Below are 71,449 nucleotides of genomic sequence, written 5' to 3'. Positions count from 1 at the left end.
AACATTTTATTTTTATTTTCATCGCCATAATCTGACCTCTCAAACTTTTTTATAGTTATGTATACGGAGCTGTGTAAGGGCTCATTTTTGGCTGGGCAATCTGTTCTTTTCAATGATACCATTTTTGGGGTGTGTATGACTATTAGATCACATTTTCTGTAATTTTTTCTGTCGGGGGTGAAGCGGCTTTGACTTTTATATATTTTAATAGTATGGTTGTTTTTGTGCTTGGCGATGCCCATGATTTGTGAATTTTTTATTATTTACTTTATTTTTATTTTATTTTGGGGAAAGGGGTGATTAGAATTTTTATTTAAAAAAAATTTACACTTTATTTTTTATATTCCTCAGATGGCTCGTCTCAGACTCCAACGCATCAGCATTGGAGACAATGAGACATTTACTATGTTCCTATGGAGCCCCTGCCCCCACCTGTAATATGCAGCAGCCTCCTGTCACAAATACACGCTCTGGCTCTCCCCATGTCCACCGGGGGAAGCTGGAGCACACCCCAGAAGCGCATTTTACGGCAGCCAGATGCCATGGTAACATTTGACCACTGCATCTGCTGGGCATTACTGCTGCTTGCGGACATTAGTGCTGGGTGTCTGCTGTTTACAGTCGGAAAGGGGTTAACTGTTGTAATTTGTAGAAAATTGTGCTGAAATGGATGCTGAAAATTGATACTGATGTGTGAAAGTATTAATCGGGAGGCTGCAATATTTCCTGGAGAAAACGTTTTCGGAAGCCATTTTGAATTCAGCTCAGGTAGTTCCAATGGGAAGGGGTCATGTGATACATTAGTCCAGGTAGCATTTACTCTGCTTTTACATGTTCAGGACTTAAGCAAGGTCGAATTTTGCAAAAGTTTTTTACATGACGTCGTCTGTGTGTCCAACATGCTGCTAGATGCACATGGTTAAATGTTTAATGCAGTCTTCATGAACACGCTGAAGAACCACAGGTGATATGTCTTCATTGCACTGTAGGAGTCGCCATAACAGGTGAATGTGGAAAAAATACGCAATATGGCTCATCTGATAATGTATTATATATATACAGTACAGACCAAAAGTTTGGACACACCTTCTCATTCAAAGAGTTTTCTTTATTTTCATGACTATGAAGGCATCAAAACTATGGCATCCACACATGTGGAATTATATACATAACAAACAAGTGTGAAACAACTGAAAATATGTCCTATTCTAGGTTCTTCAAAGTAGCCACCTTTTGCTTTGATTACTGCTTTGCACACTCTTGGCATTCTCTTGATGAGCTTCAAGAGGTAGTCCCCTGAAATGGTTTTCACTTCACAGGTGTGCCCTGTCAGGTTTAATAAGTGGGATTTCTTGCCTTATAAATTGGGTTGGGACCATCAGTTGCGTTGAGGAGAAGTCAGGTGGATACACAGCTGATAGTCCTACTGAATAGACTGTTAGAATTTGTATTATGGCAAGAAAAAAGCAGCTAAGTAAAGAAAAACGAGTGGCCATCATTACTTTAAGAAATGAAGGTCAGTCAGTCAGCAGAAAAATTGGGAAAACTTTGAAAGTAAGGGCTATTTGACCATGAAGGAGAGTGATGGGGTGCTGTGCCAGATGACCTGGCCTCCACAGTCTCCGGACCTGAACCCAATCGAGATGGTTTGGGGTGAGCTGGACTGCAGAGTGAAGGCAAAAGTGCCAACAAGTGCTAAGTATCTCTGGGAACTCCTTTAAGACTGTTGGAAGACCATTTCAGGGGACTACCTCTTGAAGCTCATCAAGAGAATGCCAAGAGTGTGCAAAGCAGTAATCCAAGCAAAAGGTGGCTACTTTGAAGAACCTAGAATATGACATATTTTCAGTTGTTTCACACTTGTTTGTTATGTATATAATTCCACATGTGTTAATTCATAGTTTTGATGCCTTCATAGTCATGAAAATAAAGAAAACTCTTTGAATGAGAAGGTGTGTCCAAACTTTTGGTCTGTACTGTATATATATATATATATATAAATATATATATTATTATTATAAACACACTGCTGTTTAATACCGAATGTGGCCCCACATCTTACATAAGAGAACACCACTGATGTTGTTTCCAATCTGGAAGTAGATTTGTGCCACTGTTTCCCCCAAATGAAAAATTTTGTTTGTTCAGATAACAAGCAAAAAGTGTGGTAAAATAGTTCACAAATGTTGTCGCCTATCTAGAAGAATATAACTACTATAATACCACCTCCTATGTACAAGAATATAAATACTATAATACTGCTCCTATGTACAAGAATATAAATACTATAATACTACCTCCTATGTACAAGAATATAACTGCTATAATACTGCTCCTATGTACAAGAATATATCTACTATAATACTGCTCCTATGTACAAGAATATAACTACTATAATACTGTCTCCTATGTACAAAAATATAACTACTATAATACTGCTCCTATGTAGAAGAATATATCTACTATAATACCACCTCCTATGTACAAGAATATAACTACTGTAATACTGCATCCTATGTACAAGAATATAACTACTATAATACTGCTCCTATGTACAAGAATATAACAACTATCCATGGCTAAGCAACGTTACGCGGATTCATTTATCCCCGCAATTCTGGACGCAAAAGGCAATAAGCATAAATCGACCCATGACATAGCAAAAGCTTTTAGCGCATTTTATGCTGATCTTTATAACCTTCCCACCCCAGGCCGTCCTGGTTCCACTTCGGTTGAGCAGGCCACAGATGAGTTCCTATCAACTCTACAGCTCCCCTCAATTAGCCCCCTCCAAGCTGCTCAGCTAGTCGCCCCTGTGTCAAGAGAAGAGATTGACAAGGTCCTATCCTCCATACCATCAGGTAAGAGTCCAGGTCCAGATGGACTTCCCATATCATATTATAAGACCTTCAGGGACATTTTGACTTCTCATTTTCAGACACTCTGTAACTTTCTTCTGTCTGGAGGATCTCTGCCCCCCAAACATTAGAAGCTCACATAACTATAATCCACAAAGAAAACAAAGACCCCCTCCAATGTGGCGGCTACCGCCCTATCTCACTGCTAAATGCGGATGTCAAGTGGTGGGCCAAAATATTAGCGCAGCGTATTCAGCTGATCCTGCCAGATCTTATTGATAGCGAGCAAGTAGGATTTGTGCGTGGCAGACAGGGCTGTGAGAACACGATACGCCTGCTCCATCTTATGGACTGGGCTAGAAGCTCCTCCACGCCTTTGGCCTTGTTGAGCACGGACGCAGAGAAGGCCTTCGACAGGGTCGGTTGGCATTATATGTCGCGGGCCCTGTCGAGGTTTGGTTTCTCAGACTCGTTCATATCCGCAATCTTCACTTTGTACTCAGCCCCGTCTGCCAGACTCAAAATAAACGGTACGCTTTCTCCCTCCTTTTCCATCTCTAACGGGACGAGGCAGGGTTGCCCCCTCTCTCCATCTTTATTTGTCTTAGTTATGGAGACTTTGCTCTGTAGGATCCGGCAGGACCCGGCTGTTAGGAGCCTTACCATCAATTCTCAGACCCACTTGACAGCCGCATTTGCTGATGACCTATTAATAATGACGTCTAATCCCGAAACTTCTTTCCCTAGGCTCTTGTTCCTTTTTGAGGAATTTGGTTTTGTTTCAAACTTCAAAATCAACTATAGTAAGTCCATGGCCCTCAATGTCACCTGCCCTGACTCGGTGAAAGAGGCCCTTCAGAAAATTACCCCCTTTCAATGGGCTACAAAAGATATAGTATTTTTAGGAGTACATGTCCCGGCTCAAGCAAAGGATTTGTTTGCTCTTAATTATGCCCCCTTACTCTCATCGGTTAGGAAACACTTACAATCTATCAAACTCCCATTTATCTCCTGGTGTGGAAGGAGGAGCTACCTCAAGACATTTATAGCCCCTAAATTTTTGTACCTACTACAAGTTTTGCCTATTTGGCTGCCGCACTCATTTTTTGTCGACACTCGGCGAGTTTTCTCACTCTTTTTGTGGGGCAACAAACCTGCCAGAATTGCTTATTCTGTGCTGACCAGAGAGAAAAGGTTTGGCGGCTTTGGTCTGCCTGACATGCGCTCCTACTATGCGGCTTATCAACTATTCCGAGGTCTGTCTCTTCTTAATAACTCCTATGATGCGCCATATGTGCGTCTAGAGCGCTCTCTGCTTACCACTAAAATGAGACGGATACTCTGGGGTCTATCCCCTTGTTCACCTGGTAGCTCCTCCTTCTTGCCCCTATGGAAGAGCCTATTGGTAGAATGGGCCAGGCAATACAAAGCCAAAGTGCTTACATTTCCTATCCCAGGCACACCACTCTCCTCCTTACAGTTCCACGTTCACCCGGAAGCTAAGACGCCTTCAGGCATCTGGCCTCTCCTGGCTGAGACTCCCATTACTGAGATCCAGACTCCAGATGGGAACCTAGATTGGACTCCAGTCTTGAATGACCTCAAAATTAAAAATGCCCACTTTCTTCAGGTGTTCGCCCTGCAGAAAGATATTAAATTAATTAAACTTCCACCTTCAACTACCACTAGCTCCCCTTCTTGGTTAGAAAAACGGATTTCAGACACATGTAAGATTCCTAAACCGCTGTCTACCATATATAAAGAATTGCTCTCATCCTCCCCTCCTGAGCTACACTTCCTTAATTCTTGGGAAAGGGAGCTCTCTATTCGGCTCTCAGATCCGGAAAGGGCTTTTATCCTCTCACACTCCCATGGCTTTAGTCGCTGTATTAGAATACAAGAGAATTCATATAAGCTACTTACCAGATGGTACAAATCCCCGAAATTTCTACACAAGCTCAACGCAGACATCTCAAGTGAGTGTTGGAGGTGTGGGAAGGATATAGGCTCCCTATCACACATTTGGTGGTATTGTGAGAGGATCAAAGCGTTCTGGTTAAGCATAGAAGCATTGATCAATGAGGTTTGTGCTACGCAGGTCAAACTAGATCCCAAACTGATCTTACTTTGGTGCCCCAATGACTCGCTGTCCCCCTGTAGATCTGATCTTCCCACTATGCTCATCACGGCGGCGAGATTGCTGATACCGCTGCTTTGGAAGAATTCTGAACCTCCTACTGTAATGATGTGGAGAGACAAGGTGGATCAGATTTATAGATTTGAAGAGCTGGCCCATTGGGAATCCTTCACCCGCCTTTGATTTCTTAAAATCCGGTCACCATGGAAAAACTTTAGAAAGTTTACTTGACGGAGTTAGATATCTCTTGATTCCCCCCCAACCCCCCCCCCCCCCCCCCCTCCTTACCATTCCTTTCCTTTCCCGTTGTCCCCTACTGTTATTATTTTGCCATTAATGGTTTTATTTTAGACACCATGTACAGCTTTGATTTGCTTTATTTGTCACTTCACTTCCATGAAATGCTTGTCATTCTGTCTTTCATCAAAGTATGATGGTATGTGATTGTATGGTGTACTTTATTCTATTAATAAAAAGAAATTTGGTTAAGAATATAACTACTATAATACTGCCTCCTATGTACAAGAATATAACTGCTATAATACTGCCTCCTATGTACAAGAATATAACTACTATAATACTGCTCCTATGTACAAGAATATAACTACTATAATACTGCTCCTATGTACAAGAATATAACTACTATAATACTGCCTCCTATGTACAAGAATATAACTACTATAATACTGCTCCTATGTACAAGAATATAACTACTATAATACTACCTCCTATGTACAAGAATATAACTACTATAATACTGCCTTCTATGTACAAGAATATAACAACTATAATACTGCCTCCTATGTATAAGAATATAACTACTATAATACTGCTCCTATGTACAAGAATATAACTACTATAATACTACCTCCTATGTACAAGAATATAACTACTATAATACTGCCTCCTATGTACAAGAATATAACTACTATAATACTGCTCCTATGTACAAGAATATAACTACTATAATACTGCTCCTATGTACAAGAATATAACAACTATAATACTGCTCCTATGTACAAGAATATAACTACTATAATACTGCTCCTATGTACAAGAATATAACTACTATAATACTGCTCCTATGTACAAGAATATAACAACTATAATACTGCCTCCTAACTGAGAGGTTGTGCCTCTGTAGCTCTCGTCATGTCTGGAGCAAGCCTAGGGAGGGGCGACCTTGGGCAGGGATGCTCCCTAGGCAAAGCCCAGGCTCCAAAGCCTATTCTGGGAAACAATTCTCAGTCCTCTCAATCTGTGGATGAAAATCCCAAAGTTGTATTGAAGAATATGAATAAGCAGTCTCAGCGGTCATGCTGTCAGTAGTCCCAGTGCAGCAAGAAGCCAGGATGAGAGGAAAGTAACAGCAGAAAAGAAAGAAGCAGTAAGTAAGAGTGTGATGAATCCACCTACTAATGTGTTTTAATTTTATTTTGTAAAATTAGGGTACACTCCAAAAGAGTGTGAAATATCCAAAATACAAACATGCCGGTATACATGTCTATTCTGCACAAGGTACGGACAAGTCTTGTGGGATCCAAGCCTGGTTCATTTTAATGAACGTGAGCTTGTCCACATTGGCTGTGGACAGGCGGCTGCGCTTGTCTGTGGTGACGCCCCCTGCTGTGCTAAACACACGTTCAGATAATACACTGGCTGCAGGGCAGGCCAGCACCTCCAAGGCGTAAAGGGCAAGCTCAGGCCATGTGCCCAATATGGAGACCCAGAAGTTGAAGGGGGCAGACCCGTCATTCAGTACGTTTAGGCGTGTGCACACATACTGCTCCATCATGTTGGTGAAATGCTGCCTCCTGCTAAGACGTTCCATATCAGCTGGTGGTGCTGGTTGTTGTGGTGTTTTGACAAAGCTTTTCCACATTTCGGCCATGCTAACCCTGCCTTCTCAGGTGCTGGCGGTGCCCCAGCTGCGTTGGCGACCTCTTCCTCGTCCTCTGCCTTCGCCTTGTGCTTCCACTGTGCGCCCGCTGTCAGGTGGGAATGCCACCAGCAGCGCGTCTACCAGAATGCGCTTGTACTCGCGCATCTTACGATCACGCTCCAGTGACGGAGTTAAGGACTGTACGTTGTCCTTGTAACGGGGATCCAGCAGCGTGGCCACCCAGTAATCAGCACAAGTTAAAATGTGGGCAACTCGGCAGTCGTTTACGGAGACACTGCAGCATGTAATCGCTCATGTGTGCCAGGCTGCCCAGAGGCAACGAAAAGCTGTCCTCTGTGGGAGGTGTATCGTCTGGGTCCTCTGTATCCCCCCATCCACGCACCAGTGATGGCCATGAGCTGGTCTGGGTGCCACCCTGCTGTGAACATGGTTCCTCCTCCTCCATCTCCTCCTCCTCCTCCTCCAGAACTGTGCCCTGGCTGGACAATTATGTACCTTGGGTTTGTGGGTGCAGGAACCCACCCTCGGAGCCACTTGGGAATGACTGGCCAGAAACCCTACGAAATGATCCCTCTTCCACCTCCTCCTCCTGTGCCACATCCTCTTCCATCATCGCCAGCAGCGTTTTTTCAAGGAGGCATAGAAGTGGGATAGTAACGCTGAGAACGGCGTTATCGACACTGGCCATGTTGGTGCAGTACTCGAAACAGCACAACGAGGAACACGGGTCTCGCATGGAGGCCCAGTCATTGCAAGTGGAGTTCCACCTTGTGGGCACGTCGCATATGAGGCGGTGAGCAGGAAGGCCGAAGTTACGCTGCAGCGCTGACAGGCGAGCAGCAGCAGGGTGAGAACGCCGAAAGCGCGCACAGACGGCCCGCACTTTATGCAGCAGCTCTGACATGTCGGGGTAATTTTTAAGGAACCTCTACACCACCAAATTCAGCACATGCGCCAGACAAGGGATGTGCGTCAAACCGGCTAGTCCCAGAGCTGCTACGAGATTTCGCCCATTATCGCACACCACCAGGCCGGGCTTGAGGCTCACTGGCACCAACCACTCATCGGTCTGTTGTTCACGGCCCGCCCACAGCTCCTGCGCGGTGTGGGGTTTGTCCCCCAAACAGATAAGTTTTAAAACTGCCTGCTGTCGTTTAATCCTGGTTGTGCTGAAGTTGGTGGTGAAGGTGTTACGCTGACCGGATGAGGAGCTGGTAGGAGGATGAGGAAGCAGAGTAGGAGGAGGAAGCAACAGGAGGCAAACTGAAGCGCCCTGCAATCCTCGGTGGTGGAAGGACCTGTCTGGCCAAACTGCTATCCGCCTCAGGCCCAGCCGCCACTGCATTTACCCAGTGTGCTGTTATGGAGATATAACGTCCCTGACCGTGCTTACTGGTCCACGTATCCGTAGTGAGGTGCACCTTGCCACAGATGGCGTTGCGCAGTGCACACCTGATTTTGTCCCCTACTTGGTTGTGCAGGGAAGGGATGGCTCGCCTGGAACAGTAGTGGCGGCTGGGCACGACGTACTGTGGGACAGCCACCGCCATAAGGCCTTTAAAACTATCCGTCTCTGGAATGACAGCATTTCAAATGCCAGTAATTTAGAAATGCTGGCATTCAGGGCTAGTGATCGCGGGTGGGTAGGGGGGTACTTCCTCTTCCTCTCCAGCGTTTGGGATATGGAGAGCTGAACGCTTCCGTGGGACATTGTGGAGATGCTTGGTGACCCAGGTGGTGGTGTTGCTGGAAGATCCTCTGTTTGCGGGGTGGCAGGTGGCACTGTCACTCCAGAGGTGGATGAAGAGGCCGAGAATGCAGAAGAAGAGGAAGCAGGAGGAGCCAGAGACCTTTCTTGGTTTTTGAGGTGTCTACTCCACTGCAGCTCGTGCTTTGCACTTAAATGCCTGGTCATGCAGGTTGTGCTCAGGTTGAGAACGTTTATGCCTCGCCTCAGGCTCTTGATTGCACAGCGTGCAGACCACTCGTGTCTTGTCATCAGCACATTGTCTGAAGAACTGCCACGCCAGGGAACTCCTTGGAGCTGGCTTTGGTGTGCTCGGTCCCTTGCTGCGGTGGGCAGTAGGAGGCGTACTGTCTAGAGGACGGCCGCTCCGCTTTTGCACCCTGCTCCCTCTTCTGCTGTGCTGGTGGCTCTGTGTGACCACCGCCTCTTCCTCCGAACTACATAGGTCACTCGCATGACCTTGATTCCATGTGGGGTCGAGGACCTCATCGTCCTCCACATCATCTTCCACCCAGTCTGCACCCCTGCCTTCCTTGTCGGTCTGCACACTTTCGAAAGCCCCAGCAGTTGACACCTGTGTTTCGTCATCATCCGAGACGTGCTGCGATGGTCCTCCCATGTACTCATCTTGAAAGATAAGTGGTTGGGCATCGGTGCACTCAATCTCTTCCACTTCTGGGGCAGGGCTAGATGGATGGCCCGGGGAAACCCTGCTAACAGAGTCATCAAAAAGCAGAAGAGACTGCTGCATGACTTGGGGCTCAGACTGCTTGACTGATTTGCAAGGGGGTGAGGTGAAAGACTGATGGACATCGACTGCAGGTGCCAACTGTGGTCTTTCAGCATGAGACTTGGTGGGAGACAATGTGAAGGAACTGGAGCCACTGTCAGCAACCCAATCTACTATCGCCTGTACTTGTTCAGGCCTCACCATTCGTAGAGCCGCATTAGGCCCGACCAAATACCGCTGCAGGTTCTGTCGCCTACTCGCACTTGAGGAAGGGGTTTCACTTGTGCGTGTAGCTGGCACAGATCGACCACGTCCTCTCCCTGCAACAGGAGCTGTACCAGCAGCACCACGACCTGGGCCACGTCCCTTATTTGACGCTCTCCTCATATTTCTCGAATATTGGATCTTGCCCTAAATTGGTGTTTAATTAATAGTAGAATAGAACGATAGTATTTGCAGGGTGTATCTCACACGCCCTGAACCAGACTAGGCCTCAATTAAATTTGTTTGCCCAAAATGGCTGTATTTCAAATACCTGAATAGAACCACTGTATTTAAAGGGTGTATCTCACAATGACATATGCAGCAAAGGCTGCCAAATAAACTTTTTTTGCCCAAACGGGTGTTTAATAACTGAATATGACAGCAGTATATAACCCTTGAATTTCACACGTGGAGATGCTGCAAGGGCTGTAAAATGGTGTATTTTGGCCAAAAAGTGTGTTTTTAAAAACCCAGAAAATTATGGCTGTATTTCTAGCTTTAATTGCACACTGACTAATCCAGATGTTGTATATTGCCAAAAAAGTAGGTTTTTTCTAACAGAATATGAAAGCTGTATATAACGTTTGAATTTCACACGTCCAGATGAAGCTAGGGATGTAAAATAGTGTATTTTGCACAAAAAAGGGGTTTTAAAAAAACCAGAAAATTATGGCCTTATTTCTAGCTAAAATTGCACACTGACTAATCATGCAAATGCACCAGATGTTGTATATTGCCAAAAAAGGGTGAGTTTTTACAACCAGATTATTAGTGCAGTTTTTCAAGCTTGGGTTAGAATGTCACAAAAGCTCAGATGCAGTGCTGGTGCACTGAGCTTGCATAAAATGACTACCGCCGCCGCCCACCTAACTAACAGATGGATAAAAGTTAGTTTTTTTTTGTCAATGGGCTCAGGGCAGGGTAAAAAGATTGTGCCCTGCACCCACACAACTATATGTATGTAGATCGCTGAGTTAGATTCTCTCCCATTCTCTCCCTGAAATCACCAGTCCAGCAGAAACCTCTCCCTACACTTGTAACAGCAGAGTGACGTGCAGCGCTATGTGACTCCAGCTTATATAGAGCCTGGGTCACATGCTGCTCTGGCCAATCACAGCCATGACAATAGTAGGCATGGCTGTGATGGCGTCTAAAGGTCAGACTGTTAAACGCTTGTTGATTGGCTGCTCTGCAGCCTTTCAAAAAGCAACGAACCCAAACTTTTACTGAAATGTTCGGGTTCGGGTTCAGGTCCGGGGTCCAAAAATCCTAAAGTTCGGGTTCGCTCAACCCTACATGTGATGGAAGGTTGCCTGTGGTTCACTGTCCATCGGGAAACTACTGGCCACCAATCAGGGTCTCCTCTCACTCTTGTGCAGGGTACTTTTCTCTTGGTTGTTACGAGTGACTATTCCTGTCAGTATGTCACCTACGAGGATGCAGATTTTTCCGTGTACCTTTGTGACTGAAGGCAGCTACATGACCTCAGTATGCTTCTACAGAAGCAGACGACGCTCTGCAGAGAGGACAACTTCACACCATTCCAAGGAAACCACGATGATCTTTTGAAGGATCATTCCACCAATTTCTGGTCTGAACCTCAAGTCAGCCATTTACTATAGAAAGGACGCTCACAATGCAGGTTCTGTGTCTATTCTTATGCAACAGATTTTTGCATATCTATGGATTTTAAAAATCTCAGCTTTTTATTGACGAGTTCTGTAGTGAGATTTAAAGGAACACTCCAGGAAAACAGATCCGATGTGTTAGGCTCCGCTCCCTCAAGCCTTTGCACTAGACAAACCACTCAGTATCAGCTTTGCCCGGAGTGTTCCTTAAAGGGAGTCTGTCACCACAATTTGCCCTTATAGACCACTTACATAGCGCTGTAGCATAACTATAGATCAGTCAAACAGTACCTTTGTCTTTTTGTTTGGATGTTCACCAGGGGCAAAAACGGAGTTTTATTCATATGTAAATGAGGGCTCGCAAGAGACCAGGGGCGGCGTTCGGGCTGTAAGTGCCCAGGGGCGGCGATCGGGCTGTAAGTGCCCAGGCCGCTCTGCCTTCTTCTCACATAACCCCTCCCCAGCCTGTTGCTTGGCCCGCCCTGTAAGCCTCTTACGTCATCCAGTGTACTGGCCGATATCCCGCCGGCGCATGCGCACTGCATGGAATGATGCTGCTGCCCAAAATGGTCATCACAGTGCGCATGCGCCGGTGGGATATCGGCTAGTACACTGGATGACGTAAGAGGCTTACAGGGCGGACCAAGCAACAGGCTGGGGAGGGGTTATGTGAGAAGAAGGAAGAGCAGCCTGGGCACTTACAGCCCGAACGCCGCCCCTGGGCACTTGTGAGCCCTCATTTACATATGAACAAAACTCTGTTTTTGCCCCTGGTGAACATCCAAACAAAAAGACAAAAAAGTACCATTTGACTAATCTATAGCTATAGTGCTATGTAAGTGGTCTATAAGGGCAAATTGTGGTGAGACTCCCTTTAAATGAAGTTGTCAGCACTGCCGCTAACTTTCAAATTCCCTTGAATGGACTCTATTTCATCAACTCCTCCCTGCTCCACATCATTGCTGGTCAGTTTACCTCACCACCTGGCAACTGTTAATATAGACTCCGGTAAGTTTCCTTCCCCCTCTAGCAGCTGTATGTATAGTCCCCAGTCAGTGTCTTTTACCCTCTAGCAGCTGTATGTATAGTCCCTAGTCAGTCTGCTTCACCCTCTAGCGGCTGTATGTATAGTCCCTAGTCAGTCTGCTTCACTCTCTAGCGGCTGTATGTATAGTCCCCAGTCAGTCTGCTTTACCCTCTAGAAGCTGTATGTATAGTCCCCAGTCAGTCTGCTTTACCCTCTAGCAGCTGTATGTATAGTCCCCAGTCAGTCTGCTTTACCCTCTAGCAGCTGTATGTATAGTCCCCAGTCAGTCTGCTTTACCCTCTAGCAGCTGTATGTATAGTCCCCAGTCAGTCTGCTTTACCCTCGAGCAGCTGTATGTATAGTCCCCGGTCAGTCTCCTTTACCCTCTAGCAGCTGTATGTATAGTCCCCAGTCAGTCTGCTTTACCCTCTAGCAGCTGTATGTATAGTCCCCAGTCAGTCTGCTTTACTCTCTAGAAGCTGTATGTATAGTCCCCAGTCAGTCTGCTTTACCCTCGAGCAGCTGTATGTATAGTCCCCAGTCAGTCTGCTTTACCCTCTAGCAGCTGTATGTATAGTCCCTAGTCAGTCTGCTTTACCCTCGAGCAGCTGTATGTATAGTCCCCAGTCAGTCTGCTTTACCCTCTAGAAGCTGTATGTATAGTCCCCGGTCAGTCTGCTTTACCCTCTAGCAGCTGTATGTATAGTCCCCAGTCAGTCTGCTTTACCCTCTAGCAGCTGTATGTATAGTCCCCAGTCAGTCTGCTTTACCCTCTAGCAGCTGTATGTATTGTCCCCAGTCAGTCTGCTTTACCCTCTAGCAGCTGTATGTATAGTCCCCAGTCAGTCTGCTTTACCCTCTAGCAGCTGTATGTATAGTCCCCAGTCAGTCTGCTTTACCCTCTAGCAGCTGTATGTATAGTCCCCAGTCAGTCTGCTTTACCCTCTAGCAGCTGTATGTATTGTCCCTAGTCAGTCTCCTTTACCCTCTAGCAGCTGTATGTATAGTCCCCAGTCAGTCTGCTTTACCCTCTAGCAGCTGTATGTATAGTCCCCAGTCAGTCTGCTTTACCCTCTAGCAGCTGTATGTATAGTCCCCGGTCAGTCTGCTTTACCCTCTAGCAGCTGTATGTATAGTCCCCAGTCAGTCTGCTTTACCCTCTAGCAGCTATATGTATAGTCCCTAGTCAGTCTGCTTTACCCTCTAGCAGCTGTATGTATAGTCCCTAGTCAGTCTGCTTTACCCTCTAGCAGCTATATGTATAGTCCCTAGTCAGTCTGCTTTACCCTCTAGCAGCTGTATGTATAGTCCCTAGTCAGTCTGCTTTACCCTCTAGCAGCTGTATGTATAGTCCCCAGTCAGTCTGCTTTACCCTCTAGCAGCTGTATGTATAGTCCCCAGTCAGTCTGCTTTACCCTCTAGCAGCTGTATGTATAGTCCCCAGTCAGTCTGCTTTACCCTCTAGCAGCTGTATGTATAGTCCCCAGTCAGTCTCCTTTACCCTCTAGAAGCTGTATGTATAGTCCCCAGTCAGTCTGCTTTACCCTCTAGCAGCTGTATGTATAGTCCCCGGTCAGTCTGCTTTACCCTCTAGCAGCTGTATGTATAGTCCCCGGTCAGTGTCTTTTACCCTCTAGCGGCTGTATGTATAGTCCCCAGTCAGTCTGCTTTACCCTCTAGCAGCTGTATGTATAGTCCCCGGTCAGTCTGCTTTACCCTCTAGCAGCTGTATGTATAGTCCCCAGTCAGTCTGCTTTACCCTCTAGCAGCTGTATGTATAGTCCCCAGTCAGTCTGCTTTACCCTCTAGCAGCTGTATGTATAGTCCCCAGTCAGTCTGCTTCACTCTCTAGCAGCTGTATGTATAGTCCCTAGTCAGTCTCCTTTACTCTCTAGCAGCTGTATGTATAGTCCCCGGTCAGTCTGCTTTACCCTCTAGCAGCTGTATGTATAGTCCCCAGTCAGTCTCCTTTACCCTCTAGCAGCTGTATGTATAGTCCCCAGTCAGTCTGCTTTACCCTCTAGCAGCTGTATGTATAGTCCCCGGTCAGTCTCCTTTACCCTCGAGCAGCTATATGTATAGTCCCTAGTCAGTCTGCTTTACCCTCTAGCAGCTGTATGTATAGTCCCTAGTCAGTCTGCTTTACCCTCTAGCAGCTGTATGTATAGTCCCTAGTCAGTCTGCTTTACCCTCTAGCAGCTATATGTATAGTCCCTAGTCAGTCTGCTTTACCCTCTAGCAGCTGTATGTATAGTCCCTAGTCAGTCTGCTTTACCCTCTAGCAGCTGTATGTATAGTCCCCAGTCAGTCTGCTTTACCCTCTAGCAGCTGTATGTATAGTCCCCAGTCAGTCTGCTTTACCCTCTAGCAGCTGTATGTATAGTCCCCAGTCAGTCTCCTTTACCCTCTAGAAGCTGTATGTATAGTCCCCAGTCAGTCTGCTTTACCCTCTAGCGGCTGTATGTATAGTCCCCAGTCAGTCTCCTTTACCCTCTAGAAGCTGTATGTATAGTCCCCAGTCAGTCTGCTTTACCCTCTAGCGGCTGTATGTATAGTCCCCGGTCAGTCTGCTTTACCCTCTAGCAGCTGTATGTATAGTCCCCGGTCAGTGTCTTTTACCCTCTAGCGGCTGTATGTATAGTCCCCAGTCAGTCTGCTTTACCCTCTAGCAGCTGTATGTATAGTCCCCGGTCAGTCTGCTTTACCCTCTAGCAGCTGTATGTATAGTCCCCGGTCAGTCTGCTTTACCCTCTAGCAGCTGTATGTATAGTCCCCGGTCAGTCTGCTTTACCCTCTAGCAGCTGTATGTATAGTCCACGGTCAGTCTCCTTTACCCTCGAGCAGCTATATGTATAGTCCCTAGTCAGTCTGCTTTACCCTCTAGCAGCTGTATGTATAGTCCCTAGTCAGTCTGCTTTACCCTCTAGCAGCTATATGTATAGTCCCTAGTCAGTCTGCTTTACCCTCTAGCAGCTGTATGTATAGTCCCTAGTCAGTCTGCTTTACCCTCTAGCAGCTGTATGTATAGTCCCCAGTCAGTCTGCTTTACCCTCTAGCAGCTGTATGTATAGTCCCCAGTCAGTCTGCTTTACCCTCTAGCAGCTGTATGTATAGTCCCCAGTCAGTCTCCTTTACCCTCTAGAAGCTGTATGTATAGTCCCCAGTCAGTCTGCTTTACCCTCTAGCGGCTGTATGTATAGTCCCCAGTCAGTCTCCTTTACCCTCTAGAAGCTGTATGTATAGTCCCCAGTCAGTCTGCTTTACCCTCTAGCGGCTGTATGTATAGTCCCCGGTCAGTCTGCTTTACCCTCTAGCAGCTGTATGTATAGTCCCCGGTCAGTGTCTTTTACCCTCTAGCGGCTGTATGTATAGTCCCCAGTCAGTCTGCTTTACCCTCTAGCAGCTGTATGTATAGTCCCCGGTCAGTCTGCTTTACCCTCTAGCAGCTGTATGTATAGTCCCCGGTCAGTCTGCTTTACCCTCTAGCAGCTGTATGTATAGTCCCCAGTCAGTCTGCTTTACCCTCTAGCAGCTGTATGTATAGTCCCCAGTCAGTCTGCTTCACTCTCTAGCAGCTGTATGTATAGTCCCCAGTCAGTCTGCTTTACCCTCTAGAAGCTGTATGTATAGTCCCTAGTCAGTCTCCTTTACTCTCTAGCAGCTGTATGTATAGTCCCCGGTCAGTCTGCTTTACCCTCTAGCAGCTGTATGTATAGTCCCCGGTCAGTCTGCTTTACCCTCTAGCAGCTGTATGTATAGTCCCCAGTCAGTCTCCTTTACCCTCTAGCAGCTGTATGTATAGTCCCCAGTCAGTCTGCTTTACCCTCTAGCAGCTGTATGTATAGTCCCCGGTCAGTCTGCTTTACCCTCTAGCAGCTGTATGTATAGTCCCCGGTCAGTCTCCTTTACCCTCGAGCAGCTATATGTATAGTCCCTAGTCAGTCTGCTTTACCCTCTAGCAGCTGTATGTATAGTCCCTAGTCAGTCTGCTTTACCCTCTAGCAGCTGTATGTATAGTCCCTAGTCAGTCTGCTTTACCCTCTAGCAGCTGTATGTATAGTCCCCAGTCAGTCTGCTTTACCCTCTAGCAGCTGTATGTATAGTCCCCGGTCAGTCTGCTTTACCCTCTAGCAGCTGTATGTATAGTCCCCGGTCAGTCTGCTTTACCCTCTAGCAGCTGTATGTATAGTCCACGGTCAGTCTCCTTTACCCTCGAGCAGCTATATGTATAGTCCCCAGTCAGTCTGCTTTACCTTCTAGCAGCTGTATTTATAGTCCCTAGTCAGTCTCCTTTACCCTCTAGCAGCTGTATGTATAGTCCCTAGTCAGTCTGCTTTACCCTCTAGCAGCTGTATGTATAGTCCCTAGTCAGTCTGCTTTACCCTCTAGCAGCTGTATGTATAGTCCCCAGTCAGTCTGCTTTACCCTCTAGCAGCTGTATGTATAGTCCCTAGTCAGTCTGCTTTACCCTCTAGCGGCTGTATGTATAGTCCCCAGTCAGTCTGCTTTACCCTCTAGCAGCTGTATGTATAGTCCCCAGTCAGTCTCCTTTACCCTCTAGAAGCTGTATGTATAGTCCCCAGTCAGTCTGCTTTACCCTCTAGCGGCTGTATGTATAGTCCCCAGTTAGTCTGCTTTACCCTCTAGCAGCTGTATGTATAGTCCCCAGTCAGTCTCCTTTACCAACTAGCGGCTGTATGTATAGTCCCCAGTCAGTCTGCTTTACCCTCTAGCAGCTGTATGTATAGTCCCCGGTCAGTCTGCTTTACCCTCTAGCAGCTGTATGTATAGTCCCCAGTCAGTCTCCTTTACCCTCGAGCAGCTGTATGTATAGTCCCCAGTCAGTCTCCTTTACCCTCGAGCAGCTGTATATATAGTCCCCAGTCAGTCTGCTTTACCCTCTAGCAGCTGTATGTATAGTCCCCGGTCAGTCTCCTTTACCCTCGAGCAGCTGTATGTATAGTCCCCGGTCACTCTGCTTTACCCTCTAGCAGCTGTATGTATTGTCCCCGGTCAGTCTGCTTTACCCTCTAGCAGCTGTATGTATAGTCCCTAGTCAGTCTCCTTTACCCTCGAGCAGCTGTATGTATAGTCCCTAGTCAGTCTCCTTTACCCTCGAGCAGCTGTATGTATAGTCCCTAGTCAGTCTGCCTTACTCTCTAGCAGCTGTATGTATAGTCCCTAGTCAGTCTGCTTTACTCTCTAGCAGCTGTATGTATAGTCCCCAGTCAGTCTGCTTTACCCTCTAGCAGCTGTATGTATAGTCCCTAGTCAGTCTGCTTTACCCTCTAGCAGCTGTATGTATAGTCCCCAGTCAGTCTGCTTTACCCTCTAGCAGCTGTATGTATAGTCCCCAGTCAGTCTGCTTTACTCTCTAGCAGCTGTATGTATAGTCCCCAGTCAGTCTGCTTTACCCTCTAGCAGCTGTATGTATAGTCCCTAGTCAGTCTGCTTTACCCTCTAGCAGCTGTATGTATAGTCCCCAGTCAGTCTGCTTTACCCTCTAGCAGCTGTATGTATAGTCCCCAGTCAGTCTGCTTTACCCTCTAGCAGCTGTATGTATAGTCCCCGGTCAGTCTCCTTTACCCTCTAGCAGCTGTATGTATAGTCCCCGGTCACTCTGCTTTACCCTCTAGCAGCTGTATGTATTGTCCCCGGTCAGTCTGCTTTACCCTCTAGCAGCTGTATGTATAGTCCCTAGTCAGTCTCCTTTACCCTCGAGCAGCTGTATGTATAATCCCTAGTCAGTCTCCTTTACCCTCGAGCAGCTGTATGTATAGTCCCCAGTCAGTCTGCTTTACCCTCTAGAAGCTGTATGTATAGTCCCTAGTCAGTCTGCTTTACCCTCTAGAAGCTGTATGTATAGTCCCTAGTCATTCTGCTTTACCCTCGAGCAGCTGTATGTATAGTCCCCAGTCAGTCTGCTTTACTCTCTAGCAGCTGTATGTATAGTCCCCAGTCAGTCTGCTTTACCCTCTAGAAGCTGTATGTATTGTCCCCGGTCAGTCTGCTTTACCCTCTAGCAGCTGTATGTATAGTCCCCAGTCAGTCTGCTTTACCCTCTAGCGGCTGTATGTATAGTCCCCAGTCAGTCTGCTTTACCCTCTAGCAGCTGTATGTATAGTCCCCAGTCAGTCTGCTTTACCCTCTAGCGGCTGTATGTATTGTCCCTAGTCAGTCTGCTTTACCCTCTAGCAGCTGTATGTATAGTCCCCAGTTAGTCTGCTTTACCCTCTAGCAGCTGTATGTATAGTCCCTAGTCAGTCTGCTTTACCCTCTAGCAGCTGTATGTATTGTCCCTAGTCAGTCTCCTTTACCCTCTAGCAGCTGTATGTATAGTCCCCAGTCAGTCTGCTTTACCCTCTAGCAGCTGTATGTATAGTCCCTAGTCAGTCTCCTTTACCCTCTAGCAGCTGTATGTATAGTCCCCAGTCAGTCTGCTTTACCCTCTAGCAGCTGTATGTATAGTCCACGGTCAGTCTGCTTTACCCTCTAGCAGCTGTATGTATAGTCCGTAGTCAGTCTCCTTTACCCTCGAGCAGCTGTATGTATAGTCCCCAGTCAGTCTGCTTTACCCTCTAGCTGCTGTATGTATAGTCCGTAGTCAGTCTCCTTTACCCTCGAGCAGCTGTATGTATAGTCCCCAGTCAGTCTCCTTTACCCTCTAGCAGCTGTATGTATAGTCCCTAGTCAGTCTGCTTTACCCTCTAGCAGCTGTATGTATAGTCCCTAGTCAGTCTCCTTTACCCTCTAGCAGCTGTATGTATAGTCCCCAGTCAGTCTGCTTTACCCTCTAGCAGCTGTATGTATAGTCCACGGTCAGTCTCCTTTACCCTCGAGCAGCTGTATGTATAGTCCCCGGTCAGTCTGCTTTACCCTCTAGCAGCTGTATGTATTGTCCCTAGTCAGTCTGCTTTACTCTCTAGCAGCTGTATGTATAGTCCCCAGTCAGTCTGCTTTACCCTCTAGAAGCTGTATGTATAGTCCCCAGTCAGTCTCCTTTACCCTCTAGCAGCTGTATGTATAGTCCCCAGTCAGTCTCCTTTACCCTCTAGCAGCTGTATGTATAGTCCCCAGTCAGTCTGCTTTACCCTCGAGCAGCTGTATGTATAGTCCACGGTCAGTCTCCTTTACCCTCGAGCAGCTGTATGTATAGTCCCCGGTCAGTCTGCTTTACCCTTTAGCAGCTGTATGTATAGTCCCTAGTCAGTCTGCTTTACCCTCTAGCAGCTGTATGTATAGTCCCTAGTCAGTCTGCTTTACCCTCTAGAAGCTGTATGTATAGTCCCTAGTCAGTCTGCTTTACCCTCTAGCAGCTGTATGTATAGTCCCCGGTCAGTCTGCTTTACCCTCTAGCAGCTGTATGTATAGTCCCCAGTCAGTCTGCTTTACCCTCTAGAAGCTGTATGTATAGTCCCTAGTCAGTCTCCTTTACTCTCTAGCAGCTGTATGTATAGTCCCCGGTCAGTCTGCTTTACCCTCTAGCAGCTGTATGTATAGTCCCCGGTCAGTCTGCTTTACCCTCTAGCAGCTGTATGTATAGTCCCCGGTCAGTCTGCTTTACCCTCTAGCGGCTGTATGTATAGTCCCTAGTCAGTCTGCTTTACCCTCTAGCAGCTGTATGTATAGTCCCTAGTCAGTCTCCTTTACCCTCTAGCAGCTGTATGTATAGTCCCCAGTCAGTCTGCTTTACCCTCGAGCAGCTGTATGTATAGTCCCCAGTCAGTCTCCTTTACCCTCTAGCAGCTGTATGTATAGTCCCTAGTCAGTCTGCTTTACCCTCTAGCGGCTGTATGTATAGTCCCCAGTCAGTCTGCTTTACTCTCTAGCAGCTGTATGTATAGTCCCTAGTCAGTCTGCTTTACCCTCTAGCAGCTGTATGTATAGTCCCCAGTCAGTCTGCTTTACTCTCTAGCAGCTGTATGTATAGTCCCCAGTCAGTCTGCTTTACCCTCTAGCGGCTGTATGTATAGTCCCCAGTCAGTCTGCTTTACCCTCTAGCAGCTGTATGTATAGTCCCTAGTCAGTCTGCTTTACCCTCTAGCAGCTGTATGTATAGTCCCCAGTCAGTCTGCTTTACTCTCTAGCAGCTGTATGTATAGTCCCCAGTCAGTCTGCTTTACCCTCTAGCGGCTGTATGTATAGTCCCCAGTCAGTCTGCTTTACCCTCTAGCAGCTGTATGTATAGTCCCTAGTCAGTCTGCTTTACCCTCTAGCAGCTGTATGTATAGTCCCCGGTCAGTCTCCTTTACCCTCGAGCAGCTGTATGTATAGTCCCCAGTCAGTCTGCTTTACTCTCTAGCAGCTGTATGTATAGTCCCCGGTCACTCTGCTTTACCCTCTAGCAGCTGTATGTATAGTCCCTAGTCAGTCTGCTTTACCCTCTAGCAGCTGTATGTATAGTCCCCAGTCAGTCTGCTTTACTCTCTAGCAGCTGTATGTATAGTCCACGGTCAGTCTGCTTTACCCTCTAGCGGCTGTATGTATAGTCCCCAGTCAGTCTCCTTTACCCTCGAGCAGCTGTATATATAGTCCCCAGTCAGTCTGCTTTACCCTCTAGCAGCTGTATGTATTGTCCCTAGTCAGTCTGCTTTACCCTCTAGCAGCTGTATGTATAGTCCCCAGTCAGTCTGCTTTACCCTCTAGCAGCTGTATGTATAGTCCCTAGTCAGTCTGCTTTACCCTCTAGCAGCTGTATGTATAGTCCCTAGTCAGTCTCCTTTACTCTCTAGCAGCTGTATGTATTGTCCCTAGTCAGTCTGCTTTACCCTCTAGCAGCTGTATGTATAGTCCCCGGTCAGTCTCCTTTACCCTCTAGCAGCTGTATGTATAGTCCCCGGTCACTCTGCTTTACCCTCTAGCAGCTGTATGTATTGTCCCCGGTCAGTCTGCTTTACCCTCTAGCAGCTGTATGTATAGTCCCTAGTCAGTCTCCTTTACCCTCGAGCAGCTGTATGTATAGTCCCTAGTCAGTCTCCTTTACCCTCGAGCAGCTGTATGTATAGTCCCCAGTCAGTCTGCTTTACCCTCTAGAAGCTGTATGTATAGTCCCTAGTCATTCTGCTTTACCCTCTAGCAGCTGTATGTATAGTCCCCAGTCAGTCTGCTTTACTCTCTAGCAGCTGTATGTATAGTCCCCAGTCAGTCTGCTTTACTCTCTAGCAGCTGTATGTATAGTCCCCAGTCAGTCTGCTTTACCCTCTAGAAGCTGTATGTATTGTCCCCGGTCAGTCTGCTTTACCCTCTAGCAGCTGTATGTATAGTCCCCAGTCAGTCTGCTTTACCCTCTAGCGGCTGTATGTATAGTCCCCAGTCAGTCTGCTTTACCCTCTAGCAGCTGTATGTATAGTCCCCAGTCAGTCTGCTTTACCCTCTAGCGGCTGTATGTATAGTCCCCGGTCAGTCTGCTTTACCCTCTAGCAGCTGTATGTATAGTCCCCGGTCAGTCTGCTTTACCCTCTAGCAGCTGTATGTATAGTCCCCGGTCAGTCTCCTTTACCCTCTAGCAGCTGTATGTATAGTCCCCGGTCAGTCTGCTTTACCCTCTAGCAGCTGTATGTATTGTCCCCGGTCAGTCTGCTTTACCCTCTAGCAGCTGTATGTATAGTCCCTAGTCAGTCTCCTTTACCCTCTAGCAGCTGTATGTATAGTCCCTAGTCAGTCTGCTTTACCCTCTAGCAGCTGTATGTATAGTCCCCAGTCAGTCTGCTTTACCCTCTAGCAGCTGTATGTATTGTCCCCGGTCAGTCTGCTTTACCCTCTAGCAGCTGTATGTATAGTCCCCAGTCAGTCTGCTTTACCCTCTAGCGGCTGTATGTATAGTCCCCAGTCAGTCTGCTTTACCCTCTAGCAGCTGTATGTATAGTCCCCAGTCAGTCTGCTTTACCCTCTAGCGGCTGTATGTATAGTCCCCAGTCAGTCTGCTTTACCCTCTAGCGCAGGGATGCTCAACCTGCGGCCCTCCAGCTGTTGTAAAACTACAACTCCCACGATGCCTTTCTGTAGGATGATAGCTGTAGGCTGTCAGGGAATGATGGGAGTTGTAGTTTGGCAACAGCTGGAGGGCCGCAGGTTGAGCATGCCTGCTCTAGCGGCTGTATGTATAGTCCCTAGTAAGTCTGCTTTACCCTCTAGCAGCTGTATGTATTGTCCCTAGTCAGTCTGCTTTACCCTCTAGCAGCTGTATGTATAGTCCCTAGTCAGTCTGCTTTACCCTCTAGCAGCTGTATGTATAGTCCCCAGTTAGTCTGCTTTACCCTCTAGCAGCTGTATGTATAGTCCACGGTCAGTCTCCTTTACTCTCTAGCAGCTGTATGTATAGTCCCCAGTCAGTCTCCTTTACCCTCTAGCAGCTGTATGTATAGTCCCCAGTCAGTCTGCTTTACCCTCTAGCAGCTGTATGTATAGTCCCCAGTCAGTCTGCTTTACCCTCTAGCAGCTGTATGTATAGTCCCCAGTCAGTCTGCTTTACCCTCTAGCAGCTGTATGTATAGTCCACGGTCAGTCTGCTTTACCCTCTAGCAGCTGTATGTATAGTCCCCAGTCAGTCTGCTTTACCCTCTAGCAGCTGTATGTATAGTCCCTAGTCAGTCTGCTTTACCCTCTAGCAGCTGTATGTATAGTCCCTAGTCAGTCTCCTTTACCCTCTAGCAGCTGTATGTATAGTCCCCAGTCAGTCTCCTTTACCCTCTAGCAGCTGTATGTATAGTCCCTAGTCAGTCTGCTTTACCCTCTAGCAGCTGTATGTATAGTCCCCAGTCAGTCTGCTTTACCCTCTAGCAGCTGTATGTATAGTCCCCTAGTCAGTCTGCTTTACCCTCTAATACCCTCTAGCAGCTGTATGTATAGTCCCAGTCAGTCTGCTTTACCCTCTAGCAGCTGTATGTATAGTCCAGTCAGTCTGCTTTACCCTCTAGCAGCTGTATGTATAGTCCCTAGTCAGTCTGCTTTACCCTCTAGCAGCTGTATGTATAGTCCCCAGTCAGTCTCTTTACCCTCTAGCAGCTGTATGTATAGTCCCCTGGTCAGTCTCCTTTACCCTCTAGCAGCTGTATGTATAGTCCCCGGTCAGTCTCCTTTACCCTCTAGAAGCTGTATGTATAGTCCCCGGTCAGTCTGCCTTACTCTCTAGCAGCTGTATGTATAGTCCCTAGTCAGTCTGCTTTACCCTCTAGCAGCTGTATGTATAGTCCCTAGTCAGTCTGCTTTACCCTCTAGCAGCTGTATGTATAGTCCCCAGTCAGTCTGCTTTACCCTCTAGCAGCTGTATGTATAGTCCCTAGTCAGTCTGCTTTACCCTCTAGCAGCTGTATGTATAGTCCCCAGTCAGTCTGCTTTACCCTCTAGCAGCTGTATGTATAGTCCCCGGTCAGTCTGCTTTACCCTCTAGCAGCTGTATGTATAGTCCCCAGTCAGTCTCCTTTACCCTCTAGCAGCTGTATGTATAGTCCCTAGTCAGTCTGCTTTACCCTCTAGCAGCTGTATGTATAGTCCCAGTCAGTCTGCTTTACCCTCTAGCAGCTGTATGTATAGTCCCCAGTCAGTCTGCTTTACCCTCTAGCAGCTGTATGTATAGTCCCCGGTCAGTCTGCTTTACCCTCTAGCAGCTGTATGTATAGTCCCCAGTCAGTCTGCTTTACCCTCTAGCAGCTGTATGTATAGTCCCCAGTCAGTCTGCTTTACCCTCTAGCAGCTGTATGTATAGTCCCCAGTCAGTCTGCTTTACCCTCTAGCGGCTGTATGTATAGTCCCTAGTCAGTCTGCTTTACCTCTAGCAGCTGTATGTATAGTCCCTAGTCAGTCTGCTTTACCCTCTAGCAGCTGTATGTATAGTCCCCAGTCAGTCTGCTTTACCCTCTAGCAGCTGTATGTATAGTCCCCGGTCAGTCTCCTTTACCCTCTAGAAGCTGTATGTATAGTCCCTAGTCAGTCTGCTTTACCCTCTAGCAGCTGTATGTATAGTCCCTAGTCAGTCTGCTTTACCCTCTAGCAGCTGTATGTATAGTCCCCAGTCAGTCTGCTTTACCCTCTAGCAGCTGTATGTATAGTCCCCAGTCAGTCTGCTTTACCCTCTAGCAGCTGTATGTATAGTCCCCAGTCAGTCTCCTTTACCCTCTAGCAGCTGTATGTATAGTCCCCAGTCAGTCTGCTTTACTCTCTAGCAGCTGTATGTATAGTCCCCGGTCAGTCTGCTTTACCCTCTAGCAGCTGTATGTATAGTCCCCGGTCAGTCTCCTTTACCCTCTAGCAGCTGTATGTATAGTCCCTAGTCAGTCTGCTTTACCCTCTAGCAGCTGTATGTATAGTCCCCAGTCAGTCTGCTTTACCCTCTAGCAGCTGTATGTATAGTCCCTAGTCAGTCTGCTTTACCCTCTAGCAGCTGTATGTATAGTCCCCAGTCAGTCTGCTTTACCCTCTAGCAGCTGTATGTATAGTCCCCAGTCAGTCTGCTTTACCCTCTAGCGGCTGTATGTATAGTCCCCAGTCAGTCTCCTTTACTCTCTAGCAGCTGTATGTATAGTCCCCAGTCAGTCTGCTTTACCCTCTAGCAGCTGTATGTATAGTCCCCAGTCAGTCTCCTTTACCCTCTAGCAGCTGTATGTATAGTCCCCAGTCAGTCTGCTTTACCCTCTAGCGGCTGTATGTATAGTCCCCGGTCAGTCTCCTTTACCCTCTAGCAGCTGTATGTATAGTCCCTAGTCAGTCTGCTTTACCCTCTAGCGGCTGTATGTATAGTCCCCAGTCAGTCTGCTTTACCCTCTAGCAGCTGTATGTATAGTCCCCAGTCAGTCTGCTTTACCCTCTAGCAGCTGTATGTATAGTCCCCAGTCAGTCTGCTTTACCCTCTAGCGGCTGTATGTATAGTCCCCAGTCAGTCTGCTTTACCCTCTAGCGGCTGTATGTATAGTCCCCAGTCAGTCTGCTTTACCCTCTAGCGGCTGTATGTATAGTCCCCAGTCAGTCTGCTTTACCCTCTAGCGGCTGTATGTATAGTCCCTAGTCAGTCTGCTTTACCCTCTAGAAGCTGTATGTATAGTCCCTAGTCAGTCTGCTTTACCCTCTAGCAGCTGTATGTATAGTCCCTAGTCAGTCTGCTTTACCCTCTAGCAGCTGTATGTATAGTCCCCAGTCAGTCTCCTTTACCCTCTAGCAGCTGTATGTATAGTCCCTGGTCAGTCTCCTTTACCCTCTAGCAGCTGTATGTATAGTCCCCGGTCAGTCTCCTTTACCCTCTAGAAGCTGTATGTATAGTCCCTAGTCAGTCTGCCTTACTCTCTAGCAGCTGTATGTATAGTCCCCAGTCAGTCTGCTTTACCCTCTAGCAGCTGTATGTATAGTCCCCGGTCAGTCTCCTTTACCCTCTAGAAGCTGTATGTATAGTCCCTAGTCAGTCTGCTTTACCCTCTAGCAGCTGTATGTATAGTCCCCAGTCAGGGTCCTTTACCCTCTAGCAGCTGTATGTATAGTCCCCGGTCAGTCTGCTTTACCCTCTAGCAGCTGTATGTATAGTCCACGGTCAGTCTCCTTTACCCTCTAGCAGCTGTATGTATAGTCCCCAGTCAGTCTCCTTTACCCTCTAGCAGCTGTATGTATAGTCCCCGGTCAGTCTGCTTTACTCTCTAGCAGCTGTATGTATAGTCCCCGGTCAGTCTGCTTTACCCTCTAGAAGCTGTATGTATAGTCCCCAGTCAGTCTCCTTTACCCTCTAGCGGCTGTATGTATAGTCCCCGGTCAGTCTGCTTTACCCTCTAGCAGCTGTATGTATAGTCCACGGTCAGTCTGCTTTACCCTCTAGCAGCTGTATGTATAGTCCCCAGTCAGTCTGCTTTACCCTCTAGCAGCTGTATGTATAGTCCCTAGTCAGTCTCCTTTACCCTCTAGCAGCTGTATGTATAGTCCCCAGTCAGTCTGCTTTACCCTCTAGCAGCTGTATGTATAGTCCCCAGTCAGTCTGCTTTACCCTCTAGCAGCTGTATGTATAGTCCCCAGTCAGTCTGCTTTACCCTCTAGCAGCTGTATGTATAGTCCCTAGTCAGTCTGCTTTACCCTCTAGCAGCTGTATGTATAGTCCCCAGTCAGTCTGCTTTACCCTCTAGCAGCTGTATGTATAGTCCCCGGTCAGTCTGCTTTACCCTCTAGCAGCTGTATGTATAGTCCCCAGTCAGTGTCCTTTACCCTCTAGCAGCTGTATGTATAGTCCCCAGTCAGTCTGCTTTACCCTCTAGCAGCTGTATGTATAGTCCCTAGTCAGTCTGCTTTACCCTCTAGCAGCTGTATGTATAGTCCCCGGTCAGTCTGCTTTACCCTCTAGCGGCTGTATGTATAGTCCCTAGTCAGTCTGCTTTACCCTCTAGCAGCTGTATGTATAGTCCCCAGTCAGTCTGCTTTACCCTCTAGCAGCTGTATGTATAGTCCCCGGTCAGTCTGCTTTACCCTCTAGCAGCTGTATGTATAGTCCCCGGTCAGTCTCCTTTACTCTCTAGCAGCTGTATGTATAGTCCCCGGTCAGTCTCCTTTACTCTCTAGCAGCTGTATGTATAGTCCCCAGTCAGTCTCCTTTACCCTCTAGCAGCTGTATGTATAGTCCCCAGTCAGTCTGCTTTACCCTCTAGCGGCTGTATGTATAGTCCCCGGTCAGTCTCCTTTACCCTCTAGCAGCTGTATGTATAGTCCCCAGTCAGTCTGCTTTACCTTCTAGCAGCTGTATGTATAGTCCCTAGTCAGTCTGCTTTACCCTCTAGCAGCTGTATGTATAGTCCCCGGTCAGTCTGCTTTACTCTCTAGCAGCTGTATGTATAGTCCCCAGTCAGTCTGCTTTACCCTCTAGCAGCTGTATGTATAGTCCCTAGTCAGTCTGCTTTACCCTCTAGCAGCTGTATGTATAGTCCCCAGTCAGTCTCCTTTACCCTCTAGCAGCTGTATGTATAGTCCCTAGTCAGTCTCCTTTACCCTCTAGCAGCTGTATGTATAGTCCCTAGTCAGTCTGCTTTACCCTCTAGAAGCTGTATGTATAGTCCCCAGTCAGTCTGCTTTACCCTCTAGCAGCTGTATGTATAGTCCCTAGTCAGTCTGCTTTACCCTCTAGCAGCTGTATGTATAGTCCCTAGTCAGTCTGCTTTACTCTCTAGCAGCTGTATGTATAGTCCCTAGTCAGTCTGCTTTACCCTCTAGCAGCTGTATGTATAGTCCACGGTCAGTCTCCTTTACCCTCTAGCAGCTGTATGTATAGTCCCCAGTCAGTCTCTTTTACCCTCTAGCGGCTGTATGTATAGTCCCTAGTCAGTCTCCTTTACCCTCTAGCAGCTGTATGTATAGTCCCTAGTCAGTCTGCTTTACCCTCTAGCAGCTGTATGTATAGTCCCTAGTCAGTCTGCTTTACCCTCTAGCAGCTGTATGTATAGTCCCCAGTCAGTCTGCTATACCCTCTAGCGGCTGTATGTATAGTCCCTAGTCAGTCTGCTTTACCCTCTAGCGGCTGTATGTATAGTCCCCAGTCAGTCTGCTTTACTCTCTAGCAGCTGTATGTATAGTCCCCGGTCAGTCTCCTTTACCCTCTAGAAGCTGTATGTATAGTCCCCAGTCAGTGTCCTTTACCCTCTAGAAGCTGTATGTATAGTCCCTAGTCAGTCTGCTTTACCCTCTAGCAGCTGTATGTATAGTCCCCAGTCAGTCTGCTTTACCCTCTAGCAGCTGTATGTATAGTCCCCAGTTAGTCTGCTTTACCCTCTAGCGGCTGTATGTATAGTCCCTAGTCAGTCTGCTTTACCCTCTAGCGGCTGTATGTATAGTCCCTAGTCAGTCTCCTTTACCCTCTAGCAGCTGTATGTATAGTCCCCAGTCAGTGTCCTTTACCCTCTAGAAGCTGTATGTATAGTCCCTAGTCAGTCTGCTTTACCCTCTAGCAGCTGTATGTATAGTCCCCAGTCAGTCTGCTTTACCCTCTAGCAGCTGTATGTATAGTCCCTAGTCAGTCTGCTTTACCCTCTAGCAGCTGTATGTATAGTCCCTAGTCAGTCTGCTTTACCCTCTAGCAGCTGTATGTATAGTCCCCAGTCAGTCTGCTTTACCCTCTAGCAGCTGTATGTATAGTCCCCAGTCAGTCTGCTTTACTCTCTAGCAGCTGTATGTATAGTCCCTAGTCAGTCTCCTTTACCCTCTAGCAGCTGTATGTATAGTCCCCAGTCAGTGTCTTTTACCCTCTAGCAGCTGTATGTATAGTCCCCAGTCAGTCTGCTTTACTCTCTAGCAGCTGTATGTATAGTCCCCAGTCAGTCTCCTTTACCCTCTAGCAGCTGTATGTATAGTCCCTAGTCAGTCTGCTTTACCCTCTAGCGGCTGTATGTATAGTCCCCAGTCAGTCTCCTTTACCCTCTAGCGGCTGTATGTATAGTCCCTAGTCAGTCTGCTTTACCCTCTAGCAGCTGTATGTATAGTCCCTAGTCAGTCTGCTTTACCCTCTAGCAGCTGTATGTATAGTCCCCGGTCAGTCTCCTTACCGTCTAGCAGCTGTATGTATAGTCCACGGTCAGTCTGCTTTACCCTCTAGAAGCTGTATGTATAGTCCCCAGTCAGTCTGCCTTTACCCTCTAGCAGCTGTATGTATAGTCCCCAGTCAGTCTGCTTTACCCTCTAGCGGCTGTATGTATAGTCCCTAGTCAGTCTGCTTTACCCTCTAGCAGCTGTATGTATAGTCCCCGGTCAGTCTGCTTTACCCTCTAGCAGCTGTATGTATAGTCCCCAGTCAGTCTGCTTTACTCTCTAGCAGCTGTATGTATAGTCCCTAGTCAGTCTGCTTTACCCTCTAGCAGCTGTATGTATAGTCCCCGGTCAGTCTGCTTTACCCTCTAGAAGCTGTATGTATAGTCCCCAGTCAGTCTGCTTTACCCTCTAGCAGCTGTATGTATAGTCCCTAGTCAGTCTGCTTTACCCTCTAGCGGCTGTATGTATAGTCCCCAGTCAGTGTCTTTTACCGTCTAGCAGCTGTATGTATAGTCCCTAGTCAGTCTGCTTTACCTTCTAGCGGCTGTATGTATAGTCCCTAGTCAGTGTCCTTTACCCTCTAGCAGCTGTATGTATAGTCCCTAGTCAGTCTGCTTTACCCTCTAGCGGCTGTATGTATAGTCCCCAGTCAGTGTCTTTTACCGTCTAGCAGCTGTATGTATAGTCCCTAGTCAGTCTGCTTTACCCTCTAGCAGCTGTATGTATAGTCCCTAGTCAGTCTGCTTTACCCTCTAGCAGCTGTATGTATAGTCCCTAGTCAGTCTGCTTTACCCTCTAGCAGCTGTATGTATAGTCCCCGGTCAGTCTCCTTTACCCTCTAGCAGCTGTATGTATAGTCCCCAGTCAGTCTGCTTTACCCTCTAGCAGCTGTATGTATAGTCCCCGGTCAGTCTGCTTTACCCTCTAGCAGCTGTATGTATTGTCCCCAGTCAGTGTCCTTTACCCTCTAGCAGCTGTATGTATAGTCCTCAGTCAGTCTGCTTTACCCTCTAGCAGCTGTATGTATAGTCCCCAGTCAGTCTGCTTTACCCTCTAGCGGCTGTATGTATAGTCCCCAGTCAGTCTGCTTTACCCTCTAGCGGCTGTATGTATAGTCCCCAGTCAGTCTCCTTTACTCTCTAGAAGCTGTATGTATAGTCCCTAGTCAGTCTGCTTTACCCTCTAGCAGCTGTATGTATAGTCCCCAGTCAGTCTGCTTTACCCTCTAGAAGCTGTATGTATAGTCCCTAGTCAGTCTGCTTTACCCTCTAGCAGCTGTATGTATAGTCCCCAGTCAGTCTGCTTTACCCTCTAGCAGCTGTATGTATAGTCCCCAGTCAGTCTGCTTTACCCTCTAGAAGCTGTATGTATAGTCCCCAGTCAGTCTGCTTTACCCTCTAGAAGCTGTATGTATAGTCCCTAGTCAGTCTGCTTTACCCTCTAGCAGCTGTATGTATAGTCCCCAGTCAGTCTGCTTTACCCTCTAGCAGCTGTATGTATTGTCCCTAGTCAGTCTCCTTTACCCTCGAGCAGCTGTATGTATAGTCCCTAGTCAGTCTGCTTTACCCTCTAGAAGCTGTATGTATAGTCCCTAGTCAGTCTGCTTTACCCTCTAGCAGCTGTATGTATAGTCCCTAGTCAGTCTGCTTTACCCTCTAGCAGCTGTATGTATTGTCCCTAGTCAGTCTGCTTTACCCTCTAGCAGCTGTATGTATTGTCCCCGGTCAGTCTGCTTTACCCTCTAGCAGCTGTATGTATAGTCCTAAGTCAGTCTCCTTTACCCTCGAGCAGCTGTATGTATAGTCCCTAGTCAGTCTGCTTTACCCTCTAGCGGCTGTATGTATAGTCCCCGGTCAGTGTCTTTTACCGTCTAGCAGCTGTATGTATAGTCCACGGTCAGTCTGCTTTACCCTCTAGAAGCTGTATGTATAGTCCCCAGTCAGTGTCCTTTACCCTCTAGCAGCTGTATGTATAGTCCCCAGTCAGTCTGCTTTACCCTCTAGCGGCTGTATGTATAGTCCCTAGTCAGTCTGCTTTACCCTCTAGCAGCTGTATGTATAGTCCCCGGTCAGTCTGCTTTACCCTCTAGCAGCTGTATGTATAGTCCCCAGTCAGTCTGCTTTACTCTCTAGCAGCTGTATGTATAGTCCCTAGTCAGTCTGCTTTACCCTCTAGCAGCTGTATGTATAGTCCCCGGTCAGTCTGCTTTACCCTCTAGAAGCTGTATGTATAGTCCCCAGTCAGTCTGCTTTACCCTCTAGCAGCTGTATGTATAGTCCCTAGTCAGTCTGCTTTACCCTCTAGCGGCTGTATGTATAGTCCCCAGTCAGTGTCTTTTACCGTCTAGCAGCTGTATGTATAGTCCCTAGTCAGTCTGCTTTACCTTCTAGCGGCTGTATGTATAGTCCCTAGTCAGTGTCCTTTACCCTCTAGCAGCTGTATGTATAGTCCCTAGTCAGTCTGCTTTACCCTCTAGCGGCTGTATGTATAGTCCCCAGTCAGTGTCTTTTACCGTCTAGCAGCTGTATGTATAGTCCCTAGTCAGTCTGCTTTACCTTCTAGCAGCTGTATGTATAGTCCCTAGTCAGTCTGCTTTACCCTCTAGCAGCTGTATGTATAGTCCCTAGTCAGTCTGCTTTACCCTCTAGCAGCTGTATGTATAGTCCCCGGTCAGTCTCCTTTACCCTCTAGCAGCTGTATGTATAGTCCCCAGTCAGTCTGCTTTACCCTCTAGCAGCTGTATGTATAGTCCCCGGTCAGTCTGCTTTACCCTCTAGCAGCTGTATGTATAGTCCCCAGTCAGTGTCCTTTACCCTCTAGCAGCTGTATGTATAGTCCCTAGTCAGTCTGCTTTACCTTCTAGCAGCTGTATGTATAGTCCCTAGTCAGTCTGCTTTACCCTCTAGCAGCTGTATGTATAGTCCCTAGTCAGTCTGCTTTACCCTCTAGCAGCTGTATGTATAGTCCCCGGTCAGTCTCCTTTACCCTCTAGCAGCTGTATGTATAGTCCCCAGTCAGTCTGCTTTACCCTCTAGCAGCTGTATGTATAGTCCCCAGTCAGTCTGCTTTACCCTCTAGCGGCTGTATGTATAGTCCCCAGTCAGTCTGCTTTACCCTCTAGCGGCTGTATGTATAGTCCCCAGTCAGTCTCCTTTACTCTCTAGAAGCTGTATGTATAGTCCCTAGTCAGTCTGCTTTACCCTCTAGCAGCTGTATGTATAGTCCCCAGTCAGTCTGCTTTACCCTCTAGAAGCTGTATGTATAGTCCCCAGTCAGTCTGCTTTACCCTCTAGCAGCTGTATGTATAGTCCCCAGTCAGTCTGCTTTACCCTCTAGCAGCTGTATGTATAGTCCCCAGTCAGTCTGCTTTACCCTCTAGAAGCTGTATGTATAGTCCCCAGTCAGTCTGCTTTACCCTCTAGAAGCTGTATGTATAGTCCCTAGTCAGTCTGCTTTACCCTCTAGCAGCTGTATGTATAGTCCCCAGTCAGTCTGCTTTACCCTCTAGCAGCTGTATGTATTGTCCCTAGTCAGTCTCCTTTACCCTCGAGCAGCTGTATGTATAGTCCCTAGTCAGTCTGCTTTACCCTCTAGAAGCTGTATGTATAGTCCCTAGTCAGTCTGCTTTACCCTCTAGCAGCTGTATGTATAGTCCCTAGTCAGTCTGCTTTACCCTCTAGCAGCTGTATGTATAGTCCCTAGTCAGTCTGCTTTACCCTCTAGCAGCTGTATGTATTGTCCCCGGTCAGTCTGCTTTACCCTCTAGCAGCTGTATGTATAGTCCTAAGTCAGTCTCCTTTACCCTCGAGCAGCTGTATGCATAGTCCCTAGTCAGTCTGCTTTACTCTCTAGCAGCTGTATGTATAGTCCCTAGTCAGTCTCCTTTACCCTCGAGCAGCTGTATGTATAGGCACCAGTCAGTTTCCTTCCCCCTCTGGCAGCTGTATGTATAGTCCCCAGTCAGTCTCCTTTACCCTCGAGCAGCTGTATGTATAGTCCCTAGTCAGTCTGCTTTACTCTCTAGCAGCTGTATGTATTGTCCCTAGTCAGTCTGCTTTACCCTCTAGAAGCTGTATGTATAGTCCCTAGTCAGTGTCTTTTACCCTCTAGCAGCTGTATGTATAGTCCCCAGTCAGTCTCCTTTACCCTCGAGCAGCTGTATGTATAGTCCCCGGTCAGTCTCCTTTACCCTCTAGCAGCTGTATGTATTGTCCCTAGTCATTCTGCTTTACCCTCTAGCAGCTGTATGTATAGTCCCCAGTCAGTCTCCTTTACTCTCTAGCAGCTGTATGTATAGTCCCCAGTCAGTCTGCTTTACCCTCGAGCAGCTGTATGTATAGTCCCCGGTCAGTCTGCTTTACCCTCTAGCAGCTGTATGTATTGTCCCTAGTCAGTCTGCTTTACCCTCTAGAAGCTGTATGTATAGTCCCTAGTCAGTCTGCTTTACCCTCTAGCAGCTGTATGTATTGTCCCTAGTCAGTCTGCTTTACCCTCTAGCAGCTGTATGTATAGTCCCCAGTCAGTCTCCTTTACCCTCGAGCAGCTGTATGTATAGTCCCCAGTCAGTTTCCTTCCCCCTCTGGCAGCCATAACTATAGTTTCAGTTAGTTCCTCTGCAGATATAGGCAAGATCAGAGGCAGTAAATAATACTTGCTAGTCCCTCGTCCCCCAACACATATAACAGTGGACTAAAATTTCATGACCTACTGTCAATGGGTTCCTATGGAGTAGATCATCACCTATAACATCTTCTGAAGTACCCTTCAAGGAAAACTGTGAATTGTCCACAGTGATCAACCACATCATGGTCTAGATTTTCTGACCTGTAGAGAATTTGACTGGTTGCCATGGGAAAAGCTTCTGCCAATCAAGAGCAGGGCAATGTGATTCACCAACGGTTATAATGAGAAACAGGGCACACCCATTGTCTAGAACTTGAGATCCTTAACCTTTAGCCCTGCCTCATATCTAAGGAGGTGTATAGAGTGACTTCCTACTCAGGATCAATGATTCTGAGATCTACTGTTTACAACCACCACAGCCACCACCTAATGCAGGAAAAAGTTTCTGTAGATGTCTCAAGGCATCTTCCCAATTACACCGATGAGCTTTGCCAGCAGTAGCACCTAACTGACCAGATCCCGCAACAGAACTATTCTTTATGAAGGGCACTACTAATGTTAACACCACAGACAATAGTGCCAAACTGATGAGATCCACCAACAGCATTCTTCTCGATGACAGACACCACTGAAGTGCAAACTAGGGCTGAAACGATTAATCGATTGAATCGAGTAATTCGACACAAAGAAATTCTTGATGCAATCTCGAGGATTCGTTTGTGTCATGTGACCACGGAGCGGGAGTGAAGCACTTGCTATTACTCACCGCTCCGTGGTCACTCACCGGCCCGTACCACGCTGCACCCACCGTCTGTCGGACAGCAGCTTCAACCTCCCCAATGGCTACATGACCGACCTGCAGCGCCCCAAGACCCCCCCCCCAGACAGGAGGAGGCAGAGTAGGGCTTCTTCTCTTCCATCACCAACGTGGCCGGCGGGTCTTAGGGAGCAGAGTGCAGGGGGCTCAGGAGGAAGTCCCGTACCCCCACACCGACTGGTGAGTCCTTGGCCGTTATATGTTCGCACTGGATCATGGGGGTCCTCACCTGCAGGGGCCCCGATGTAGACAAGGTGTCGTCTGAGACAGTGCATTAGGTTCTGCATAGCCTGGGGGGAGCCCCTGATCGTGTCAGCTGTGGGGTCCCCAGCTTCCCCCAATGTACTGGTGTGCAAACAGGGACTGGGGGGGGGGGGGGGACTCCCTGTTTAATGTTAGGGGTTCTCAAATAAATGTATGCAAATGATTTCTTTATATTCCACATCCTTCATTCTAGGGGCCCCTGTTTTAGACTGCCATAGGACCCCCAGCAAAATATATGGAAATTATATTATTGCTTTATATGTCATGTAGACAGAGGGCCCTGTATATGATCGCCATAGGGTCTCCAGCCAGCTCCCCAATAATATATATGGAAATGATTGCTCTATATGTCATGTAGACGGGGGCACCGCCGGTTTACAGGATCCCCCATACTGACTGGAGAGTTCCCCTGCAATGAGACCTCCTACAATGTCTCCCAGTCACTGCTGGTACGGTATGTACTGTAACATATGTGACGGGGATCCACGTGTGTATGTTTATGTTGTATACATGCACACAGATATAATATACATAATGCTGCGCTGCGTCTCTTCAGGAATGTGACCTCTCGGAGAGAACTGTTGCGTTATGGAAAGTACTGACAGTATAATGTGTCGTATGTGATACGCTGACAGATGTAACAGGTATATAGAGATGGTATTTATTTTTATTTTTTTACCGATATATAATGTTGGTGACTAGGAATCAGTGGGCAAGCTGGTGGCACTGGGAGGGGGGGGGGGGCTGATGAGTTTTTATAAAGAAAAGCATTCTTTTAATTCGTTTTTTGATATTAGAGAACTCGATTATTTTTTACGATTAATCAATAGAATACTCTATTTCTAAAATAATCGTTTACTGTAGCCCTAGTGCAAACCATAGCCAAAGATGCCAAACCTATTGAATCCTTCGATAGAACTCCTCTTGATGACTAGCACTGCTAATGTTACCACCAGGAGCAATGGTGTCAAAAAGATCAGATCTGATCAAATCCATCCGCAGAACTCCTCTTGATGACAAGCTTTGCTAATGCTAACACCACGAGCAATGGTGTCAAACCAAAAGGATCCAGCAACTGAATTCCTCTGGATGAAAGACGCTGCTAATGCCAACGCCACCAGCAAAGGTTCCAAACTAATAGGAACTAAGACTGGATCCATCAACAGAACTGGTCTCTGCTAACGTTACCACCACCTACAATGGTGCCAAACTCACCAAATCCATCAACATAACTCCTCTTGGTGACAATCTTTGCTAATGCTACCACGACCGGCAATGGTGCCCAACCAATAGGATCCGTCAACGGGACTCTTCTTGACTCGAGAAGTACTAAAACCAATGCCACTGTTAATAATGCCAAATCGATCGGGTCCATCAACAGGACTCTTGATTCAAGCACTACTAAGGCCAACGCCACTGTTAGTGGTGCCAAACCGATGGAATTCATCAACAGAACTGCTCTTGATGACTAGCAAGTGTCAAACAGTTTAGATCCGTCAACAGAACTGCTCTTGAAGATGAGCAATGCTAACGTGAATAACTCCGGCAATGGTGCCGAACCGATCAGATCCATCTAAAGAATACTTCTTCATGACCAAGCGCTGCTTAGGCTAATACCACAGAATGGATCCATCAATAGGCACCACTAAGGGCAACACCACCGGCTAAAGCGCCAAACTAGATCAGAACTCCTTTTGATGACGAGCAATGGTGTCAAACCGATTGGATCCGTCAACAGAACTGCTCTTAATGATGAGCCCCGATAACGTTAACACCACCTGCAATGGTGCCAATCCGGTCAGATCCATCTAAAGAATACTTCTTCATGACCAAGCGCTGCTTAGGCTAATACCACAGATTGGATCCATCAACAGAAGTCGTCTTGAACTGTTTATTTAAGTAGGCCGTTCCCGCGGTTCTCCATCGATAATCAGATAGAAGACAGTGCGCTCACTCTCAGCAAACAATCAAACGTCTTTAATTTTGCATTTTACGAAATTACAGGTAGTGGATCATGTGTTAACACTAGTGCAAATATGATGGTAACGTAGTCACAGCAGTCAATACAGATTGAGAGAACGGTTAAGTGAAAACAGAGGTTCCCAACTGGAAACCATCAACAAGCAGTTACTGACGGATCGAATATTTTTACTGCGTCTCTCCATTCAGCCTACGGAACGAGACATTCTGTATTTTTGCAACATATCATCGCAGCTCAAAGTTGGTGAAGTTCTAAAAAAATAAAATATAAATTTCTAACTGGAAACCATCAACAAGTTGCTGTTCACAGATCTGCTATTCCCTCTCGGTCACAGATTTACCAAAAAAGTGTCGCAAACTTTTTTTCGGATTTTAATTGGGTGGGAAAATATGAATGGGGATTTACACTGTGGACCCTTTGTGGGTGTCAGAGTTACTTTTTAGGCTACTCAAGACACAGCTTGCTGACAGTTTCCAGATTTTTGACATTTTTTCTTTTTTAATCTGCTAAAATGTAGTGAATATCTGTGTTACCGAAACATATTCACCCCCTAAATATCTTCGCAAATGCCCCCAACCAGTTTTAATACCCAGAAAACCTGTACAAGTCTCGATGTACTAATAGAAACTGGAGCGGAGGTAAGTTAGCAGCACTCATGTTTTATTCCGGAAGTTCGTGCGGTTGTGGTGGTGGGAAGGAAAAGGGGTGTTGAGTCCTTGTAATGGATGCTGAGGGGGGGGGGGGGGGGGGAGTGATTCACGGTGGTCGAGACTATCCTCCTACCGTCCAGACTTAGAGAAGTCAGCGAGTGAGAGATTCAAAGCAGAAACAGCCCATCACCGAAAGTGTGCAAAAAAAATCTAAATAAAAAAAAAAACAGTACGGTGTGCCGCGACTGACCGTGTACAAAAAAGATAAATTATTAGTCTCTACGCGTTTCAAAGGGCGGGTGAGGGGCTGATTGAGAAAGTGCGATTGGTCCCTTTTTCGTCTTCACCTGGAAACTGTAGAAAGAAGACACGAGCAGCGACGCACATACAGACACATGGCTACGGCGGTGTGCGCGGGCGTGCTGGAGACGAGGGAGGTCTTGCAGTGATTGTATAAGAGGAAGGCGGAATGGTGGGGTGTATCGGGGAATGTAAAAAGGGGGTTGGTCAAAAAAACGGGAAGGAGTCCTCTGAGTATCAAGCCAGTCCCATCTCTTCTAGAACGCTGCGCGGCGACTCATCCTCCTGCAGAGAAATAGAACATGGCGGTCACAACGAGGAAGAAGACAACGCGGCTCTGCTGCCCACCCACAACTACACTGCTATCTGTGTGTAATGTATGTACACAGTGACTGCACCAGCAGAACAGTGAGTGCAGCTCTGGAGTATAATACAGGATGTAACTCAGGATCAGTACAGGATAAGTAATGTATGTACACAGTGACTGCACCAGCAGAATAGTGAGTGCAGCTCTGGAGTATAATATGCTATAATATTATAATGTTTTCCAGCAGCTGAGGTTCGTATTATGAGGTTCTGCAGCAGCTGAGGTGTATATTACGAGGTTGTGCAGCAGCTGAGGTGTGTATTACGAGGTTGTGCAGCAGCTGAGGTGTGTATTACGAGGTTGTGCAGCAGCTGAGGTTCGTATTATGTTCTGCAGCAGCTGAGGTTCGTATTATGATGTTCTGCAGCAGCTGAGGTTCGTATTATGATGTTCTGCAGCAGCGGAGGTTCGTATTATGATGTTCTGCAGCAGCTGAGGTTCGTATTATGATGTTCTGCAGCAGCTGAGGTTCGTATTATGATGTTCTGCAGCAGCTGAGGTTCGTATTATGATGTTCTGCAGCAGCTGAGGTTTGTATTATGATGTTCTGCAGCAGCTGAGGTGCGTATTACGATGTTTTGCAGAAGCTGAGGTGTGCATTAGGAGGTTCTGCAGCAGCTGAAGTGTGTATTATCAGGTTCTGCAGCAGCTGAGGTTCGTATTATGTTCTGCAGCAGCTGAGGTTCGTATTATGATGTTCTGCAGCAGCTGAGGTTCGTATTATGATGTTCTGCAGCAGCTGAGGTTCGTATTATGATGTTCTGCAGCAGCTGAGGTTCGTATTAGGATGTTCTGCAGCAGCTGAGGTGCGTATTACGAGGTTTTGCAGAAGCTGAGGTGTGTATTATGATGTTCTGCAGCAGCTGAGGTTCGTATTATGATGTTCTGCAGCAGCTGAGGTTCGTATTATGATGTTCTGCAGCAGCTGAGGTTCGTATTAGGATGTTCTGCAGCAGCTGAGGTGCGTATTACGAGGTTTTGCAGAAGCTGAGGTGTGTATTAGGAGGTTCTGCAGCAGCTGAGGTTTGTATTATGTTCTGCAGCAGCTGAGGTTCGTATTATGTTTTGCAGCAGCTGAGGTTCGTATTATGATGTTCTGCAGCAGCTGAGGTTCGTATTAGGATGTTCTGCAGCAGCTGAGGTGCGTATTACGAGGTTTTGCAGAAGCTGAGGTGTGTATTAGGAGGTTCTGCAGCAGCTGAGGTTTGTATTATGTTCTGCAGCAGCTGAGGTTCGTATTATGTTTTGCAGCAGCCGAGGTTCGTATTATGATGTTCTGCAGCAGCTGAGGTTCGTATTATGATGTTCTGCAGCAGCTGAGGTTCGTATTAGGATGTTCTGCAGCAGCTGAGGTGCGTATTACGAGGTTTTGCAGAAGCTGAGGTGTGTATCAGGAGGTTCTGCAGCAGCTGAAGTGTGTATTATCAGGTTCTGCAGCAGCTGAGGTTCGTATTATGTTTTGCAGCAGCTGAGGTTCGTATTATGATGTTCTGCAGCAGCTGAGGTTCGTATTATGATGTTCTGCAGCAGCTGAGGTTCGTATTATGATGTTCTGCAGCAGCTGAGGTTCGTATTAGGATGTTCTGCAGCAGCTGAGGTGCGTATTACGAGGTTTTGCAGAAGCTGAGGTGTGTATCAGGAGGTTCTGCAGCAGCTGAAGTGTGTATTATCAGGTTCTGCAGCAGCTGAGGTTCGTATTATGTTTTGCAGCAGCTGAGGTTCGTATTATGATGTTCTGCAGCAGCTGAGGTTCGTATTATGATGTTCTGCAGCAGCTGAGGTTCGTATTATGATGTTCTGCAGCAGCTGAGGTTCGTATTAGGATGTTCTGCAGCAGCTGAGGTGCGTATTACGAGGTTTTGCAGAAGCTGAGGTGTGTATCAGGAGGTTCTGCAGCAGCTGAAGTGTGTATTATCAGGTTCTGCAGCAGCTGAGGTTCGTATTATGTTTTGCAGCAGCTGAGGTTCGTATTATGATGTTCTGCAGCAGCTGAGGTTCGTATTATGATGTTCTGCAGCAGCTGAGGTTCGTATTATGATGTTCTGCAGCAGCTGAGGTTCGTATTAGGATGTTCTGCAGCAGCTGAGGTTCGTATTAGGATGTTCTGCAGCAGCTGAGGTGCGTATTACGAGGTTTTGCAGAAGCTGAGGTGTGTATCAGGAGGTTCTGCAGCAGCTGAAGTGTGTATTATCAGGTTCTGCAGCAGCTGAGGTTCGTATTATGTTTTGCAGCAGCTGAGGTTCGTATTATGATGTTCTGCAGCAGCTGAGGTTCGTATTATGATGTTCTGCAGCAGCTGAGGTTCGTATTATGATGTTCTGCAGCAGCTGAGGTTCGTATTACGAGGTTTTGCAGAAGCTGAGGTGTGTATCAGGAGGTTCTGCAGCAGCTGAAGTGTGTATTATCAGGTTCTGCAGCAGCTGAGGTTCGTATTATGTTTTGCAGCAGCTGAGGTGCGTATTAGGAGTAGGGCTGCAGTAAACAATTATTTTAGAAATAGAGAACTCGATTAATCGCAAAAAATTATCGATAGAATACTCTTTCTAAAATAATCGTTTACTGCAGCCCTACTACTAATACACACCTCAGCTCCTGCAGAACCTCATAATACACACCTCAGCTGCTGCAAAACCTCATAATACCCACCATCTGCTGCAGAACCTCATAATACACACCTCAGCCACTGCAGAACATCATAATACCCACCATCTGCTGCAGAACCTCAAAATACAAACCTCAGCTGCTGCAGAACCTCCTAATTAGGACTGCAACGAATATTTGACTAAATCGAGTAATTAGACACAAAAAAATCCTCGATGCAAATTTTTTGAATCGAGGATTCGTTTGTGTCACTTGACCACGGAGCGGGAGTGAAGCGCTTGCTATAGCTGCCACTCTGTGGTCTCCCGCTGCGCTCAGAATACTCACCTTTTCAGCAGGGGGCCTCCGGACACGTCCATGATCCCGCGCTGCACTGACCTCCTGACATACGTACGCCATGACCTGACACGCTGTGTGATATCAGGCGTAGAGCAGCGCGGAACGATGGAGTGTCGGCGGCGTCCCTGCTGGAAAGGCAAGTTGGTGCGACTAAGGCCGCGCGCCATAGCAACCAATGATGCTGTGCACTCCGGGTGTCAGGAGGAGCAGGGGTAAGAGCTGCTGGCACAAGGGGGGGGGGGGGGGGGCTTGATGGCACTGGGGGAAACTAAGGGTGTTGGGGTCTTTGAGTTTTTATAAAGGAAAACAGTCAATTAATTCATTTTTTCTTATTAGATTACTCAATTAATTGTAAAAAATTAATAAGAAAAAATGAATTAATTGACTGTTTTCCTTTATAAAAACTCAAAGACTCCAACACCCTTAGTTCCCCCTGTGCGATCAGCCCAAGTGCATTAGTTCCCCCCAGTGCCAGCAGTTCCCCCCTGCTCCACCTCACACCCGGAGTGCACAGCATCATTGGTCATCGCACCAACTTGCCTTTCCAGCAGGGACGCCGCCGACACTCCATCGTTCCGCGCTGCTCTACGCCTGATATCACACAGCTCATTAGGTCACGGCGTACGTATGTCAGGAGGTCAGTGCAGCGCGGGACCATGGACGTGGAGTGTCCAGAGGCCGCCTGCTGAAAAGGTGAGTATTCTGAGCGGGAGCAATAGCAGGCGCTTCACTCCCGCTCCGTGGTGACGTGACACAAACGAATGCTCTATGCAAAAAATTCGCAGCGAGGATTTTTTTGTGTCCAATTACTTGATTTAGTCGAGTATTCGTTGCAGCCCTAATTAGGATATTCTGCAGCAGCTGCGGTGTGTATTAGGAGGTTCTGCAGCAGCTGCGGTGTGTATTAGGAGGTTCTGCAGCAGCTGCGGTGTGTATTAGGAGGTTCTGCAGCAACTGCGGTGTGTATTAGGAGGTTCTGCAGCAGCTGAGGTGTGTATTAGGAGGCTCTGCAGCAGCTGAGGTGCGATTATGAGGTTCTGCAGCAGCTGAGGTGTGTATTAGGAGGTTCTGCAGCAGCTGAGGTGTGTATTATGATGTTCTGCAGCAGCTGAGGTGCGATTATGAGGTTCTGCAGCAGCTGAGGTGCGATTATGAGGTTCTGCAGCAGCTGAGGTGCGATTATGAGGTTCTGCAGCAGCTGAGGTGCGATTATGAGGTTCTGCAGCAGCTGAGGTGAGATTATGAGGTTCTGCAGCAGCTGAGATTATGAGGTTCTACAGCAGCTGAGATTATGAGGTTCTGCAGCAGCTGAGGTGCGATTATGAGGTTCTGCAGCAGCTGAGGTGCGATTATGAGGTTCTGCAGCAGCTGAGGTGTGTGTTATGAGGTTCTGCAGCAGCTGAGGTGTGTGTTATGAGGTTCTGCAGCAGCTGAGGTGTGTATTATGAGGTTCTGCAGCAGCTGAGGTGTGTATTATGAGGTTCTGCAGCAGCTGAGGTGTGTATTATAATGTTCTGCAGCAGCTGAGGTGTGTATTAGGAGGTTCTGCAGCAGCTGAGGTGTGTATTATGATGTTCTGCAGCAGCTGAGGTGCGATTATGAGGTTCTGCAGCAGCTGAGGTGTGTATTAGGAGGTTCTGCAGCAGCTGAGGTATTACGAGGTTCTGCAGCAGCTGAGGTGTGTATTACGAGGTTCTGCAGCAGCTGGGGTGTGTATTACGAGGTTCTGCAGCCGCTGGGGTGTGTATTAGGAGGTTCTGCAGCAGCTGAGGTGTGTATTACGAGGTTCTGCAGCAGCTGGGGTGTGTATTACGAGGTTTTGCAGCAGCTGGGGTGTGTATTACGAGGTTCTGCAGCAGCTGGGGTGTGTATTACGAGGTTCTGCAGCAGCTGAGGTGTGTATTATGAGGTTCTGCAGCAGCTGAGGTGTGTATTATGAGGTTCTGCAGCAGCTGAGGTGTGTATTATGAGGTTCTGCAGCAGCTGAGGTGTGTATTATGATGTTCTGCAGCAGCTGAGGTGTGTATTAGGAGGTTCTGCAGCAGCTGAGGTGTGTATTATGAGGTTCTGCAGCAGCTGAGGTGCGATTATGAGGTTCTGCAGCAGCTGAGGTGCGATTATGAGGTTCTGCAGCAGCTGAGGTGTGTATTAGGAGGTTCTGCAGCAGCTGAGGTGTGTATTATGAGGTTCTGCAGCAGCTGGGGTGTGTATTACGAGGTTCTGCAGCAGCTGGGGTGTGTATTAGGAGGTTCTGCAGCAGCTGGGGTGTGTATTACGAGGTTCTGCAGCAGCTGGGGTGTGTATTACGAGGTTCTGCAGCAGCTGGGGTGTGTATTAGGAGGTTCTGCAGCAGCTGAGGTGTGTATTATGATGTTCTGCAGCAGCTGAGGTGCGATTATGAGGTTCTGCAGCAGCTGAGGTGCGATTATGAGGTTCTGCAGCAGCTGAGGTGCGATTATGAGGTTCTGCAGCAGCTGAGGTGCGATTATGAGGTTCTGCAGCAGCTGAGGTGAGATTATGAGGTTCTGCAGCAGCTGAGATTATGAGGTTCTACAGCAGCTGAGATTATGAGGTTCTGCAGCAGCTGAGGTGCGATTATGAGGTTCTGCAGCAGCTGAGGTGCGATTATGAGGTTCTGCAGCAGCTGAGGTGTGTGTTATGAGGTTCTGCAGCAGCTGAGGTGTGTGTTATGAGGTTCTGCAGCAGCTGAGGTGTGTATTATGAGGTTCTGCAGCAGCTGAGGTGTGTATTATGAGGTTCTGCAGCAGCTGAGGTGTGTATTATAATGTTCTGCAGCAGCTGAGGTGTGTATTAGGAGGTTCTGCAGCAGCTGAGGTGTGTATTATGATGTTCTGCAGCAGCTGAGGTGCGATTATGAGGTTCTGCAGCAGCTGAGGTGTGTATTAGGAGGTTCTGCAGCAGCTGAGGTGTGTATTACGAGGTTCTGCAGCAGCTGAGGTGTGTATTACGAGGTTCTGCAGCAGCTGGGGTGTGTATTACGAGGTTCTGCAGCCGCTGGGGTGTGTATTAGGAGGTTCTGCAGCAGCTGAGGTGTGTATTACGAGGTTCTGCAGCAGCTGGGGTGTGTATTACGAGGTTTTGCAGCAGCTGGGGTGTGTATTACGAGGTTCTGCAGCAGCTGGGGTGTGTATTACGAGGTTCTGCAGCAGCTGAGGTGTGTATTATGAGGTTCTGCAGCAGCTGAGGTGTGTATTATGAGGTTCTGCAGCAGCTGAGGTGTGTATTATGAGGTTCTGCAGCAGCTGAGGTGTGTATTATGATGTTCTGCAGCAGCTGAGGTGTGTATTAGGAGGTTCTGCAGCAGCTGAGGTGTGTATTATGAGGTTCTGCAGCAGCTGAGGTGCGATTATGAGGTTCTGCAGCAGCTGAGGTGCGATTATGAGGTTCTGCAGCAGCTGAGGTGTGTATTAGGAGGTTCTGCAGCAGCTGAGGTGTGTATTATGAGGTTCTGCAGCAGCTGGGGTGTGTATTACGAGGTTCTGCAGCAGCTGGGGTGTGTATTAGGAGGTTCTGCAGCAGCTGGGGTGTGTATTACGAGGTTCTGCAGCAGCTGGGGTGTGTATTACGAGGTTCTGCAGCAGCTGGGGTGTGTATTAGGAGGTTCTGCAGCAGCTGCGGTGTGTACTGAGAGGTTCTGTTACACATCCGTTGAGGGTCCATCAGATATCTAGCCTGGGTCCTGGTGACTCCTGGTCGCTCTGCACCTACAGACCGGCGTCTGGCTCCTGCTGTAACCATTTATCAGTGACGGCCCCTGTGCTGGGCTCATACATCATCACCGCTGCTCTCACCCCCCCCCCCTTTCTATGAATCTGTAATGTCCCCCGTCCCGGATCAGGAACACCCCGACTCCCATTCATCATCTCATTCGAGCTGTGAATGGCGCACTCCTCATCTTCCCCCCGCCTGTAATCTCCCCGCCGCACACTCTCTTTATCGCCCTCCCTCCCACTCTATCTCCTGTGTAGAAATTTCTTGCGCTGAAAGTGAGTGGGTGGGAGTCAGTGAGCTGTGACAGGACAGGAGATGGGTGATTCATCCACTGCAGAGAAAGGGGTGGGGGGAGCGAGGGAGACACAAAGAGACAGCGCGAGACATGGAGGACACTCACCTCCTGGAGCATGTCTGACTGCTCGATCGCCTTCAGGACGCTCTTCTTGGACGTGTCTTGGATTTCGCCCCCCATCAGGAACTCGTCCAGGATGAAATAAGCCTTCTCGAAGTTAAATATGATGTCCAGCTCACACACCTGCGGGGGGAGACAGACACGAGTGGGGGGCTCAGTCTACGAGCTACTAATAGTGAGTCAAAAACAAAAAAAACAGCAACCGGTTAGTGTATACAGCTCCTACGCAGCCCACGCCTTCACCAGGAGTCAGGTCTAGGAAGGGAAGTAACAAGTGTAGAGCACCTGACTACAACATGGTTTGTTTGTAGTCTGTAACCATGGAGACCCCAGCTCTGCATAGAAGCTGCAAACCCTAAACGGTAAGAGGTTTTTCACAAATGTATGAACGACACAAATTTTTTTTTTATTTTACCGTTTACAGAAAGAGTTAAAGTTCCGGCAGTACAGAGAAGTCCTCTGGTCACTGGGGCACACAGAGCTGACTGCACAGTGCGAACCAAACGTCTTCCTGCATCTGACCCGCCTAACCCCTAACCCGGATGAAGGAGTGCATTCACCAGTTCCTAATTTACCTTCTAATAGAATAGTACATATACTCATGCAAATAAGAAGCAGTATTATAACAGTAATATTATTGTACATAGGAGCAGTATTATAACAGTTATATTATTGTACATAGGAGCAGTATTATAGTAGTTTTATTCTTGTACATAGGAGGCAGTATTATAGTAGTTTTATTCTTGTACATAGGAGCAGTATTATAGCAGTTATATTCTTGTACATAGGAGCAGTATTATAGTAGTTATATTCTTGTACATAGGAGCAGTATTATAGTAGTATATTCTTGTACATAGGAGGCAGTATTATAGTAGTTATATTCTTGTATATAGGAGCAGTATTATAGTAGTTATATTCTTGTACATAGGAGGCAGTATTATAGTAGTTATATTCTTGTACATAGGAGCAGTATTATAGTAGTTATATTCTTGTACATAGGAGCAGTATTATAGTAGTTATATTCTTGTACATAGGAGCAGTATTATAGTAGTTATATTCTTGTACATAGGAGGCAGTATTATAGTAGTTATATTCTTGTATATAGGAGCAGTATTATAGTAGTTATATTCTTGTACATAGGAGCAGTATTATAGTAGTTATATTCTTGTACATAGGAGGCAGTATTATAGTAGTTATATTCATGTACATAGGAGCAGTATTATAGTAGTTATATTCTTGTACAGAGGAGCAGTATTATAGTAGTTATATTCTTGTACAGAGGAGCAGTATTATAGTAGTTATATTCTTGTACATAGGAGGCAGTATTATAGTAGTTATATTCTTGTACATAGGAGCAGTATTATAGTAGTTATATTCTTGTACATAGGAGCAGTATTATAGTAGTTATATTCTTGTACATAGGAGCAGTATTATAGTAGTTATATTCTTGTACATACGAGCAGTATTATAGTAGTTATAGTCTTGTATATAGGAGCAGTATTATAGTAGTTATATTCTTGTACATAGGAGGCAGTATTATAGTAGTTATATTCTTGTACATAGGAGCAGTATTATAGTAGTTATATTCTTGCACAGAGGAGCAGTATTATAGTAGTTATATTCTTGTACATAGGAGGCAGTATTATAGTAGTTATATTCTTGTACATAGGAGCAGTATTATAGTAGTTATATTCTTGTACATAGGAGCAGTATTATAGTAGTTATATTATTGTACATAGGAGCAGTATTATAGTAGTTATATTCTTGTACATAGGAGCAGTATTATAGTAGTTATATTCTTGTACATAGGAGCAGTATTATAGTAGTTATATTCCTGTACATAGGAGCAGTATTATAGTAGTTATATTCTTGTACATAGGAGGCAGTATTATAGTAGTTATATTCTTGTACATAGGAGGCAGTATTATAGTAGTTATATTCTTGTACATAGGAGCAGTATTATAGTAGTTATATTCTTGTACATAGGAGGCAGTATTATAGTAGTTATATTCTTGTACATAGGAGGTAGTATTATAGTAGTTATATTCTTGTACATAGGAGCAGTATTATAGTAGTTATATTCTTGTACATAGGAGCAGTATTATAGTAGTTATATTCTTGTACATAGGAGCAGTATTATAGTAGTTATATTCTTGTACATATGAGCAGTATTATAGTAGTTATATTCTTGTACATAGGAGGCAGTATTATAGTAGTTATAGTCTTGTACATAGGAGCAGTATTATAGTAGTTATATTCTTGTACATAGGAGGCAGTATTATTGTAGTTATATTCTTGTACATAGGAGGTAGTATTATAGTAGTTATATTCTTGTACATAGGAGGCAGTATTATAGTAGTTATAGTCTTGTACATAGGAGCAGTATTATAGTAGTTATATTCTTGTACATAGGAGCAGTATTATAGTAGTTATATTCTTGTACATAGGAGCAGTATTATAGTAGATATATTCTTGTACATAGGAGCAGTATTATAGTAGATATATTCTTGTACATAGGAGCAGTATTATAGCAGTTATATTCTTGTACATAGGAGCAGTATTATAGTAGTTATATTCTTGTACATAGGAGCAGTATTATATTAGTTATATTCTTGTACATAGGAGCAGTATTATAGTAGATATATTCTTGTACATAGGAGCAGTATTATAGTAGTTATATTCTTGTACATAGGAGCAGTATTATAGAAGTTACATTCTTGTACATAGGAGCAGTATTATAGTAGTTATATTCTTGCACATAGGGGGCAGTATTATAGTAGTTATATTCTTGTACATAGGAGCAGTATCATAGTAGTTATATTCTTGTACATAGGAGCAGTATTATAGTAGTTATATTCTTGTACATAGGAGCAGTATTATAGTAGTTATATTCTTGTACAGAGGAGCAGTATTATAGTAGTTATATTCTTGTACATAGGAGCAGTATTATAGTAGTTATATTCCTGTACATAGGAGGCAGTATTATAGTAGTTATATTCTTGTACATAGGAGGCAGTATTATAGTAGTTACAGTTGCAAGAAAAAGTATGTGAACCCTTTGGAATGATATGGATTTCTGCACAAATTGGTCATAAAATGTGATCTCATCTTCATCTAAGTCACAACAATAGACAATCACCATCTGCTTAAACTAATAACACACAAAGAATTAAATGTTACCATGTTTTTATTGAACACACCATGTAAACATTCACAGTGCAGGTGGAAAAAGTATGTGAACCCCTAGACTAATGACATCTCCAGGAGCTAATTGGAGTGAGGTGTCAGCCAACTGGAGTCCAGTCAATGAGATGAGATTGGGGGTGTTGGTTATTGCTGCCCTGCCCTATAAAAAACACACACCAGTTCTGGGTTTGCTTTTCACAAGAAGCATTGCCTGATGTGAATGATGCCTCCCACAAATGAAGACCTATGTTTAAAAATTGTTGACTTGCATAAAGCTGGAAAGGGTTATAAAAGTATCTCCAAAAGCCTTGCTGTCCATCAGTCCACGGTAAGACAAATTGTCTATAAATGGAGACAGTTCAGCACTGCTGCTACTCTCCCTAGGAGTGGCCGTCCTGTAAAGATGACTGCAAGAGCACAGCGCAGACTGCTCAATGAGGTGAAGAAGAATCCTAGAGTGTCAGCTAAAGACTTACAAAAGTCTCTGGCATATGCTAACATCCCTGTTAGCGAATCTACGATACGTAAAACACTAAACAAGAATGGATTTCATGGGAGGATACCACAGAGGAAGCCACTGCTGTCCAAAAAAAAAACATTGCTGCACGTTTACAGTTTGCACAAGAGCACCCGGATGTTCCACAGCAGTACTGGCAAAATATTCTGTGGACAGATGAAACCAAAGTTGAGTTGTTTGGAAAAAACACACAACACTATGTGTGGAGAAAAAGAGGCACAGCACTCCAACATCAAAACCTCATCCCAACTGTGAAGCATGGTGGTGGGGGCATCATGGTTTGGGGCTGCTTTGGTGCATCTGGGCCTGGACGGATTGCCATCATCGAAGGAAAAATTAATTCCCAAGTTTATCAATACACTTTTCAGGAGAACTTAAGGCCATCTGTCCACCAGCTGAAGCTCAACAGAAGATGGGTGTTGCAACAGGACAACGACCCAAAGCATAGAAGTAAATCAACAACAGAATGGCTTAAACAGAAGAAAATACGCCTTCTGGAGTGGCCCAGTCAGAGTCCTGACCTCAACCCGATTGAGATGTTGTGGCATGACCTCAGGAAAGCGATTCACACCAGACATCCCAAGAATATTGCTGAACTGAAACAGTTCTGTAAAGAGGAATTGTCAAGAATTACTCCTGACTGTTGTGCACGTCTGATCTGCAACTACAGGAAACGTTTGGTTGAAGTTATTGCTGCCAAAGGAGGTTCAACCAGTTATTAAATCCAAGGGTTCACATACTTTTTCCACCTGCACTGTGAATGTTTACATGGTGTGTTCAATAAAAACATGGTAACATTTAATTCTTTGTGTGTTATTAGTTTAAGCAGATGGTGATTGTCTATTGTTGTGACTTAGATGAAGATCAGATCACATTTTATGACCAATTTGTGCAGAAATCCATATCATTCCAAAGGGTTCACATACTTTTTCTTGCAACTGTATATTCTTGTACATAAGAGAAGTATTATAGTAGTTATATTCTTGTACATAGGAGCAGTATTATAGTAGTTATATTCTTGTACATAGGAGCAGTATTATAGTAGTTATATTCTTGTACATAGGAGCAGTATTATAGTAGTTATATTCTTGTACATAGGAGCAGTATTATAGTAGTTATATTCTTGTACATAGGAGCAGTATTATAGTAGTTATATTCTTGTACATAGGAGCAGTATTATAGTAGTTATATTCTTGTACATTGGAAGCAGTATTATAGTAGTTATATTCTTGTACATAGGAGCAGTATTATAGTAGTTATATTCTTGTACATAGGAGGTAGTATTATAGCAGTTATATTCTTGTACATAGGGAGCAGTATTATAGTAGTTATATTCTTGTACATAGGAGCAGTATTATAGTAGTTATATTCTTGTACATAGGGAGCAGTATTATAGTAGTTATATTCTTGTACATAGTAGCAGTATTATAGTAGTTATATTCTTGTACATAGTAGCAGTATTATAGTAGTTATATTCTTGTACATAGGAGGCAGTATTATAGTAGTTATATTCTTGTACATAGGAGCAGTATTATAGTAGTTATATGCTTGTACATAGGAGCAGTATTATAGTAGTTATATTCTTGTACACAGGAGCAGTATTATAGTAGTTATATTCTTGTACATAGGAGCAGTATTATAGTAGTTATATTCTTGTACATAGGAGCAGTATTATAGTAGTTATATTCTTGTACATAGGAGCAGTATTATAGTAGTTATATTCTTGTACATAGGAGGCAGTATTATAGTAGTTATATTCTTGTACATAGGAGCAGTATTATAGTAGTTATATTCTTGTACATAGGGGGCAGTATTATAGTAGTTATATTCTTGTACATAGGGGGCAGTATTATAGTAGTTATATTCTTGTACATAGGAGGCAGTATTATAGTAGTTATATTCTTGTACATAGGAGCAGTATTATAGTAGTTATATTCTTGTACATAGGAGGCAGTATTATAGTAGTTATATTCTTGTACATAGGAGCAGTATTATAGTAGTTATATTCTTGTACATAGGAGGCAGTATTATAGTAGTTATATTCTTGTATATAGGAGCAGTATTATAGTAGTTATATTCTTGTACATAGGAGCAGTATTATAGTAGTTATATTCTTGCACATAGGAGCAGTATTATAGTAGTTATAGTCTTGTACATTGGAGGCAGTATTATAGTAGTTATATTCCTGTACATAGGGGCAGTATTATAGTAGTTATATTCTTGCACATAGGAGCAGTATTATAGTAGTTATATTCTTGTACATAGGAGCAGTATTATAGTAGTTATATTTTTGTACATAGGAGGCAGTATTATAGTAGTTATAGTCTTGTACATTGGAGGCAGTATTATAGTAGTTATATTCTTGTACATAGGAGGCAGTATTATAGTAGTTATATTCTTGTACATAGGAGGCAGTATTGTAGTAGTTATATTCTTGTACATAGGAGCAGTATTATAGTAGATATATTCTTGTACATAGGAGCAGTATTATAGTAGTTATAGTCTTGTACATTGGAGGCAGTATTATAGTAGTTATATTCTTGTACATAGGAGGCAGTATTGTAGTAGTTATATTCTTGTACATAGGAGCAGTATTATAGTAGTTATATTCTTGTACATAGGAGGCAGTATTATAGTAGTTATATACTTGTACATAGGAGCAGTATTATAGTAGTTATATTCTTGTACATAGGAGCAGTATTATAGTAGTTATATACTTGTACATAGGTGGCAGTATTATAGTAGTTATATTCTTGTACATAGGAGCAGTATTATAGTAGTTATATTCTTGTACATAGGAGGCAGTATTATAGTAGTTATATTCTTGTACATAGGAGCAGTATTATAGTAGTTATAGTCTTGTACATTGGAGCAGCATTGTAGTAGTTATGTGCACTTGGGTGGCAGTATTATAGTAAAAAGCATTGCCCTGGCAGGTCTTCTTTTGACAGAGGTGTAGTTGAAATTTGCTCTGATTCTGACCACTTCTAGGAGACATGAGAGGCCATGCAGCTTACTGAAATTAAGTGCACACAACACATGAGGGGATATACAAGGAGGGGAGACATATTGGAGCAGGACAGGGGCTCAGTGACGCACGTGGTAAAGTACTTACAGGCTCCTGACTGGGAGGATTACATAGGCAGCCTGTGATCGCTGGTTAACCGAATTAGCAGAGTGTAGATTTGTGAGGTAGGGGGTGTTTTTGAGGTAAATATGGGGGCTGGGTAATCTGTCCACCTCCATGTCGTCTATTGCTAAGCCTTCCTCACCCCCTCCGGCCGAGCGTGTCTGGCAGAGGAACTTACGCTGCCGAAGTACTTGTCTAGTAGCTCCACGTATCGGTGGATCAGCTCCAGGGTCAGCAGCTCGTTATCCTGATCTTCCACGGCACAGCAGAAATACAGACTGGCGTATCTAGGAGAGAGCAAAAGAAGAAGATAGGACGGGAGGCGGCTCGTTAGTGCATGGTACCAAGACGGGGCCCCGGCTGATATATACCGGGCATCTCTCGCCAGGAATGGGTCCGGAGAGGCGGCACTCGATTGCCCCTTCCCGAGACGTGATGGCATCCGCATATCATCACATAACGCCTGCATCTAGCCACGGGCATCAGTTTTCTGGCCAGATCTACAAGCCAAGAGAAGGACGATGCCAGCGACGGAGGCAGGATGCCAGGCACGATACACGGCCACTGAACACCTGGGGGGAGACACTGTCCCCAAAACCAAACATTTCCCGTGCAAACACCTGCTGTTAAAGAAACACTCCTCCCCCAAAAAAAGACTGCACACCATCTTTTTCCTAGGGCAGGGGCACCTTCTGTGAACCTCCGTCTCCAGCACCAGGGATAAGACCTGGAAAGGGTCTATAAAGTGAAAGGAACAGTCTGCTTGTCAGCAACACTAAGGATCTAAAATATGCATCTGATATCATGTATTTTTCACTTCATAAGACGTACTCCCCCCCCCCCCCAAAAAATGTCAGTGTGTCTTATAAAGCGCATACCAGAGCGTGCTTCCATTATGGGAGAGCTCGTCCGTATGAAGGAGGTGCACACTAATCCGGACACCGCGCTGCCCGGTCCTGACGATGTATGCAGTGAGGTCACAGCGCAGCGCGGGCCGGAGTAGAACAGGGCACTATAGGAAGAGCATGACGGATCTGCAGAGTGGCGGGGGAGGGGGTCCGAGCCGACGTCTGACACGGGAGGGGGTGTGACGAATACCGCACCTCGCTGCCCGCCAACTACATCGAGCTCTCAAGATACGGTATAGTCACTGGTTACCAAGACGTGACGTTGCGCCCTCCTGGAGGAGCGTGTAAGGTCAGCTTGGTACAGTTTACACAGACTCCTCCTGTCCACGCGGGCACAGAGAGGCCACAAACTGCCCTCAGCGCCTTCTCAGCCCGGGAAGACTGCCGCCAGCTTCTTGTTTGATATAAGCCCGGTCCGCTAATGGGAAACCACTATTACTAGGCCGAATCACGGACGTGGGGATTCGTGATCCAGATACAAGGACGGGACAAGATTACATTAGATATTTAATCGCCTTAAGGGCTCATTATATAACACCATATACACCGAGAATATATACAGGGGTCTGAGGTGTAAATACAGATGGCGCGGTACACGCAGGGTTAAGCAGAACAAAAGTCACGTTACCAGGTGGAGGAGTCCTTTGGGTGGTGAGGAATAATGGGGTGCTGTAAGACTTGGCTGTAGCCACATGGGGGGCAGTGATGTCTGCAGTTTCCCCCCGTGACGCCCCCCTCCAGAGACACACCCTGGACTCTGTCTGCAAGGGTCTTTTCACCTGTAGTCGGCCCCTCCCCCCTCCCTCCTGGCCCTTGCAGCCAAACGACCCACAAAACCCATTAGGGCCCATAGCTCCAGAACAAAAGGTCACAGGGAGATGGTTCTGGGACTAACGGGTCCGCTTGGGTTCCGGCTACAGGTAAAGCCCAAACATGATACCATTACTAGGTTTCTGTGGGGAGATCTGTGTATCTCCCCTTTCTGGCACCCTACTACCAACCTACAACCAGGGGCACGTCAGTCTTGGCCCCGGGGTCGCAGGTATATAACTGACTTATGCCTGTGATGGACGGGTGATTCATAATTCCGAGCCGACGCCTGACACGGGAGGGGGAGGGGGGGGGGTCCGAGCCGACGCCTGACACGGGAGGGGGAGGGTCCGAGCCGACGCCTGACACGGGAGGGGGAGGGTCCGAGCCGACGCCTGACACGGGAGGGGGAGGGTCCGAGCCGACGCCAGACACGGGAGGGTCCGAGCCGATGCCAGACACGGGAGGGGAGGGTCCGAGCCGACGCCAGACACGGGAGGGGAGGGTCCGAGCCGACGCCAGACACGGGAGAGGAGGGTCCGAGCCGACGCCAGACACGGGAGGGTCCGAGCCGACGCCAGACACGGGAGGGGGAGGGGGGGTCCGAGCCGACGCCTGACACGGGAGGGGGAGGGGGGGTCCGAGCCGACGCCTGACACGGGGGGGGGGGGGAGCCGTGCATCTTATAAATAAATAAAAAAATATAACATTTATATGACGGGATGCCATATAAAAACTAAGAAAACAATAAACACAATAGGTATTGCTGCATCTGAATACGGCCTTGCTATTAATGTATAAAAATGTTTTTCCTGCGCGGTGGCTTTTATTTTTTAAACCTAGTAATACATAATAAAAACTATATAGATGTGGTGTCGCTGTAACCGTCCTGCAGAGTAAGGCCGTCATGTCATTTTTTGCTCAAAGTGAACAGTGTAAAAACAAAATCTAAAACCCCTTTTCTTTCAGCTTCCCCCTTTTCCCAGTACGGAGTGGTGAGCTCTGGTAGGGATGTGGGGACAGAGGAATAAGAACACAATGGTGGCTCTCGGGAGGGAAGAAAAAGACAAAACCGGGTCTCCCAGGACCCAGATACTGGTGGCCAGTCCTCAGGATGGGTCATCAGTTGGGTGGTGGTCCGTCACCTGGCACCGCGCAGGTCCTGGACGGACTGCAGCCAGGCTCCCAGCTGTAGGCCTCTTTCACACGACCGTATGGCTTTTTCAGCGTTTTGTGGTCCGTTTTTTGTTTCCGTTGTGTTTCCGTTTCTGTTCCGTTTTTCCGTATGCCATATACAGTATACAGTAACTACATAGAAAAAATTGGGCTGGGCATAACATTTTCAATAGATGGTTCTGCAAAAACGGAACGGATACAGAAGACATACGGAGGCATTTCCGTATGTGTTCTGTTTTTTTTTTTGAGGACCCATTGACTTGAATGGAGCCACGGAACGTGATTTGCGGGCAATAATAGGACATGTTCTATCTTTCTACAGAACTGAAAAAAACCGGAAATACGGAAACGGAATGCATACAGAGTACATTCCGTTGTTTTTTTTTGTGGAACCATTGAAATGAATGGTTCCGTATATGGACTGTACACAGAACGCAAAAATCATGCCGTAAACGGAAAAAAAGAAACAGTTGTGTGAAAGAGGCCGTATAGGCAGGATCAGAGGTAACGCGTCACGGGCCATTTAACTCCCTAGATGCCACAGTCATAGCGACCGCAGCATGTAGGCAGAGACTCCTTATCACCATCGGCCCCCCATAAAAGACAACTGTGCACTGTCATGGCAGCCGAGGCTATAACTGTGCCGCAGACGCGCCTGAGAAGACTGCCCGTCACTGGTACACAAAGCGCGCCACCGCATTACAACAGCCATGTCGCCTAGTGAGCGGGAAACAATATAATTACAATAAAAAGGTTAACAACGTTTCAAAAACGAAACAAAACAAAACATTATTTTTCCATTAAACACCCAGGACCTGCGCTGTTTGAGAAGGCAGTGGCGCTCCCGTCAGCGCTGTGCCAACCACGCCGCCGTATCGCAGCCACTCTACATACAACGTGACGTGCTGGTTGCTTGGTGAGCACCAGTGACTATGCGGGGTCCCGGGCGTCGGACCCCCCCCCTTCCCCCCGCTGATCAGATACTGATGACCTATCCTGAGGAATGGTCATCAGCACCCTTTAAATGCTGACCAAGAGGAACCAATGGAAACGACACCTTGCCCACAAGGGGTCTGCGGCTACATCTACGGATAAACAAACGCCACCAATGTTTATTATACTGGGGGGGGCACACTGCGCCACCAATGTTTATTATACTGGGGGGGGCACACTGCGCCACCAATGTTTATTATACTGGGGGGGGCACACTGCGCCACCAATGTTTATTATACTGGGGGGGGCACACTGCGCCACCAATGTTTATTATACTGGGGGGGGGGGCACTGTGCCACCAATGTTTATTATACTGGGGGGGGCACACTGCGCCACCAATGTTTATTATACTGGGGGGGGGCACACTGCGCCACCAATGTTTATTATACTGGGGGGGGCACACTGTGCCACCAATGTTTATTATACTGGGGGGGGGCACACTGCGCCACCAATGTTTATTATACTGGGGGGGGCACACTGCGCCACCAATGTTTATTATACTGGGGGGGGGGCACACTGCGCCACCAATGTTTATTATACTGGGGGGGGGGCACACTGCGCCACCAATGTTTATTATACTGGGGGGGGGCACACTGCGCCACCAATGTTTATTATACTGGGGGGGGGCACACTGCGCCACCAATGTTTATTATACTGGGGGGGGCACACTGCGCCACCAATGTTTATTATACTGGGGGGGGCACACTGCGCCACCAATGTTTATTATACTGGGGGGGGCACACTGTGCCACCAATGTTTATTATACTGGGGGGGGGCACACTGCGCCACCAATGTTTATTATACTGGGGGGGGCACACTGCGCCACCAATGTTTATTATACTGGGGGGGGGCACACTGCGCCACCAATGTTTATTATACTGGGGGGGGCACACTGCGCCACCAATGTTTATTATACTGGGGGGGGGGCACACTGCGCCACCAATGTTTATTATACTGGGGTGTTGGGGGGGGCACACTGCGCCACCAATGAAGATAACTGAGCTGTTAATACAATTACAGGAGGCGGGTGCTGGAATCAAATGGCGGCACCCGACCTCTATGACAGGGAGTTGCGATCAGCGGCAGTTAACTCTTCAGGTGCCGCTCCCCGTCATAGAGGTCGGGTGCCGCTATTTGATTCCAGCACCCGCCTCCTGTATTTGTATTAACAGCTCAGTTATCTTCATTGGTGGCGCAGTGGCCACAGCCCCTCCCCCTCCTCCCATCTCTCTCCTTATTGGCGGCAGCACAGCGAGGAGGGAGAGACTCCTTCTCCTCTGCGCTGCTGAGAAGAACATCGGCGGCAGAGAACCATCACCTCCTGTGCTCGCCGCTGTATTGAGCAGAGCTGCGGCGGCGGCGGGTCTAGTCGCAAATGGCGATAAGACTAAAAAGTCTTGTCGCCATTTGTAAATTCTAAGTCGCATTGGCGACCATTTTGGTCGCCATCTGAGGCCCTGAATGGCGGAACAGCTTGTTTTATTTACATTACCGCAGGCAAAAGAAAACGTTAAAGAGGTTTTCTGGGAGTCTTAGTCCGGGAGGGCTCAGCAGAAACGCTTCCGTTACTGATAATAAAACCGTCTGCCTCCGTCATGAAGGGATCCGGTTGTATTATGTGTAACAGCCAAGACGGATCCGTCATGAACTCCATTGAAAGTCAATGGGGGACGGATCAGTTTTCTATTGTGTCAGAGAAAACGGATCCGTCACCATTGACTTGCATTGGGGGTCATGATGGATCCGTCTTGCTCCGCATCCCAGAACGGAAAGCAAACCGCAGCACGCTGCTCTACGGTGTGAGAACGGAACGCATTTTGGAGAATTCCATTCTGTTCAGTTTTGTCCCCACTGACAATGAATAGGGACAAAATGGAAAGCGTTTTTTTCCGGTATTGAGCCCCTCTGACGGATCTTTATTCCAGAAAATAGAAACGCTAGTGTGAAAGTAGCCTTAGGCCTCTTGCACGCGAACGTGCTCACTCCGTGGCCGTATTGCGGAACCCACAATACACAGGCGCCGTTCCGTGGGCATTCCGCATCACGGATGCGGACCCATTCACTTGAATGGGTCCGCAAATCCGGAGACGCGGAATGTAAGCACGGAACGGAACCCTACAGAGTGCTTCTGCGGGGTTTCGTCACGCAAAAAGATAGAACATGTCCTACCTTTTTGCGGAACGGGCGGATCGCGGACCCATTAAAGTGAAGGGGTCCGCAATCCGCTGCGGCTGCCCCGCGGTCGGTGTTCGTGCACAGGAGGCCTTATACTGATGACCTATCTGAGTGGTGGGGGTCCGACTCCCGGCCCCCATATCGATCAGCTGCACGAGGAAGGATCCGGTAAGCGCGGCTGCAGCCTCTCCCTGGGCAGTGTTCATCCCGTTCAAGTGAATGTAGCTGAGCCGCGATACCAAGCGCAGCCGCTGCATAACTTACAGCGCTGTGAGCCGGGGGTGCCTGGCGTCGGACCCCCACCATCAGTATAAAACACTCAGAAACTTGTGTGTGTCCCAAAGTGACGTCATTAAAAACGAAAACAAGCAGTAATTTTTTCCCCCCACTCGCCCAGCCCTAAAACAAGGCCCGGAATACCCCTTTACCGTCATTCTGCAGGGTCTGGGTTTGCGGCCTGCCGCGCTCTGACACGAGGTGGATTCGGCATGCCGCCCCCTCGCCTCACACTGTGCCGATTCCGCTGTGGAGGAGATTTTCCTAAGTGTGTCTGTCACGTGGGAGACAGCGCCCCCTGCTGGGGGGGATTTGACACGGAACCGCTTTTTCTCGGGCCAGTTATATACTTACAAGGGTCACTCATGTCCCCCCTTTACACGTCTCATTGCAAGACGACATAAATATAATTCCTTAAAGGGGTTCTCCGGGACTTTCATACTGACAGCCTATGGTCAGATCACTCCTAGGACACCCGCCGATCAGCTGTAGGAGGAAGCCACGGCGCTCACAGCTCACCGCCATCCATCCTGCAGTGGCCGTGCTTAGTATTGCGTCTCAGCCCCACGGAACTGAGCTGCGCCTAAGACATGCGACCAACGTGCGGTGACGACGCCGGTCTAGGAAGAGGCCAGAGCGCTCACGGAGCTGATCAGTGGGGGTGCCAGGAGTCGGACCCCCTCCAGTTTGATACTCTGCCCTAAAGAGCGTATTCCTGGGTCCACATCAGCATCATTTCTATCGTAGGGCCGGCCTCGTGTGCGGTCCGCAAAACGCTACGGTCGTGTGAATGGACCCTTAAGGGGTTAAACAAGGTCCCTACTTTGAGACCAGGGTTGTAGAGTCTGACAGGAGACGGTGGGCGGCCCCTCTGATACCTGTGGAGCCAGGCGACCTGCATCCAGGAGGTACGCCTATTACATGAACGGGCTTTCTTCAGAGCAGAGCTGCAGGTTCACGGGGGCAGCTTGGTATGTGACTAGAGAGAAGCCTCACCTCTTGTACACCACCTTGAGATCCTTCCACTCCAGGAAGCTGCACATCTTGGGCTTGCGGCTGAGCACGGTCTGCATCAGGTCCCGCACCAGCTTCTTCTTCTCCCTCTCGGAGGTGGCCACGTACCACTTCTGCAGGCGCAGCTTCCCCTGCCGGCTAAACAGCAGCATGAACCGCATCTGTGGAGGCAGAGGAGAGCGATGAGGGCCTCTAGTGGCCGGCCGGTAGAACTGCAGCCACCGCGTTCAGATTACTGGCAGATGGGATCTAATTCATACGTGTGGCAGCAGAGGGCACGTCATCACCCAGGCAACACTGAACTACAACTCCCAGCAGGCTGGGCACCAGCGATCTAACAGGGAGCTGCTACCAGTCCCCGGTAACGGCTGCTGTTCTCAGCCTCCATACTGGCTCTAACACCCCGGGGCCCGGATACTTAAAGGGGTATTCCGATTATCCCCCAGGGCTCGGCTTCCTCCCCCGCCATCACACAAATGGATGCAGCGGCAAAGCGCTTTTCCAACCAGCAGCCCCGTCCATTTTAGGGGGGCTCCAGGACCCCCACTGACCCTATAACCGGAATACCCCGAGCCAGCACACATCGACCCAGTAATGAAGGTGTACTGCCCCTTTAAAACGTGGGGTGGTCACATGAGGTCACGGCATCCTTCAGCTATATTAACCTGTTTTCCTGTGTCAGTCTGCACTGCACAGTTCCATTCTATTCTTCTGCCGCTACAGAAATGGGGATGATCCGGCTCAGGTGATGGGGGCCGGGAGACCCCCTCATCAGGACGGATAAGAACAGGTACCCCACGGCCTACACAAAGGGGGCATTACACTCCGGGATATCTAATAATCGCCACCTCAGTGGTACAGACTCAGCACTGCTACATCTCAGCACAGCACAGGTCTACAGGTGTGCCCTGAGGACTGGGACTCTTCAGCCCGGGTTGGAACTACAACTCCCAGCCTGCCCTGAACGCCAACAGCACTGCTACATCTGATTACTGCATATGTCTTTGACCTGGAACCTACGACTACACAACTACAAACTCAGCTCTGCTGCATCTGAACACACCACCCGTCTGTCTAGGGCCTCTTGCACACGTCCGTATGTATTTTATGGTCCGCAAAAAACGGATCAGCAAAAAATACGGATGACGTCCGTGTGCATTCCGTTTTTTGCGGAACAGAACAGCCGGCCCCTGATAGTACAGGACTATCCTAGTGCGGACGGTAACAGGACATGTGCCATCTATGAACGGAAAAACGGAAACGGAATGCATACGGGGTACCTTACGGGGTTTTTTTGCAGATCCATTGACATGAACGGTTCCGTATACGGAATGCAAAAAAAACGAAACGGAAAAAAATAACTTTGTGTGCAAGAGGCCGTTCATTTCAATGGGTCTATAAAAAGTGCGGAAAGCAAACCGCGTTCTGTTCCGTGGCCCCCACAGAAAATATACAGCGCGTCCTATTCCTGGCCGCTTTGCATTGTCACAAAGTATCTGCAAAAAAAAACAAAAACGGATGCAGCACACGGACGTCACCCGTATTTTTTGCGGCTCCACATTTTGTAGTCTTAGATTGTGAGGGGGACAGCTGTAAAGGGCGGAGGAATAGATCGGCTCTGCTACATCTGCACACAGCAGAGGGCTACAGGAGCAGTGCGCACCCTGGTGAGACGGGGTCAGCACTGCTACATGTGAAGGAGGCTCCGCGCAGTGCTACATTCTGTATTATAGGGTCTCTACTATGGGGGTCCTCCATCATCGGGGGCTCACTCTATGTTATAGGGGCAGTCATTATGGAGATTACATTCTACATTACAGTGGGGCTCTACCTTATAGAGCGTCTACATTGTTATGGGGGCGCTCTTCCTTATGGAGGGTCTACGCTATTTACGGGGGGGGGGGCACTATTCCTTATGGAGGGTCTACACTGTGTTACGGAGGCACTCTTCCTTATGGAGGGTTTACGCTCTGTTACGGGGGCACTCTTCCTTATGGAGGGCTTATAATGGAGGGTTTACGCTCTGTTATGGGGGCACTCTTCCTTATGGAGGGTCTACGCTGTTACGCGCGGAGGAGTCTCTCTTATGGAGGGTCTACGCTTTGTTAAGGGGGTTTTCTTCTTCATGGACAATCTACTACGCGCTGGGGGGGCATTATTCCTTATGGAGGGTCTACACTGTGTTACGGAGGCACTCTTCCTTATGGAGGGTTTACGCTCTGTTACGGGGGCACTCTTCCTTATGGAGGGCTTATAATGGAGGGTTTACGCTCTGTTATGGGGGCACTCTTCCTTATGGAGGGTCTACGCTGTTACGCGCGGAGGAGTCTCTCTTATGGAGGGTCTACGCTTTGTTAAGGGGGTTTTCTTCTTCATGGACAATCTACTACGCGCTGGGGGGGCATTATTCCTTATGGAGGGTCTACACTGTGTTATGGGGGCGCTCTTCCTCATGGAGGGTCTACGCTCTCTTATGGGGGCGCTCTTCCTCCTGGAGGGTCTACGCTCTCTTATGGGGGCGCTCTTCCTCATGAATCTACGCTCTCTTATGGGGGCGCTCTTCCTCATGGAGGGTCTACGCTCTCTTATGGGGGCGCTCTTCCTCCTGGAGGGTCTACGCTCTCTTATGGGGGCGCTCTTCCTCCTGGAGGGTCTACGCTCTCTTATGGGGGCGCTCTTCCTCGTGGAGGGTCTACGCTCTCTTATGGGGGCGCTCTTCCTCATGGAGGGTCTACGCTCTCTTATGGGGGCGCACTTCCTCATGCCTGGTCTACGCTCTCTTATGGGGGCGCTCTTCCTCATGGAGGGTCTACGCTCTCTTATGGGGGCGCTCTTCCTCCTGGAGGGTCTACGCTCTCTTATGGGGGCGCTCTTCCTCATGGAGGGTCTACGCTCTCTTATGGGGGCGCTCTTCCTCATGGAGGGTCTACGCTCACTTATGGGGGCACTCTTCCTCATGGAGGGTCTACGCTCTCTTATGGGGGCACTCTTCCTCATGGAGGGTCTACGCTCTCTTATGGGGGCACTCTTCCTCATGGAGGGTCTACGCTCTCTTATGGGGGCACTCTTCCTCATGGAGGGTCTACGCTCTCTTATGGGGGCACTCTTCCTCATGGAGGGTCTACGCTCTCTTATGGGGGCACTCTTCCTCATGGAGGGTCTACGCTCTCTTATGGGGGCACTCTTCCTCATGGAGGGTCTACGCTCTCTTATGGGGGCACTCTTCCTGCTGGAGGGTCTACGCTCTCTTATGGGGGCGCTCTTCCTGCTGGAGGGTCTACGCTCTCTTATGGGGGCACTCTTCCTCATGGAGGGTCTACGCTCTCTTATGGGGGCACTCTTCCTCGTGGAGGGTCTACGCTCTCTTATGGGGGCACTCTTCCTCATGGAGGGTCTACGCTCTCTTATGGGGGCACTCTTCCTCATGGAGGGTCTACGCTCTCTTACGTGGGCACTCTTCCTCATGGAGGGTCTACGCTCTCTTATGGGGGCACTCTTCCTCATGGAGGGTCTACGCTCTCTTATGGGGGCGCTCTTCCTCATGGAGGGTCTACGCTCACTTATGGGGGCACTCTTCCTCATGGAGGGTCTACGCTCTCTTATGGGGGCACTCTTCCTCATGGAGGGTCTACGCTCTCTTATGGGGGCACTCTTCCTCATGGAGGGTCTACGCTCTCTTATGGGGGCACTCTTCCTCATGGACGGTCTACGCTCTCTTATGGGGGCACTCTTCCTCATGGAGGGTCTACGCTCTCTTATGGGGGCACTCTTCCTCATGGAGGGTCTACGCTCTCTTATGGGGGCACTCTTCCTCATGGAGGGTCTACGCTCTCTTATGGGGGCACTCTTCCTGCTGGAGGGTCTACGCTCTCTTATGGGGGCGCTCTTCCTGCTGGAGGGTCTACGCTCTCTTATGGGGGCACTCTTCCTCATGGAGGGTCTACGCTCTCTTATGGGGGCACTCTTCCTCGTGGAGGGTCTACGCTCTCTTATGGGGGCACTCTTCCTCATGGAGGGTCTACGCTCTCTTATGGGGGCACTCTTCCTCATGGAGGGTCTACGCTCTCTTACGTGGGCACTCTTCCTCATGGAGGGTCTACGCTCTCTTATGGGGGCACTCTTCCTCATGGAGGGTCTACACTTTCTTATGGGGGCACTCTTCCTCATGGAGGGTCTACGCTCTCTTATGGGGGCACTCTTCTTTATGGACGGTCTAGGCTGTGTTACGTGGGCACTCTTCCTTATGGACGGTCTACGCTCTTATGGGGGCACTCTTCCTTATGGACGGTCTACGCTGTGTTATGGGGCACTCTTCCTTATGGACGGTCTACGCTGTGTTACGGGGGCACTCTTCCTTATGGACGGTCTACGCTGTGTTACGTGGGCACTCTTCCTTATGGATGGTCTACGCTCTTATGGGGGCACTCTTCCTTATGGACAGTCTACGCTGTGTTACGTGGGCACTCTTCCTTATGGACGGTCTACGCTCTCTTATGGGGGCACTCTTCCTCCTGGAGGGTCTACGCTCTCTTATGGGGGCGCTCTTCCTCGTGGAGGGTCTACGCTCTCTAATGGGGGCGCTCTTCCTCGTGGAGGGTCTACGCTCTCTTATGGGGGCGCTCTTCCTCGTGGAGGGTCTACGCTCTCTTATGGGGGCGCTCTTCCTCGTGGAGGGTCTACGCTCTCTTATGGGGGCGCTCTTCCTCGTGGAGGGTCTACGCTCTCTTATGGGGGCGCTCTTCCTCGTGGAGGGTCTACGCTCTCTTATGGGGGCGCTCTTCCTCGTGGAGGGTCTACGCTCTCTTATGGGGGCGCTCTTCCTCGTGGAGGGTTTACGCTCTCTTATGGGGGCGCTCTTCCTCGTGGAGGGTCTACGCTCTCTTATGGGGGCGCTCTTCCTCGTGGAGGGTCTACGCTCTCTTATGGGGGCGCTCTTCCTCGTGGAGGGTCTACGCTCTCTTATGGGGGCGCTCTTCCTCGTGGAGGGTCTACGCTCTCTTATGGGGGCGCTCTTCCTCGTGGAGGGTTTACGCTCTGTTATGGGGGCACTCTTCCTTATGGAGGGTCTACGCTGTTACGCGCGGAGGAGTCTCTCTTATGGAGGGTCTACGCTTTGTTAAGGGGGTTTTCTTCTTCATGGACAATCTACTACGCGCTGGGGGGGCATTATTCCTTATGGAGGGTCTACACTGTGTTATGGGGGCGCTCTTCCTCATGGAGGGTCTACGCTCTCTTATGGGGGCGCTCTTCCTCCTGGAGGGTCTACGCTCTCTTATGGGGGCGCTCTTCCTCATGAATCTACGCTCTCTTATGGGGGCGCTCTTCCTCATGGAGGGTCTACGCTCTCTTATGGGGGCGCTCTTCCTCCTGGAGGGTCTACGCTCTCTTATGGGGGCGCTCTTCCTCCTGGAGGGTCTACGCTCTCTTATGGGGGCGCTCTTCCTCCTGGAGGGTCTACGCTCTCTTATGGGGGCGCTCTTCCTCATGGAGGGTCTACGCTCTCTTATGGGGGCGCACTTCCTCATGCCTGGTCTACGCTCTCTTATGGGGGCACTCTTCCTCATGGAGGGTCTACGCTCTCTTATGGGGGCACTCTTCCTCATGGAGGGTCTACGCTCTCTTATGGGGGCACTCTTCCTCATGGAGGGTCTACGCTCTCTTATGGGGGCACTCTTCCTCATGGAGGGTCTACGCTCTCTTATGGGGGCACTCTTCCTCATGGAGGGTCTACACTTTCTTATGGGGGCACTCTTCCTCATGGAGGGTCTACGCTCTCTTATGGGGGCACTCTTCCTTATGGACGGTCTAGGCTGTGTTACGTGGGCACTCTTCCTTATGGACGGTCTACGCTCTTATGGGGGCACTCTTCCTTATGGACGGTCTACGCTGTGTTATGGGGCACTCTTCCTTATGGACGGTCTACGCTGTGTTACGGGGGCACTCTTCCTTATGGACGGTCTACGCTGTGTTACGTGGGCACTCTTCCTTATGGATGGTCTACGCTCTTATGGGGGCACTCTTCCTTATGGACAGTCTACGCTGTGTTACGTGGGCACTCTTCCTTATGGACGGTCTACGCTCTCTTATGGGGGCACTCTTCCTCCTGGAGGGTCTACGCTCTCTTATGGGGGCGCTCTTCCTCGTGGAGGGTCTACGCTCTCTTATGGGGGCGCTCTTCCTCGTGGAGGGTCTACGCTCTCTTATGGGGGCGCTCTTCCTCGTGGAGGGTCTACGCTCTCTTATGGGGGCGCTCTTCCTCGTGGAGGGTTTACGCTCTCTTATGGGGGCGCTCTTCCTCGTGGAGGGTCTACGCTCTCTTATGGGGGCGCTCTTCCTCGTGGAGGGTCTACGCTCTCTTATGGGGGCGCTCTTCCTCATGGAGGGTCTACGCTCTCTTATGGGGGCGCTCTTCCTCGTGGAGGGTCTACGCTCTCTTATGGGGGCGCTCTTCCTCGTGGAGGGTCTACGCTCTCTTATGGGGGCGCTCTTCCTCGTGGAGGGTCTACGCTCTCTTATGGGGGCGCTCTTCCTCATGGAGGGTTTACGCTCTCTTATGGGGGCGCTCTTCCTCGTGGAGGGTCTACGCTCTCTTATGGGGGCGCTCTTCCTCGTGGAGGGTCTACGCTCTCTTATGGGGGCGCTCTTCCTCGTGGAGGGTCTACGCTCTCTTATGGGGGCACTCTTCCTCATGGAGGGTCTACGCTCTCTTATGGGGGCACTCTTCCTCATGGAGGGTCTACGCTCTCTTATGGGGGCACTCTTCCTCATGGAGGGTCTACGCTCTCTTATGGGGGCACTCTTCCTCATGGAGGGTCTACGCTCTCTTATGGGGGCACTCTTCCTCATGGAGGGTCTACGCTCTCTTATGGGGGCACTCTTCCTCATGGAGGGTCTACGCTCTCTTATGGGGGCACTCTTCCTCATGGAGGGTCTACACTTTCTTATGGGGGCACTCTTCCTCATGGAGGGTCTACGCTCTCTTATGGGGGGCACTCTTCCTTATGGACGGTCTACGCTCTTATGGGGGCACTCTTCCTTATGGACGGTCTACGCTGTGTTACGTGGGCACTCTTCCTTATGGACGGTCTACGCTCTGTTATGGGGGCACTCTTCCTCATGGACGGTCTACGCTGTGTTACGTGGGCACTCTTCCTTATGGATGGTCTACGCTCTTATGGGGGCACTCTTCCTTATGGACGGTCTACGCTGTGTTACGTGGGCACTCTTCCTTATGGAAGCTCTACGCTCTGTTATGGGGGCACTCTTCCTTATGGAAGGTCTATGCTGTGTTATGGGGCACTCTTCCTTATGGACGGTCTACGCTCTTATGGGGGCACTCTTCCTTATGGACGGTCTACGCTCTTATGGGGGCACTCTTCCTTATGGACGGTCTACGCTGTGTTACGGGGGCACTCTTCCTTATGGACGGTCTACGCTGTGTTACGTGGGCACTCTTCCTTATGGACGGTCTACGCTCTTATGGGGGCACTCTTCCTTATGGACGGTCTACGCTGTGTTACGTGGGCACTCTTCCTTATGGACGGTCTACGCTCTTATGGGGGCACTCTTCCTTATGGATGGTCTACGCTGTGTTACGTGGGCACTCTTCCTTATGGACGGTCTACGCTCTTATGGGGGCACTCTTCCTTATGGACGGTCTACGCTCTTATGGGGGCACTCTTCCTTATGGACGGTCTACGCTGTGTTACGGGGGCACTCTTCCTTATGGACGGTCTACGCTGTGTTACGTGGGCACTCTTCCTTATGGACGGTCTACGCTCTTATGGGGGCACTCTTCCTTATGGACGGTCTACGCTGTGTTACGTGGGCACTCTTCCTTATGGACGGTCTACGCTCTTATGGGGGCACTCTTCCTTATGGACGGTCTACGCTGTGTTACGTGGGCACTCTTCCTTATGGACGGTCTACGCTCTTATGGGGGCACTCTTCCTTATGGACGGTCTACGCTGTGTTACGTGGGCACTCTTCCTTATGGACGGTCTACGCTCTTATGGGGGCACTCTTCCTTATGGACGGTCTACGCTGTGTTACGTGGGCACTCTTCCTTATGGACGGTCTACGCTCTTATGGGGGCACTCTTCCTTATGGACGGTCTACGCTGTGTTACGTGGGCACTCTTCCTTATGGACGGTCTACGCTCTTATGGGGGCACTCTTCCTTATGGACGGTCTACGCTGTGTTACGTGGGCACTCTTCCTTATGGACGGTCTACGCTCTTATGGGGGCACTCTTCCTTATGGACGGTCTACGCTGTGTTACGTGGGCACTCTTCCTTATGGACGGTCTACGCTCTTATGGGGGCACTCTTCCTTATGGACGGTCTACGCTGTGTTACAGGGGCACTCTTCCTTATGGACGGTCTACGCTGTGTTACGGGGGCACTCTTCCTTATGGACGGTCTACGCTGTGTTACGTGGGCACTCTTCCTTATGGACGGTCTACGCTCTTATGGGGGCACTCTTCCTTATGGACGGTCTACGCTGTGTTACGTGGGCACTCTTCCTTATGGACGGTCTACGCTCTTATGGGGGCACTCTTCCTTATGGACGGTCTACGCTGTGTTACGTGGGCACTCTTCCTTATGGACGGTCTACGCTCTTATGGGGGCACTCTTCCTTATGGACGGTCTACGCTCTTATGGGGGCACTCTTCCTTATGGACGGTCTACGCTCTTATGGGGGCACTCTTCCTTATGGACGGTCTACGCTCTTATGGGGGCACTCTTCCTTATGGACGGTCTACGCTCTTATGGGGGCACTCTTCCTTATGGACGGTCTACGCTGTGTTACGTGGGCACTTTTCCTTATGGACGGTCTACGCTCTTATGGGGGCACTCTTCCTTATGGACGGTCTACGCCAGGCATGCTCAACCTGCGGCCCTCCAGCTGTTGTAAAACTACAACTCCCACAATGCCCTGCTGTAGGCTGATACCTGTAGGCTGTTCGGGCATGCTGGGAGTTGCAGTTTTGCAACAGCTGGAGGGCCGCAGGTTGAGCATGCCTGGTCTACGCTCTTATGGGGGCACTCTTCCTCATGGAGGGTCTACGCTCTTATGCGGGCGCTCTTCCTCATGGAGGGTCTACGCTCTCTTATGGGGGCACTCTTCCTCATGGAGGGTCTACGCTCTCTTATGGGGGCACTCTTCCTCATGGAGGGTCTACGCTCTCTTATGGGGGCGCTCTTCCTCATGGACGGTCTACGCTCTCTTATGGGGGCGCTCTTCCTTATGGAGGGTCTACGCTGTGTTACAGGGGCACTCTTCCTCATGGACGGTCTACGCTCTTATGGGGGCACTCTTCCTTATGGAGGGTCTAAACTCTTATGGGGGCACTCTTCCTTATGGAGGGTCTAAACTCTTATGGGGGCGCTCTTCCTCATGGAGGGTCTAAACTCTTATGGGGGCGCTCTTCCTCATGGAGGGTCTACGCTCTGTTACGGGGGCACTCTTCCTTATGGAGGGTCTACACTGTTATGGGGGACACTTCACCTCTGCTCCTGTGACGTCACACACCACAAACTATCCTACAGGGGACTATCAGACCCATCGCCCCCTCCCCCCTGACACAAGGCGCCGCCACCTCAGCACTGAGCTCACCCCTGTCACCCGGGCGCTCCTCAGGACTCCTCGCTCAGTATGGCGGCACAGCACCCTGCCCGGCCCCTTCCCCTCATTCTCACCATCTTGCTGCCCGTTCTGTGGACCGCCTCTCCCCGTGCTAAGGCCTCTTCTCAGGCCTCGGTCCCCGGCCTTTCGTGATCACTGTACGGGCCCGGTGCCTCCTCCCCCCGGCCTCACCCCGCGGGGAGGGGGAAAAGGAGAATCACCCAATACGCATGCGCAGATTCAGAAATCCACACTGAGCATGCGTAAAGTGAGCTACGGAAACTCGCGAGGTTCATGCTTCTCTGACCGACGGGATTGTTGATGACGCCACTACCGCCTGTTGTATGGCGTCAGCTCGTGTCATACTTTCTCTTATCTCATATGACGTACATGTACCTGAATATGTCTTAAGGGTTAACTGGAAACTAGTGCGAACTGGGCCTGCAGCCGAACGCCTCCAGGGCCACAGGGGCCCGACGATCAGTCCGCGGGAAGTGAATGTAAACAAACAAACCCCATATTCCGGCACTGGATGAGTTCACACCAACATGGGTGCATTCTTAAGGATGTTGGGGGTTATAGTCCCATTTAGTGGACTGTCTGTCACTCTACTTGGCCCCTGACCTCCCCTTTTATCCCATCTAGTGCTCTGGGACCCTCTGCTTGCTCACACGTGGACCAGTCACCCACCCCTTTAAGACCAGTACAGTGCGAGTCAGATGGGTAGTAATGGCGGGAGGGAGTCACGCACCTTCTTCCGGCAGGAGGCGGCAGACTGAGTTTATTGTTGGACGCTCTCCTCCTTAAGAGCTTCCAGTGAACCCACAGTGCCACGTGTCCTACCTCCTCTAAGGGCATTGTCTAAGTGAACCCCTCGATCTTCACAGTACACCTGATGGTGGGGATAGGCTTTCCCGAGGGTCACACGAGTCATCTGGTCCAGGAGGTACCTGAGCGAGGCACAGGAGTTGTCAGCAGGCCGAGTCGTAACCAGGAGCAACAGTGCAGGACTAATGGATGAGGCAGAAGCAAAGTCAAACAGGGCAGGCGGCACAGGTCAGGCAATCCGGATCGGCAACAGGAGAGTCAAGGCAGGCAGGGGTCAAACAGGTAGCAGAGTCCAGAAATACAAGCACGAGCCATTCCCACAAGCAGCTATCAGGAACCTTACCAGGACCTTGACACTGAGGCATCTGGGAAGGGGGCTGAGCCATTTATATATGTGCAGGAGGGCTAGGATTGGTCAGCGAGGTCACATGACCTAACCCATAAAGCACAGGAAGCGACCCCCGCCGGCCCTTAAGGAAATGCTGCCGGAAACAAGCAGCAAGCATGCTGTGGCCGGGCTGAAAGGAAACACTAGCAGCAGATCACCGCTGAGCACGGCGGCGGTAAGCAGGGGAACACCAGCGCACAGCGACGGCTGACCGAGGGAAGGAGGATGCTCAACAGACAGGATCTATTTTTTGAGGGGTTATTGTTCTGACGGATCAGAGGAAGGGCAAAATAATCAGTGACGTCAACACAAACTTACTGCTGACTAGAGATGGACATGCGGTTCGCCCGATGCTCATTTCGCGGCGAACTTTGCTCGTTCGCGATTCGCCGAACTGGCAAACATATGGCGATGTCCGCCGGGGCCATATCCTTCTTTTACATTGTGAAGAACTTTGACCCATGACACATCCATCAGGTGGTACAGGACAGCCAATTGAGACGTTTCAGCACATGGACACACCCCCTACCTTATAAATAAACCTGATCTGGCCGCCATTTTACATTCAGTGTTTTGCTAGTGTAGTGAGAGGTTGCTGTGTGGAGCAGGGACAGGCTGTTAGGAACACCAAACACTAGATAATAGGGCCACAAAAGTCCTTTTAAGGACTGGTATAGGTGTGCTATCGATAGGTGTGACTTACTGAGGGGTGTAATATACTTATAATATACTTTCTAACATAGAAAGTATATTATAGTGCAATTGTATTGTGCAGCAGTTGTGTGCGGTTCTGCTGCGATACTGCAGCGACACAAAGGGACAAACGCTATTGGAACAAATAATTTCTACTGGTCGGATTAACCAGTTACCCCCCCAAAAAACTGATTGAGTCAGGGGTATAATATACCTTCTTCCACAAATACTGCTCTTCTGTAGGGACTTTTGTCACAGGGTCATTTTGAAAATGACAGGCAGAGGAAGAGGCAGGCCATTCCACAGGGGTGGTAGGGGTCGGGCAGGTGCACCAGGCCGGAGCCTAAGTGGGAAGTTGCAGAAGGTGCGTGCGATTACGTCAAAGGACGCACCAGACTTGGTTGAGTGGCTCACTCAGCCTTCCGCTTCTGCACCCTCCTCATCCTCTATATCTGCACCCTCCTCACTCTCTGCTGTGTGCACCCCCAAAGACACCACCACCACCATATCCCCTCCGCTCGAGTCAGAGGAATTATTTTCTCATCCATTCCAAGACCTTACCGATGCGCAGTCATTGTTGGCATCGGAAGAGGAGGCATCAACGGTCGCCACCCAGTAGTCTGACGACAGTACCCAGATCAGCCCAAGGACGGAGGTCCCCGCTGTTGCTGCCTACTCCGAGATCTCCCACCCCTATAGAAATGCCTATTCTTGTCTGCAAGCTGCGGACAAGAATAGGACATGTTCTATCTTTTGCGGAGCTGAAGATCGGGGCCGCGCTCCGCAAATGCGGATGCTGACAGCACATTGTGTGCTGTCTGCATCCATTCCGTCCCCATAGAAAATTTATGGGTCCGCACCCGTTCC

General features: G+C 48.3%; 1 protein-coding gene across 1 annotated transcript; it reads right to left on the bottom strand.

Moving 5' to 3' along the window:
• Nucleotides 1-36,431: 36,431 nt before the first annotated feature.
• Nucleotides 36,432-68,902, bottom strand: AP1S1 (adaptor related protein complex 1 subunit sigma 1). Its single transcript, XM_040415138.1, has 5 exons — nucleotides 68,748-68,902; nucleotides 59,030-59,208; nucleotides 51,874-51,982; nucleotides 44,848-44,985; nucleotides 36,432-37,693 (listed from the first exon to the last, which is right to left on the bottom strand). Exons 1-5 carry the CDS (start codon nucleotides 68,748-68,750, stop codon nucleotides 37,646-37,648), a joined length of 477 nt encoding a protein of 158 aa, XP_040271072.1. The 5' UTR covers nucleotides 68,751-68,902; the 3' UTR covers nucleotides 36,432-37,645.
• Nucleotides 68,903-71,449: the final 2,547 nt, after the last annotated feature.

The sequence above is a fragment of the Bufo bufo genome, chromosome 1 (genome assembly GCF_905171765.1).
Source record: "Bufo bufo chromosome 1, aBufBuf1.1, whole genome shotgun sequence".
Lineage (NCBI taxonomy): Eukaryota > Metazoa > Chordata > Amphibia > Anura > Bufonidae > Bufo > Bufo bufo.
Note: the sequence above shows the minus strand (reverse complement) of the source record. Positions and strands in the feature narration are given on the sequence as shown.

Bases quoted from the DNA above. Each gene is read 5' to 3' on its own strand.
- AP1S1 (XM_040415138.1), bottom strand. The intron at 51,983-59,029 runs GTGAGGCTTCTC...GCTCTCTCCTAG, and splicing joins CTCAAGGTGGTGTACAAGAG to ATACGCCAGTCTGTATTTCT. The intron at 44,986-51,873 runs GTAAGTTCCTCT...CTCCCCCCGCAG, and splicing joins TAGACAAGTACTTCGGCAGC to GTGTGTGAGCTGGACATCAT.